Below are 72,089 nucleotides of genomic sequence, written 5' to 3' on the forward strand. Positions count from 1 at the left end.
TGAGAAATTTGAGCGTTTTCGGTAATGTTTTTTACCAATTTTGAAAAATTATTTTTCGACCACTAGGTGCGAGATAAAAAATTTCTATTATAAAGTTGTAGGCCGTCATCGAAAACCCTTAAAAATTGTTCACTCGACGAAAAACAATGTATTTATCAGTGAAAATTCGAGCTTGAAAAATTTACAAGTTGGTGAAGCCAAATTACGATTGTTTGAAACGATAATTGAAACCGAATTACCTAATCCAGTTGAAACTTTGGTTAAAAAAACAACCGGATTTAAAAAACACGAGACTATAGGTCAATCCTAAACATGCATTGGGTATTTAAAGGAAAACTTTGGGAGATTATTATCAGTGTTTGATAATATTTCGAACAATGCCTCGTTATTCAGTAGCTGAGCGTACCGAGATAGTTGCCATTTACTATGGAGAAGCAGCGCAAAACCTTAGAAGAGTGACTGAAATCTTCGCAGAAAGACATCCAAATGGAGCACCATCTGTAAATACAGTAAGACGAGCAATTCACGATTTCAATCAATTTGGTAACTTGCAACCTAGGTTTCGCGGATTGGGTCAACCGGATTTAGACTTCGAGAACAATGTACTCGCGTACTTTGTGGCATATCCTCGTCACAGTTGCGCTAACGCCGCTGCTGATTTGGGTTGTTCTGCAAATCGTGTGTGGAAAATTCTTCGTAAGAATCGCTATCACCCATACAGAGCTACGCTCCACCAAGGACTAATTGACGGAGACCATCAAAGACGTTATGAATTTAGCAACTGGTTACTAAATGCTGTCCAAGAAGATAGACAATTTTTGCGCCATGTTTTGTTCTCCGACGAAGCGTCATTTTCTAGAGATGGGCCCTTTAATCATCAAAACAGCCATCTTTGGTCTGACATCAACCCACATTGGGGTTTTGAATATCATCACCAGGTTCAATTTGAACGGGTCAATGTTTGGGTTGGACTTGTTGGAAACCGTTTGATTGGTCCCTTTTTCCTGCCGACGAACCTCAACGGCCAAAGGTATTTACATTTTCTACAGAACGAACTGAGTGACGCAATCGACGACCTTCCATTGGCTGAAAGACGTCAGTTGTGGTTTCAGCAAGATGGCGCCCGTCCGCATTTTTCCCGGCAAGTAACTGAGCACCTCAACAACAAGTTTCCTGAAAGGTGGATAGGGAGAAATGGTCCAGTGCATTGGCCAGCAAGGTCACCTGACCTAACACCGCTGGATTATTTTCTCTGGGGATTCGTTAAAGCAAAGGTATACGCCACGCCCATTGAAACTAGGGAGGAACTCATTAGACGAATAATCAGTGCTTGCCGAGACGTCACACCAGAAATGGTAGAGAAAGCGTTTGAGAACTTAATTGTCCGCGCACAAACCTGTGTTGCAGCCAATGGCGATATTATTGAAAATGTTTTGTAAAAATTTATGTGAATAAAATATCTGCATTTAAAAACCAAACGTGTACATTTTTTCAAGTGTGAAAACTCTACTACGTTTGTATTAGACTTGTTCCCTTTTCAATTATCGTTTCAAACAATCGTAATTTGGCTTCACCAACTTGTAAATTTTTCAAGCTCGAATTTTCACTAATAAATAAGTTGTTTTTCGTCGAGTGAACAATTTTTAAGGGTTTTCGATGACGGCCTACAACTTTATAATAGAAATTTTTTATCTCGCACCTAGTGGTCGAAAAATAATTTTTCAAAATTGGTGAAAAACATTACCGAAAACGCTCAAATTTCTCAAACTGATGTCCCCCGGTATAGAGAATTGACCTTCCAAATTTGAAATCGGTACTATAAATAGTTTTTGAAAAAAAACACTTTACCGAGCAAAAAAAAAGACCCTGTATATACATTTTTATTTTATTTATTTCTATTTTATATATATACATTTTTATTTTATTTATTTCTATTTTATATATATTTGTGAATTGGTATCTTTGGCTTTTTGAGTTTTATATAAGGAATACAATAAATGCTCCCCCAATTAGAGCTATAATCTTAAGCTTCGTTCACATTATACAAGTTTATTGGTCCAATTTCTGTAATCATTTTTTCCGCCCAATTAAATGCACAGTGTGAACACTGAAGTTTAGTTAATGTTGTTGCTGCAACAAAAGATTTCCTTTTTCATACTATACATTAAGTTGGAAGTAAAATGAATGTGCAATTAAGCTGATCGACCAAAGTTGTAAAGTGTGAACGACACTACTAAGAGATTAAGTTGTACATGTACGTAAACCTTTTCCGCTACCCGCAAAGCTTAATCGTAATCTTCAACAACAGGAAATTCATGTCCGGTGTTTCGCACGCAAACTTGTAACCTCAATTACTTCGCAGTTCTCGATTAATGTGGTCCAATGCGATACCTCATTCCACCATTAGAGTGCAAAGTTTACCTTGCATTTATTCGGGATTATAAACTAACAACCTAAGCATGTGCAAGCACGAGCCATTTTGCGTAAAAGATAAAACTTTGAGTTTCCTGACCGCATTGAACGTCGTCCTGGTTATTTTGCTGTCTTGGTACACGTACAGTTTAGACGAATCGAAATGGAAATATTTCAACGAAATCGGCGCCATTTTGAACGTTGCGGAGCTGATCTGTCTCGTCTACGCCATATGTAGCTCGAGTAACAACTCTTCCAACTTGTGTACCGTGTTCATCTTTTTAGTGTCCATCTTGGGTTTGAGTTTCGACGGTCTGGGGTTGTTCCTGTCGTTGGCCATGTCTGAGGATGACCCCTTCGGAGACCCCGACCCCCGGTACCTCACCATTCTGTATTTCGTCGATTTTTGGGCAGTATTGCCTTTGCTGTACCGGCAAATTTCAACTTGCTGGAACCAATCTCAACACTACAGAAAAAGTCAAATGTACATCTATCATCTTGTTTAATTAGTGAAAATAAATTGATTTTGAATAATAAGGTAATAATATTTATTAAATTACTATTTATTGGGGTTTAAAAGGAAATTAAACTGAAAATTGATTGCATTTCAGCAAGGCCTTACGGGAAATTATAGGGCTCGGCGTTCAGATAGGAAATTTTCCGTTCATATATTTTATATCCATATCCGAAAATTATCCGACTAAAAACTTATTTGTTTCATATTAAATCATATAATAGTCGTGAATAATATCCATAAATAAACAAATAATCGAATTTTTTATGATTAATTGAAATTTTGGCGGTTAATTTATCCGTTTCCCGAGCTCTACGGGAAATTGACACGCTTTCTAAACCAATAACTAGAGGTGTGCAAATACCATTTTTTGAGGATCGAATCAAATATCAAATATTTTCCTGAGGCACGTCAAATACCAAATCGAATATTTAAAACGTCAAATAATTTGGTCGAATGTTTCAGGGCAAAGATTCAGTTAACTGATGAAATACCAAATAGTATTTCGAATATCAAATAATTCAACGAATTTGGTTTTGCAATTATCAAAATAAGAAAAAATTTCATTTGGGCCTTTGTCTAAAAATATGGGCTTCTCAACCGAAACCTACAACAATATAGACAATTTTATTATCTTTTGTAAAAACTTCATTCAATAATTTAATAAATTCATAAATTCTTGACTTACCATTCAAATAAGTTGAAAATTTTACACAAAATGCATTTTTTAAACCACCAAGTTACTGAAACCTTTCTTCCGGTTTTGTTTTAGACTTGGTTTTAGTTTTACTTTGTTATTCTATAGAAAATTCCAAAACCGTGGACGCCAATAATCTATGCAATTGGCGCTAGAATAAGCAATTGAACAGCTTCTGCCTTTCGCTAAGAAGTTTTAATACACAGAGTATGGACGCGCAAGGAAGCTCTTTATATGGTCTTGGCCTCTGTGACCTAAAGAGGTGTCAGAAATAAGAACTAGTTCGGAATTTTCATTTCACTCCCCTTTGATAGCCTTGAAACTTAACAAATTAGAAAAAGACCCGCGGTTATTCGACCAGTTGCAAACTATTTGAAAATACCAAATACTTTTTCCCTCCCTTTTCGAATATTCGCCAACTTTTCCAAGCGCTATTCGATTCAAAGAATCGAATTTTCGATTTGGTATTCGATCGAATTATTTGCTCTCACCAAGTATTTTGCACACCCCTCCAAATAACGTTTATCTCGCGAACTAATGGTGGCATTATTACCAATACTTTTTTCTTCAAGTTAGAAACGTAGATGGCGTCACTGGTTCTTCCAGGTGGGATAAAACTAGAATAATAAAACGAGTTACCTGAGCTAACTGAACACTTATCTCTCCGTTTTTGATTGCTTCGCGAATATGATTTATTGGTGTTTTTTTGTATCCATTAAACCAGTGATTCTCAAATGGGGTTCCATTTAAAATTATAGGCTGTGAATTAGTTTCGGCAGAAAATTATTAAATACGGAATATATTTCTATTTAACTATCGAAAAACTCTTTTGTGAAAATCAAATTTCAATCGTCGCACTAAAATTTTAAAATAAAATAGCGTTTCTTAATTTTCTTAAAATTTTTTTCACGATACATTTGAAACTGAAATTAGCTTCCACGAGGTGACAAAGGTTATTTATTGATTTGCTGCAGTTGGGCTTTTATATGGCTACTGGTCTGAAATTTAGCTGCAGTTGGTCTGCAATTAACTGCAATGGAGTACAGTCTAATTACAGTCCAAAACGTAAACTGCAAAGTAGATGGAATTGTCTGGAATTGCAGTTGAGATTTCAAAAAAAAATTTAGACTGTAATCGAGCGGCAATTCCAGATTTTTGGCTGCAATAACACAAAGTCGGCCATATAACTGTAATTTGGCTTAAAAAAAGTTAAAAAGTGCTATAATGAATTCTGCAACTTGACTGTAAATAGCCTAGAAATGTAGTCTTAGTATGAGCTGTAATATGACTGAAAGTTGGTTGCAAAATCAGTAGTTATATTTTTAAAAGATTTTGATGGCCCACAAACGACTGTCATGAAGCTGCATTTGCAGATTATAAAACTGCCAGCATTAAATAAAATAATGTATATTTCATTTGTTTTTATTTCTTAAAAATCAGATTTTCAAACAAAATTGACAATAATAAATAAGTTTCATAAAAGCTTATTTTAAAATAAAATAATAATCAAATTGAAAATAAATATTCAATAGTAAAAATTTAATTAACTGTAATGGAACTACAAATTGATTGTATTCAAGAGCTGCAATTCTACTACAGTTTAACTGTAGTGGTGCTGAATTGCGACTGCAATTTGACTACAGAATAGCTGTAACGGGACTGCATTTGCCCTGAAATGTCACTAATACAAGTCTGTTTCTTTACTTCATTTTTCTGTAAAGGGGCTGTAATTTATCTGTAACTGAACTGCAAAAAGTCTGTAATGAAACTATTTTTTCGCTGCAAGTTTACTACAAGTAAGCTGCAAAATATCTGTAATGGGACTACAATTGTCCTGTAGTACAGGTCGGTTTTCACTGTAATTCTGCCTGAAAGCAGCTGCTATTTAGCTGTATTTAGACTTCAACAAAACTGTAATGAAGTAACTTTTTTGCTGCTGAAGTCTGTAAATCGCAGACTGCAAAGTGGCTGAAATTGATCACTTTTCAGCCAAATAACAGTTCCCTTACAAACTATTTACAGATTATAAAATAATGGTTTTGGCAGTCTGTAATATGACTGTCCTGCAGCTAAGTTGCAGCCATGAAATTTTTGTAAGGGTGGGTTCTTAAAATAACAACGTATTTAGAGATTCGCTAGTCCTTAAAGAGATAGGTAAAGGACCTGATAATGACCAGTTTGACCCTAAGTCTCGTTAAGGGTAGCTGGAGTTAGCCAAGTTTGATAACAAGTTTTTATTTGACGGCGGAGTTTGTTGGTTTGTTAGAAAATTGGCATGCTCTAGCAAATTGCAACAACCTGTTCAATTTATAATAATAAATAATCAGCTAGGCTAATACACAAAGCACCACCTTAGGTCTAAGTCATCAAGCGACTTTTGAAGCCATTAATTCAGGTGGCCGGGTTACAATGCGTAGGAGGGTGGTGGAAAGCCCTACATGCCACGTGAGCCAACAGCTCCCTCCACTAACTACCCGTTCAAAACTCGTGTATAGAATATCTATAGAAATATATAGAGGTTTATAGAAAGGCCATGGGACACCATAGGAATATCTTTTTCTATACAATTTTCGAAGAAAATACCACTAACTTTTTTTTTGGGAAATGTTAATGGTTTTAAAAACTTCAAATGTCTATAGATATTCCCAAAGTACTCTATAGGTTTTCGAGCTATCCCATCAAGCCCTTACAAAAATATGTCTATTGAAAACCCGAGTTTTATCTCTAGTTTTCCTTGGTTTTTAATACTTTTCGTAGGTTATTTTAATGGTTTATCTTTGACTTTTTAGTAGATTTTATTTCGATACTTGAGTTAATTTCTGAACCTTTTATTAAAGTTATTTATATAGATTTACCAAATGTTTTGAAAAAACTTCACTGGTAATTTTAGTCAATTTCTATAGAATTTATTGTGTTTTTTGTTGTTAAAACACCAGTTTTTCACTGGTATATACTGGAATTTCCGTAGAATTAGTCGTTTTTTTAAACAGCAATTATTCATTTGTAAATTCAGTGGAATTTCTACACGATTTACCAATTGTTTTTTTTTAGAAAACAGCATAAGTAACCGGGTAGCGGGTTCCAGATTTGGCTTGTTGAAATATACATCGCATAAACTGTATGAGCATCATCCTTTAAACACATTATTCGGCTCTTTACATGTATCACAACAAACGGAAGAAACGATAATTAATAGCAAAGACCTGGGACTTATTATGTTGCAGACAGTGTGATGCTTTTCAAGAAAATACCCTCAACTTTACGTAATTAAGCAGCTTGTCGTGTATCAGAAATAAGGTGCATTTAATTGACTATGCACAGTGTTACCGGTTATAGCGTATAAATAGTCTTTGAATACAAGTTTTCGGTCTCTACCGAAAGATATGATATCCTAGTCTCAAGGTCTCATTCGGAATATATGGTCTCAAGGTCTCCGTCGGAAGATTGGGTCACTTGGGTCTCCAAATCGCCACCGGAAGAACTACTCTCCAGGTCTTTGCCGAAAGATCTTATCTCCGGGTATTCAGATCTCCGTCGGAAGGTCTGGCCACTAGGTCTACGTCGGTAGGTCTCGTCTCCAAGTCTCCGATGGAATTTCTGTGCTGCAGGTCTCTGCCGGAAAATCTGGTCGCCAGGAAGATCATCTTCTGACGGTTTCTGATATATAATTTCCACTTTGTCTTGGTAACAAGTCTCCGGTCTTTCGTCTTAACTGAAAGACCGGTTTTTCAATAATTGTTTTTCTAAGTGAAATTTAATTTAATATTTGAAACCGTTACGATTACTAATAGACTTTGGATCTTCTTAAAAATCAAGCCGGCGAAGGAGATTGTTCAGGCCTAGCATTTCGTATGAAATGTGGATGCCACGGTTCGCCACATCTGTCGTAATTTTTGATTTCTTTTGCATTTTACCGTTTGCATAAATTGAATCATTTGTTATGAATATTTATATCTCGACCTCAACGTTAGCTTCTCGGCCTTTTGGTTAAGACTAAAGTGTAGTATCAGTGTTCCAAATACTCTTAATGAGGTTCACTTGGATGTTATTTGTTGTGGCATCTACCCCAAGTCAATCTGAGCTCCTCTGCAAGCTGTTAAGAGTTTTCGTAAAAGGATATTATAATATTCATAGAGTTCTCTACCACACTCCATTTACCCAATTTAATTCTATAAATAAAGCTATAAGAACTCTAATAAAATTCGAAAGTTATACTATAGATATTCTATACAGTTTTTCTATAAAAACAACCAATAAAAACCTTTAGTGTTCTAAGATATTGTTAAGAACATCTTTCGATGGGTTATAATGTTTTCTGAAATAACATTCGGTAAATTCTATAGATTTTCTACTATAATTAACAGTTAAAAATTGGTGTTTTCTAAAACACAAATCCGCCCATTCTATAGAAATGCCACTATTTAAAATTGAAAATTTTCTATTTTCAAACAAAAAACATTCGGTAAATTCTATAGAAATTTAACTATATTTCCCAGTACAAAAGTGTTTGTTTCCTCAAAAACCAATCAGATAATTCTATAGAGAAAACTTTAAAAGGGTTTTTTTACAGAAAATTGACCCAAATTTCTAAAGAAAGCCCATTGAAAAACCAAGGAAAAGCTTTGGAGATAAAACGTGGCTTTTCTTTAGACATATTTTTGTACGGGATATAACCATTAACCTCGACAAGTTTTGATGGAAGGGGAAACCGAAGGACTAGGGGGAAAACCCCTTAAACCGGTGGGGAGAGAACTTGCAAACTCAACGCGGAAGGAGTTGTTCCGAGTTTTCACCCAGTGCCACAAGCTGGGATCGAACCCGGCAACAGTATTCAAATCCATTCAGTCAAAACACTTATTATATTTACGTCAACCGATGCGCGTACACGACCATACTTCTGTATTATTATCTACGAACCGGGTGGAAGTTTACCTACTCCTAAATTTGCTTATCAAAGAGGAACTCTGCGATAACCCGTGAAGCATATAAATAAAAAATTATCAAATAAGAAACACCATAAGTATCTTAAAAGCATTAAGTATGGCACTTACTATTATTTTAATAATAATAATCTAACCAAACCTTTTACCCCACTGATATTCTCACCCAGCACTCGCAACCGAAGTGAGTAGTAAATTATCATCCTTGGTATAAGTAGTACATCACGTACCATAATTCTATATATATAAATAATCCATTATTATAAGGTGCAAATTAATAATAAAGAAAAATTAAAAAAGCAAATTTGCTTAATTTTGAAAGAAATTGAATAATTGAGTATTTGTGACGTAAGTTCCCGGGTGGCCGTTTTTAAAATTTTTACTCTTAGTTACAGTTAGTTAGTTAGTTAGTTAGTTAGTTAGTTAGTTAGCTAGTTAGTTAGTTAGTTAGTTAGTTAGTTAGCTAGTTAGTTAGTTAGTTAGTTAGTTAGTTAGTTAGTTAGTTAGTTAGTGAACAGACCCATTTCCGAAAAGGGATTTTCAACCACAAATGGCTACGCAATGCTTTTGAAAACGATTACAGCAACAGCAACAATCCGGCCATGGCAATAGCTACGCGTCTAAACATTTTCGATTGAAAACTAAAAATATTTGTTAGATCGAGAAATGAATATACAAATAATGCGATTCCCGGTCGACCAAAGGGCTAAACTCCGTTTTCGAGTCTGTTACAATCGCTTTTGGCCTTACGCTCGAAGCGACGGCGGAGGTACACTCGGGGTAGTGTATAAGATAAAGAAAGTAGCGCTACTCGAAAAGCGTTTGACAGGAAATCTGTAGTTCCAGAGAGGCGGGTTTTAGAAACCAAAAGTAAAAGTTACTGCCGTAACAACAGCAATCATCCGTACAGCTTATGATCTAAATTACTTATAATGGGCGACAAAAACGACATTTTAAAATTTCTAGCCGTTTTTCGTTTGGGGCTAGCCATATTTTTGTGGTTTAACACGGATGAATTGCCAGCACATTCGGATTGGAAAGATTTCAACGAAAAGAGAGACCTTTTTGACGTACTCGAGTTCATCTGCCTGCTTTGTATCGTCTCGGACGTGGATTGCAACAGATCTTTCACGGTGATATCGAATTTCATTTCATTCATCGGCTTGTGTTTGTCAGTGTACGGATTGTCAACTGCTCTTAACGAATCGTCGTCCACCATTTCGATCTATTTGACAAGAATGTACTTGTTTGACTTGTGCTGCGAACTTACGGCTATTTATATTCAACTGCCAAAGATTTGGGCGGCGCAAATACAAAACCAAAAGAACAGGTTACCTGTTTAACAATAGATACGATTTGATAGCCCTGCCTAAATGGTTCCAATATTGAGGTATTTGGTCGCTGCTGAGTTCTTTGGAACGCGTTGGAGGTTATATTCCCTTCAAAATGAAGTAATTGTTATGTAGTTTGCTATTTTAATACGATAGCTTCGTGAGCTCTAAACTGTAGCGAAGATTTTTCAAAAGAAAACAATAAATATATTTTAATTCTAAAATGCATTTCATAATTTATTTGGTATTAAATTATTTCCTTAGTTTTTCCACCTAGCTGTGTCTTTATATTTTCATCAGTTTAAAGATTTTGTTAAATAACGCATTCGTATAAATTAAATTTTATGACCATGGTCTCGATGTAAAAACTAAAATTAAAATCAACGACGGATACTTCATGGTTAAAACATTTTTATTTTTAAAAAATTTGGCTAGCTTTCGGGTATGACACCCCTTGTCAAGCGTGAGTCTTTAACTAAATTTACAATGCAACATTTTTGATTTTTAATTTTTAACATTTTTGATTTTTAAATCCCCCCAGTTTTTTATACATATTTTACCCCTATCTAAGTTTAATTGACCTTCGGTTTTTATTGCGACCGCTTCTTTAAAGTCTCTTTTAAAATAGTTTTGTTCACGTGTCACTATTTTTCATTCGTGGAATTCAATATTGTGTCCTTGTGTAGTCCATACGTGGTTTGCTATCCCGTTATGTTTTTCTCCTAATTTTATACATTTGTTATGTTCCTTTTTCCGGATTTTAAATTTTCTTTTGGTTTGCCCTATATATGATTTTTTACATTCACAACTAATTTTATTTACGATGCCTGTTTCGTTATCTTTCTCTGTTTTTGGTTTATTTTTAATTAGGGTTGATATTAATGTATTGGATTTTTTACTAATTAAATTTATATTTATATTTTTTAATTGTCTATTTGTTTTTTCTGTTATACCTTTTTTATAAGGTAAGATTAAGATATTTGAATATTTTTCTTTTGTTACAGGGTGTTTAACAACATGATAATTAAAAATATCATCAATTAAACTTTTCGGGTAGCCACATTTCAGTAATTGTCTAGTATATATTAATTTATCTAATTCAGGTTCGTCCGAAATTGTTTCAATTTTGTGTTTTAGGCCTTTTAAGAGACCAATTTTTGTTTTGGTGGGGTGTGACGAATAGTAATGTAGGTAGCTTTCCGAATGGGTTGGTTTTTGATACATTGTGATTTTAAATTTATTAATTTCGCGCTTTATTTTTAAATCTAAAAATGGTATTATTCTTTCTACCTCGGGTTCGTTAGTGAATTGTATATTTTTATCTATTGAGTTTGAGATTTCTGTTAAAGATTCTAATGACATGTTTTTATTTTTAAGAGTTAAGATATCATTCATAAAGCGATACCAGAAAGTTAATTTGTTGTCGAGATTTGGGTGATTTAAAATTTTAATTTATATTTTAATTTCTATTATAAGTTAGCTATAAAACCCGAAAGTGGATTGCCCATAGCGAGACCTTCTTTTTGTTTATAGAATTGGTCTCTAAATTGAAAAAATGTATTTTTTAGGCATATTTCACTTAATTGAATTATGGTATTGATTTTTAGGGACGTTCTATTTAGTAAAGTCTGATCAAGTTCTAGTTCGTTTTTAGTATAGTTAAAGCTTAATTTACCGGGACTTTCGTATATAAGTTTATGACATCTAGACTACACAATTCTAAGTTTTCGTTTATTTTATATTCTCTTAATTTTTCAACCAAGTCATAGGAATTTTTTACATTGTGGCCATTTTGACCAACAAGATAGATAGTAAGATAAAAAAGATCATAAATAAAGCTGTAGAAAATAACGAAATAAAAAAAAAGAAACGTTATGGTTTTTATACCGATTGTATAAAAACCCCGTTTGTTTATGGCCTTATTAAACTACACAAAACAAATCACCCTTTTAGATTAATTGTCTCCTCAATTAACAACGTAACATATGCAACAGCAAAAATGCTAGTAAAGATTATTAAACCTCTTGTTGGTCAAAAAAAATAAAGAAAAATTTATTATAAGCAATTTGGGGCCCCCTTGAGACGGGCCCCCGACGATCGCCGACCAGCCGCTATGGCCAGTCCAGGCCTGCCTACGCCACATACTTCTCTATTATCAAAATCCACATAATAAGAGCTACCATTAGTGTATAATATTTTACATAAGTGTGACACTTCCAATTCTTCACATGCAAAAGTTTTACTGAGAAATATTCACAAGACAGACTGCATAATGGGCTTCGTCATCTTTTTGCTTCCGCTTGCTCTCGCGTCACACGTAGTCCTTGACAGCGCTCGCTAGGGGGAGATTTCCGTCTTGTAATGACGTCACTCCGTTACTAGCTCTCATTCCTCAAAGTGACAATCTTATGGAACAATATTATACACTTTTGGTTCCACCCAAAAGTTATTATCGTTCATTGAATTATAATATTAATAAGTGTTTAAGAGTACAAAGAATTGATTTCCCACCCAAAGAATATCAAGAGATAATTTATTTGATTATCTACTTGGCATAAACGCTGCTGAGTAGCTCGAGAATTTTGGACAACATGATACTACATAATTTCAGTAAATATAGAATTTTACAGATAAAGGTTCGTGAATGTTTTGAATGATTTGGGGTAGTCGCATTTCTCCCAATAGTGTGGCAAATGCCTGAAACTCATACGTCCGAATTGGTTGTTTTGTCAATAAAATATTTTAATTTCAAAGATTTTTCATAGGAACAATATCGATCAAGGTTAGGTTTAGGGTTAGGTTAGCTTAGGTTAGGAGAGGTAAAGAGCCGTGCAGAGGGGGAAATGTTCCCAAATGTGCAGCTTACTTGTATAAAAGCCACAACCCACTCAGAAAATGCATAACGATAATTATCTATTTTTAAAGTAACAGATAAAGATAATTTTGGAATTATTAAATCTGTGTATAAAATAACTATTAACAGAAGTTAATCATATACCTGTAACGTTCGAAATTTTGTTTAAGCCCCATTGCCTGAGTTCTGGCTAAGCTCAAAAACTTATACAGCCTGGGGTCTGGCTGAGATTGAAATGTTATATTGCCTGAGATCAGCCTGAGCTTCGAAACTTAGGCCACCTGAGGTCTGACTGAGATTGAAAACTTATACAGCCTGACCTCAGCCTGAGCTTCGAAACATATGCCACCTGAGGTCTGACTGAGATTGAAATGTTATACTGCCTGAGATCTGCTTGAGCTTCGAAACTTAGGCCACCCGAGGTCTGACTGAGATTGAAAACTTATACAGCCAGACATCAGCCTGAGCTTTGAAACTTATGCCGCCTGATGTCTGACTGAGATTGAAAAATTATACAGCCTGACATCAGCCTGAGCTTCGAAACTTATCCCGCCTGAGGTGTGACTGAGATTGAAAAATTATACAGCCTGACATCAGCCTGAGCTTCGAAACATATGCCACCTGAGGTCTGACTGAGATTGAAAAGTTATACAGCCTGACATCAGCCTGACCTTCGAAACTTATGCCTCCTGAGGTCTGACTGAGATTGAAAACTTATACAGCCTGACATCAGCCTGAGCTTCGAAACTTATGCCGCCTCAGGTCTGACTGAGGTTGAAAAATTATACAGCCTGACATCAGCCTGAGCTTCGAAACTTATCCCGCCTGAGGTCTGGCTGAGATTGAAATGTTATACTGCCTGAGATCAGCTTGAGCTTCGAAACTTAGGCCACCTGAGGTCTGACTGAGATTGAAAACTTATACAGCCTGAGCTTCGAAACTTATGCCGCCTGAGGTCTGACTGAGATTGAAATGTTATACTCCCTGAGATCAGCTTGAGCTTCGAAACTTATGCCTCCTGAGGTCTGAATGAGATTGAAAAGTTATACAGCCTGACATCAGCCTAACCTTCAAAACTTATGCCCCCTGAGGTCTGACTAAGATTGAAAACTTATACAGCCTGACATCAGCCTGAGCTTCGAAACTTATGCCGCCTCAGGTCTGACTGAGATTGAAAACTTATACAAACTGACATCAGCCTGAGCTTCGAAACTTATGCCGCCTCAGGTCTGACTGAGATTGAAAAATTATACAGCATGACATCAGCCTGAGCTTCGAAACTTATCCCGCCTGAGGTCTAGCTGAGATTGAAATGTTATACTGCCTAAGATCTGCCTGAGTTTCGAAAATTATACCGTTTGAGTTCTGGCTGAGATTGAAATGTTATACTGCCTGAGATCAGCTTGAGCTTCGAAACTTAGGCCGCCTGAGGTCTGACTGAGATTGAAAACTTATACAGCCTGACATCAGCCTGAGCTTCGAAACTTATCCCGCCTGAGTTCTGGCTGAGATTGAAATATTATACTGCCGGTGATCAGCTTGAGCTTCGATACTTATGCCGCCTGAGGTCTGACTGAGATTGAAAACTTTTACAGCCTGACATCAGCTTGAACATAAAAAATTATGCCGCCTGAGGTCTGACTGAGATTGAAAACTTTTACAGCCTGACATCAGCTTGAACATAAAAAATTATGCCGCCTGAGGTCTGGCTGAGATTGAAATGATTTGTCATGGTCATCGGTATAGTGAAGTAAAAAGTAAATTGCAGACTATTTTTTTAACAACTAAATTTCTTTTGAAACACCTTCTTACAAGAATAGTAATTTGTAAAGAACCTACTGAACGTACTTTTAACGAGTCCGTACAAAATACGACTAATCCTACCATCAAGAAAGTTTTCTCGGCATCGCTTTTCACCACACTGAAATCCAAACATCCTAAGAACATTTCCAGTAGCTCAGCTCCTGAAAGAACCAGGACTGCTCCTAAACGCCCTGGTAGCTTTTCGGGTGGAATTCCATGCAAGTCGTAACCAGTATAATTTGTTTTCTATTGACTTTCAGTAGTACCTTGTAGCTTTTAATATAATTTTTATGAGTGTTTTAAAAATAGGGACTTTAAATGTAGAGGGTTTACGTAATTTAAAAATACAAAAAGATATTGCCGCGTTCTTCCGTGCTGAAGAAATAGACATTTTATGTATTCAAGAAAGTCATTTAGTTAGATCTGATAACTTTAATTACCTAAAGAAATTATTTAAAGCACAGGATATATTTTATAGCGTAGGGAGCAATTTCAGTCGTGGCACTACTATCTTCGTTAAAGCGCTCGCACTCAGTTTCGCAGTCTCCGGTTGGACACGTCGGGGCGTGTAGTGTGTGTGGATCTAGACTATAATGATTCTCGACTCCGTATATTATCCATTTACGCTCCTAATAGGATGGGTGAAAGGTCACTACTCTTCAATAGCTTGCACCAGTACGTCGATGGCCCGTTCTCTCATTTGCTCGTACTCGGATACTTCAACTGCGAAGGAAATTGCTGACTATTCCTTTAACAACTAAATTTGGAGTAAATAAATAAATTTCTTTTGTAACACCTTCTTACAAGAATTGTAATTTTGGCGTTTCTCATGATTAAGTAATGTTATTAAAATCTTCACTATGTTTCTTTCAATTCATATAAAGAAATAAAGCGTATCATGGTTTGATATGATAATTATTTAACTTATAGTAGCGACGAAAAGTTACGCTCTGGCTTCTCCTCAATCGCTTTAATCTTTCGCCTTTTGCTAAAGATTACCGTGGGGAAGAGCAATATCATGAGCCTTTAAGCTATTTTTGAAAACTCTACCTTGTGGTAGAGTTCGCTATGAATCTAAAGTTAAACACCTTCGTTCTTAATAAACGTAATGTTTCGACGTATAAAATTTACGAGTTCTTATAAAGGTGCTATGTACGTCGGGGTCTTAATGAAAGAGAAGAAATTGTTTTTCAAACACTGATGAACGATAAAATGATATTTTTTGTCATGGTCATCGGTAAAGCGAAGGAAATTGCAGACAATTCCTTTAACAACTTAATTTCTTTTGTAACACCTTCTTACAAGAATAGTAATTTTTGCGTTTCTCATGATAAAGTAATGTTATTAAAATCTTCACTATGTTTCTTTCAATTCATATAAAAGAAATAAAGTGTATCATGGTTTGATATGATAATTATTTAATTTATAGTAGCGACGAAAAGTTACGCTCTGGCTTCTCCTCAATCGCTTTAATCTTTCGCCTTTTACTAAAGATTACCGTGGGGAGGAGCAATATCATGAGCCTTTAAGCTATTTTTGAAAACTCTACCTTGTGGTAGAGTTCGCTATGAATCTAAAGTTAAACACCTTCGTTCTTAATAAACTTAATGTTTCGACGTATAAAATTTACGAATTCCTATAGATGCCATGAACGTCGGAGTCTTATTCAAAGAAAAGCATTTTTTTTCAAACAATGATGAACGATTAAAAGATATTTTTTGTCATGGTCATCGGTATAGCGAAGGAAATTGCAGACAATTCCTTTAACAACTTAATTTCTTTTGTAACACCTTCTTACAAGAATAGTAATTTTTGCGTTTCTCATGATAAAGTATTGTTATTAAAATCTTCACTATGTTTCTTTCAATTCATATAAAAGAAATAAAGTGTATCATGGTTTGATATGATAATTATTTAATTTATAGTAGTGACGAAAAGTTACGCTCTGGCTTCTCCTCAATCGCTTTAATCTTTCGCCTTTTACTAAAGATTACCGTGAGGAGGAGCAATATCATGAGCCTTTAAGCTATTTTTGAAAACTCTACCTTGTGGTAGAGTTCGGTATGAATCTAAAGTTAAACACCTTCCTTCTTAAAAAACGTAATGTTTCGACGTATAAAATTTACGAGTTCTTATAAAGGTGCTATGTACGTCGGGGCCTTATTGAAAGAGAAGAAATTTTTTTTCAAACACTGATGAACGATAAAATTGTTTTTTTTGTCATGGTCATCGGTAAAGCGAAGGAAATTGCAGACAATTCCTTTAACAACTTAATTTCTTTTGTAACACCTTCTTACAAGAATAGTAATTTTTGCGTTTCTCATGATAAAGTAATGTTATTAAAATCTTCACTATGTTTCTTTCAATTCATATAAAAGAAATAAAGTGTATCATGGTTTGATATGATAATTATTTAATTTATAGTAGCGACGAAAAGTTACGCTCTGGCTTCTCCTCAATCGCTTTAATCTTTCGCCTTTTACTAAAGATTACCGTGGGGAGGAGCAATATCATGAGCCTTTAAGCTATTTTTGAAAACTCTACCTTGTGGTAGAGTTCGCTATGAATCTAAAGTTAAACACCTTCGTTCCTAATAAACTTAATGTTTCGACGTATAAAATTTACGAATTCCTATAGATGCCATGAACGTCGGAGTCTTATTCAAAGAAAAGCATTTTTTTTCAAACAATGATGAACGATTAAAAGATATTTTTTGTCATGGTCATCGGTATAGCGAATGAAATTGCAGACAATTCCTTTAACAACTTAATTTCTTTTGTAACACCTTCTTACAAGAATAGTAATTTTTGCGTTTCTCATGATAAAGTAATGTTATTAAAATCTTCACTATGTTTCTTTCAATTCATATAAAAGAAATAAAGTGTATCATGGTTTGATATGATAATTATTTAATTTAAAGTAGTGACGAAAAGTTACGCTCTGGCTTCTCCTCAAACGCTTTAATCTCTCGCCTTTTACTAAAGATTACCGTGGGGAAGAGCAATATCATGAGCCTTTAAGCTATTTTTGAAAACTCTACCTTGTGGTAGAGTTCGCTATGAATCTAAAGTTAAACACCTTCCTTCTTAATAAACTTAATGTTTCGACGTATAAAATTTACGAGTTCTTATAAAGGTGCTATGTACGTCGGGGTCTTATTGAAAGAGAAGAATTTTTTTTTCAAACACTGATGAACGATAAAATGATATTTTTTGTCATGGTCATCGGTAAAGCGAAGGAAATTAAAGACAATTCCTTTAACAACTTAATTTCTGTTGTAACACCTTCTTACAAGAATAGTAATTTTTGCGTTTCTCATGATAAAGTAATGTTATTAAAATCTTCACTATGTTTCTTTCAATTCATATAAAAGAAATAAAGTGTATCATGCATGGTTTGATATGATAATTATTTAATTTACTGCAGTAGCGACGAAAAGTTACGCTCTGGCTTCTCCTCAATCGCTTTAATCTCTCGCCTTTTACTAAAGATTACCGTGGGGAGGAGCAATATCATGAGCCTTTAAGCTATTTTTGAAAACTCTACCTTGTGGTAGAGTTCGCTATGAATCTAAAGTTAAACACCTTCCTTCTTAATAAACTTAATGTTTCGACGTATAAAATTTACGAGTTCTTATAAAGGTGCTATGTACGTCGGGGTCTTATTGAAAGAGAAGAATTTTTTTTTCAAACACTGATGAACGATAAAATGATATTTTTTGTCATGGTCATCGGTAAAGCGAAGGAAATTAAAGACAATTCCTTTAACAACTTAATTTCTGTTGTAACACCTTCTTACAAGAATAGTAATTTTTGCGTTTCTCATGATAAAGTAATGTTATTAAAATCTTCACTATGTTTCTTTCAATTCATATAAAAGAAATAAAGTGTATCATGCATGGTTTGATATGATAATTATTTAATTTACTGCAGTAGCGACGAAAAGTTACGCTCTGGCTTCTCCTCAATCGCTTTAATCTCTCGCCTTTTACTAAAGATTACCGTGGGGAGGAGCAATATCATGAGCCTTTAAGCTATTTTTGAAAACTCTACCTTGTGGTAGAGTTCGCTATGAATCTAAAGTTAAACACCTTCCTTCTTAATAAACGTAATGTTTCGACGTATAAAATTTACGAGTTCTTATAAAGGTGCTATGTACGTCGGGGTCTTATTGAAAGAGAAGAAATTTTTTTTCAAACACTGATGAACGATAAAATGATATTTTTTGTCATGGTCATCGGTAAAGCGAAGGAAATTGCAGACAATTCCTTTAACAACTTAATTTCTTTTGTAACACCTTCTTACAAGAATAGTAATTTTTGCGTTTCTCATGATAAAGTAATGTTATTAAAATCTTCACTATGTTTCTTTCAATTCTATTAAAAGAAATAAAGTGTATCATGGTTTGATATGATAATTATTTAATTTATAGTAGCGACGAAAAGTTACGCTCTGGCTTCTCCTCAATCGCTTTAATCTTTCGCCTTTTACTAAAGATTACCGTGGGGAGGAGCAATATCATGAGCCTTTAAGCTATTTTTGAAAACTCTACCTTGTGGTAGAGTTCGCTATGAATCTAAAGTTAAACACCTTCGTTCTTAATAAACTTAATGTTTCGACGTATAAAATTTACGAATTCCTATAGATGCCATGAACGTCGGAGTCTTATTCAAAGAAAAGCATTTTTTTTCAAACAATGATGAACGATTAAAAGATATTTTTTGTCATGGTCATCGGTATAGCGAAGGAAATTGCAGACAATTCCTTTAACAACTTAATTTCTTTTGTAACACCTTCTTACAAGAATAGTAATTTTTGCGTTTCTCATGATAAAGTAATGTTATTAAAATCTTCACTTTGTTCATTTCAATTCGATTAAGAGAAATATAGTGTATCAGGGTTTTATATGTTTATTATTTAATTTATAGTAGCCACGAAAAGTTACGCTCTGGCTTCTCCTCAATCGCCTTAATCTTTCGCCTTTTACTAAAGATTACCGTGGGGAGGAGCAATATCATGAGCCTTAAGGCTATTTTTGAAAACTCTACCTTGTGGTAGAGTTCGCTATGAATCGAAAGTTAAACACCTTCCTTCTTTAAACATTAAATGTTTCGACGTATGAATTTTACGAATTCCTATAAAGGTGCCATGTACGTCGGGGTCTTATTCAAAGAGAAGCAAAATTTTTCAAACAATGATGAACGATTAAATGATATTTTTTGTCATGGTCATCGGTATAGCGAAGGAATTTGCACACAATTCCTTTAAAAACTAAATTTCTATTGTAACACCTTCTTACAAGAATAGTAATTTGTTCGTTTCTTAAGATAAAGTAATGTTATTAAAATCTTCACTTTGTTCCTTTCTATTCGTATAAGAGAAATACAGTGTATCAGGGTTTTATATGTTTATTATTTAATTTAAAGTAGCCACGAAAAGTTACGCTCAGATCTTTCGCCTTTTACTAAAGATTACCGTGGGGAGGAGCAATATCATGAGCCTTAAGGCTATTTTTGAAAACTCTACCTTGTGGTAGAGTTCGCTATGAATCGAAAGTTAAACACCTTCCTTCTTTAAACATTAAATGTTTCGACGTATGAATTTTACGAATTCCTATAAAGGTGCCATGTACGTCGGGGTCTTATTCAAAGAGAAGCAAAATTTTTCAAACAATGATGAACGATTAAATGATATTTTTTGTCATGGTCATCGGTATAGCGAAGGAATTTGCAGACAATTCCTTTAAAAACTAAATTTCTATTGTAACACCTTCTTACAAGAATAGTAATTTGTTCGTTTCTCAAGATAAAGTAATGTTATTAAAATCTTCACTTTGTTCCTTTCTATTCGTATAAGAGAAATACAGTGTATCAGGGTTTTATATGTTTATTATTTAATTTAAAGTAGCCACGAAAAGTTACGCTCAGATCTTTCGCCTTTTACTAAAGATTACCGTGGGGAGGAGCAATATCATGAGCCTTAAGGCTATTTTTGAAAACTCTACCTTGTGGTAGAGTTCGCTATGAATCGAAAGTTAAACACCTTCCTTCTTTAAACATTAAATGTTTCGACGTATGAATTTTACGAATTCCTATAAAGGTGCCATGTACGTCGGGGTCTTATTCAAAGAGAAGCAAAATTTTTCAAACAATGATGAACGATTAAATGATATTTTTTGTCATGGTCATCGGTATAGCGAAGGAATTTGCAGACAATTCCTTTAAAAACTAAATTTCTATTGTAACACCTTCTTACAAGAATAGTAATTTGTTCGTTTCTCAAGATAAAGTAATGTTATTAAAATCTTCACTTTGTTCCTTTCTATTCGTATAAGAGAAATACAGTGTATCAAGGTTTTATATGTTTTTTATTTAATTTATAGTAGCCACGAAAAGTTACGCTCAGATCTTTCGCCTTTTACTAAAGATTACCGTGGGGAGGAGCAATATCATGAGCCTTAAGGCTATTTTTGAAAACTCTACCTTGTGGTAGAGTTCGCTATGAATCGAAAGTTAAACACCTTCCTTCTTTAAACATTAAATGTTTCGACGTATAAATTTTACTAATTCCTATGAAGGTGCCATGTACGTCGGGGTCTTATTCAAAGAAAAGCAAGATTTCTAAAACAATGATGAACGATTAAATGATACTTTTGGTCATGGTCATCGGTGTAGCGAAGGAAATTGCAGACTATTCCTTTAACTACTAAATTTGAAGTAAATTAATAAATTTCTTTTGTAACACCTTCTTACACGAATAGTAATTTGTGCGTTTCTCAAGATGAAGTAATGTTATTAAAATCTTCACTTTGTTCATTTCAATTCGTATAAGAGAAATATAGTGTATCAGGGTTTTATATGTTTATTATTTAATTTAAAGTAGCCACGAAAAGTTACGCTCAGATCTTTCGCCTTTTACTAAAGATTACCGTAGGGAAGAGCAATATCATGAGCCCTAAGGCTATTTTTGAAAACTCTACCTTGTGGTAGAATTCGCTATGAATCTAAAGTTAAACACCTTCCTTCTTAAAACATTAAATGTTTCGACGTATAAATTTTACTAATTCCTATGAAGGTGCCATGTACGTCGGGGTCTTATTCAAAGAAAAGCAAGATTTTTCAAACAATGATCAACGATTAAATGATACTTTTGGTCATGGTCATCGGTATAGTGAAGGAAATTGCAGACTATTCCTTTAACTACTAAATTTGAAGTAAATAAATAAATTTCTTTTGTAACACTTTCTTACACGAATAGTAATTTGTGCGTTTCTCAAGATGAAGTAATGTTATTAAAATCTTCACTTTGTTCATTTCAATTCGTATAAGAGAAATATAGTGTATCAGGGCTTTATATGTTTATTATTTAATTTAAAGTAGCCACGAAAAGTTACGCTCAGATCTTTTGCCTTTTACTAAAGATTACCGTAGGGAAGAGCAATATCATGAGCCTTAAGGCTATTTTTGAAAACTCTACCTTGTGGCAGAATTCGCTATGAATCTAAAGTTAAACACCTTCCTTCTTAAAACATTAAATGTTTCGACGTATAAATTTTACGAATTCCTATAAAGGTGCCATGTACGTCGGGGTCTTATTCAAAGAAAAGCAAGATTTCTAAAACAATGATGAACGATTAAATGATACTTTTGGTCATGGTCATCGGTGTAGCGAAGGAAATTGCAGACTATTCCTTTAACTACTAAATTTGAAGTAAATAAATAAATTTCTTTTGTAACACCTTCTTACACGAATAGTAATTTGTGCGTTTCTCAAGATGAAGTAATGTTATTAAAATCTTCACTTTGTTCATTTCAATTCGTTTAAGAGAAATATAGTGTATCAGGGTTTTATATGTTTATTATTTAATTTATAGTAGCCACGAAAAGTTACGCTCTGGCTTCTCCTCCATCGCTTTAATCTTTCGCCTTTTACTAAAAAAGTGAGTGTGTTTTTTAATAGTTTTTATTAGTTTTTCGCGCAGTCGGTTGTGTTCGAATCATGGCGCCGTCCTCAGGGCGGTTGAAACATCCGCTCTCTCTGAAACTAGATGTAGGAGCAGATAATCTGAAATACCTTGATGTTGCCAAAGCCTTCTTCGATGAGTTTGGTCCGGCTTCAATTATTTGTTGTCAGCCCAAGGGTCGTGGAGTGTACCATGTCACTTGTGCGTCAAAGGAAGAATATGAAAAGATCTTTGTTTCTGGTGCCATTAAGATTGGTCAAGCTACGTTCCAAGTATCTCCCGTTGACTCCGATGAGCTGATGATCACCGTCGTTGGCGCCCCTTATGAACTGGATCCTGCTGTCATCAGTGGTGGATTACGACCATACGGCGATGTCCTGTCATGGGAGTATGAAGCCGACAAAGAGTACCCGCTTCTTAATGTACAAACGGAAACAGACTTATTAAATTGAAAGTAAGATCACCTGTACCAAATGTCATCTTAGCCGGTAGCTACCGAGTCAACATCCAGTATCGTGGCGTCAAGCGCCAGTGTTACAAGTGTGGAGATTGCGACCACCTGGCCAGAGAATGTACTTCACAAGATCGTCGATGGGTACAAAAAGCCGCTGATCGTGCGATAGAGGAGTACGAAAAAACGCAGAAACCTATGGAGCAGAAACCAGTTGATGACACTCCGATAGTTAATCCGGATGTTCTTATGTCGTTCGAACAAGAGTCCCACGAAAACATGGAATCGATGTCCAAACCTGAAGATGCAGAATCTAGCCCTTCTCACTCAGCGAGAGATGAAGTGGCCGAAGTTTCCAGAACCAGCTATCCCAGTCCTACTGTCTCCAAGCAGCCAAACCCACTATCCCCGAGCCACTCGAATTTCCCACCTTTGTGGGCTGAAGATCCAGAACTTGCATCCCCAAAAGAACCTACTGAGCGTACTTTTAGCGAGTCCATAAAAAATACGACTACTCCTACCGTCAAGAAAGTTTCCTCGGCACCGTCTTCACCACACTGAAATCCAAATATCCTAAGAACAGTTCCAGCAGCTCAGCTCCTGAAAGAACCAGGACTGCTCCTAAACGCCCTGGTACCTTTTCAGGTGGAATTCCTCGCAAGAAGTAACCAGTATAATTAGTTTTTTTTATTGACTTTTAGTAATAAATTGTAGCTTTTAATATATTTTTTATGAGTGTTTTAAAAATAGGGACTTTAAATGTAGAGGGTTTACGTAATTTTAAAAAACAAAAAGATATTGCCACGTTCTTCCGTGCTGAAGAAATAGACATTTTATGTATTCAAGAAAGTCATTTAGTTAGATCTGATAACTTTAATTACCTTAAGAAATTATTTAAAGCGCAGGATATATTTTATAGCGTAGGGAGTAACTTCAGTCGTGGCACCACTATCTTCGTTAAACAGGGCGCTCGCACTCAGTTTCGCAGTCTCCGGTTGGACACGTCGGGGCGTGTAGTGTGTGTGGATCTAGACTATAATGATTCTCGACTCCGAATATTATCCATTTACGCTCCTAATAGGATGGGTGAAAGGTCACTACTCTTCAATAGCTTGCACCAGTACGTCGATGGCCCGTTCTCTTATTTGCTTGTACTCGGAGACTTCAACTGCGTTTCGAATTTGAACCTGGACAAGGAAGGCGGCAACGTTCTCGTTGACGCTTCGGCCAAAAATTTGGAGCGGAAAATGGAATCACTCAACCTAGTTGACATCTGGCGGCTTCGCAATCCTGGAGTCCGCACTTTCACCTGGGAAGCAAAAAATGTAAAATGTCGCTTAGACCGTATCTATTTACCATCCCAGCTTGTTGCCAGCGTCCGTTCCTGCACCATTACTCCCCTAGGCAGTACAGCCTCGTACGTCACCGATCACCAGGCTGTTATCTTAGAGGTGGAAGTTCCGCAAGCCACTCCCAGAGGTAAAGGCATTTGGAGGCTTAATGATTCTGTTTTGGAGGACTCAGATTTTGTTGCGGATGTGAAACCGGAAATTCAAAATTTGGCCGAAGCCGCCCACTCTTGCGACGACTGGGAGACTTGCAAAACGAAATTCGCCGATCTTTTTCGGAAATTAGGGAAATCCCGAGCAGCGTCATCTAGAAAAAGGGTCCACTTTCTTAGATGGTCTCTGTCTTTGTTGGATCGTCTCCCGAAGGACGCAAGAGACATAGAAGTAATAACCGAAATCTCCAACATACGGAGCAAACTCCATGAAGAGTATGAATCCAAGCTAAGATTCCAGAGGGCGAAAGAACATGGTCAAGAAATTGCCATGGAAATGAAATTCGACTCCGACTTCTACTGCCGTCAAGCGATGAATCGGAAGAAAGTAGCGCTGTCGGAGATTGTTACGGGTACGAGAACCATTACTGACCAGGAGGAAATTCAAGAGGAAGTTAGGAGATTTTACCAAGATCTGTACAAGAAGAGCGCCACTGACAGTTCCAGACTAACCTCCTTATTTAAAGATCTCCCTCAGGTTCCTGACAACATGAAAGATTCACTCAATGCTAGAATCACTGTCACCGAATGCACTAAAGCACTGAGGACCTTCTCGCGCCGAAAAGCTCCAGGGCCTGATGGACTGACGGTGGGATTCTATCGTACCTTTTGGCAAGAACTAAAACAAATAATAGTCAACGTTTTCAACGAAAGCCTAGAAAATGGTCAGTTCACCGACTCCTTCCAGTTTGGCATGATCAGCCTTCTGTGCAAAGACGAAGAGAAAAAGGAAGAACTTGGAGCTTGGAGGCCGCTCACGCTTCTTAACCTTGACAGGAAGTTATTTGCCAAGATCCTCGAGATGCGGATAGCAACGGTTATGGACCAAATAATCGGTCCCCCGCAAACAGCGGGAGTCAAGGGAAGATCTCTGTACAACAACCTTCTGTACTTACGTGATACCTTGGTTCATACCACGGAAAGAAATGGTTCTGGTCTGTTGCTCGCGGTGGATTTGAATAAAGCCTTCGATCGTGTGGACCAGGACTTTCTTTTCGCCGCTATGGATGCTTTCGGCATTCCGAAGGCTTTTATTAAGGCAATCCAAAGTCTGTACAAAAACTCGTACAGTAGAGTAATGGTTAATGGTCACCTATCGAGAAAGGTTTTCATAGAGAGAGGAGTTCGTCAAGGCTGTCCTCTATCACCGGTCCTTTTCACTATCGTTATAGAAGTTCTTCTGCACAATGTCCGCCAAAATCCCATGATCCGGGGTCTAAAAGGTCCAGGGTCCACACAAGTTGAGAACCAAAAATCTCTCAGTCATGCCGATGACCTCAATTTCCTTTTGGAAGACACCGAGTCTCTAAGCCAAACCATGGCTCTGGCGCATTCTTTCTGTTCAGCATCAGGAAGCCGAATCAACCTAGAGAAGACAAAGGCTCTGGAACTCGGTCGCGCAGGAATCTACGAAATACCAAAGTCCTTAAATATTAATTTTTCGGACAAGCCTCTAAAAATTCTCGGCATCCTTTTCACCAGCAGTGGATCATCCGAAAAAAACGAAGACATCTTTCTGAATCGGTTCCATGAGGTTCTTCGGTCTTGGGGAAAAACTCAGCTGTCCTTCCTCGGTAAAACGCAAGTTTTGCGTCAGATTGGTGTGCCAGCTTTGACGTACGGCGTGCCCTTGGTTTCCTTCTCGCACTTGAACATCAACAGAATCACGAGCCTCATGTTCACCTTTATCTGGTCTGAAAAACCAGAATGGGTTTCGAGAGACACCGTTTACCAGACGCCGAAGGAAGGAGGCCTCGGTGCTCCGAATTTGAGGAATGAAATCTCGGCACTTTCATTCACAAGAAATGCGCGCGCGTTACAAGCCTCCGACCACCCAATCCACGATTCCTCGATCTATTTCCTGTCAAGTACAGTCAGCACCTTGTTCCGCCTTCCTTGGGACAGTCACCGCCTACACGCCGGAGAAGTACACCATCTGTACGAGGCCTTCGTCGAGCAGGTCAAGAAGTTAAAAACAAGAGACACTTGCTTTGATTGGACATCAGCGACAAACAAGCAAATACGCGATGCTCTCAGAAACAAAACGGAAGTGAGAGTAGTAAAGGAGTCACCGAATGTAAAATGGGAAGCGGTGTTTTGGGAGGCTGCTAATCGGTCAATAGAACCAACTCGAAGAGATCTTTTTTGGAAAACAGCCCATCATGTTTTGCCCGTTCGTTTCTTTCTGAAAAATCATGGTATGGCAACCTCCTGGACTTGCCCTTTTTGCACGTCTCCCGAAACGGTGACACACGTGCTCTTCGATTGCACCCACGTTCACCCCATTTGGCAACATCTCCGACGTTTTTTCAATCTGCGTTTCCTCTCGGCCAAAGCAGCGGTCTATCAAGAAATCATCCCAGTTCCAGCCCATTTGCGCTACGCCTTCCGTATCATAGCAGCGGAGCTCCGTTTTCAAGCGTGGGATTCGAGGAACGCAAAAGTCTACTCGCAAAAGGATGTGCCCGTAGTTCTTATGTTGGCAAAAGCTCGTTCGAGGATTCTCCTGAGGGCAAGATCTGACCACCAGCAATTAGATCGTCCTGACTTCTTTGATAAGTGGTGCCACGGCGAATTCCCCATTGTTCAGGTTTTAAATGAAGAGTTGCATCTCGCTTTTTAAATATTACGCTATTTTGAGTACGTTTATAAGAAATTTTCAAATTTTAAATAAGTTCCGAGTCATTTTAAAATCATGCTCTTGTCATTTGTAAATATTTTTTGATTTAATATTTTAAATGTTTTTTGTTGTATTCCTTTTGAAAATTTGAGAAGGCTTTGTACAATTAATTAATTATTTATTTTTAATTGTACTAATTTAACAAACAATAAAAGCCTTTTACTAAAGATTACCGTGGGGAGGAGCAATATCATGAGCCTTAAGGCTATTTTTGAAAACTCTACCTTGTGGTAGAGTTCGCTATGAATCGAAAGATAAACACCTTCCTTCTTAAAACATTTAATTTTTCGACGTATAAATTTTACGAATTCTATAAAGGTGCCATGTACGTCTGGGTCTTATTCAAAGAGAAGCAAGATTTTCAAACAATGATGAACGATTAAATGATACTTTTGGTCATGGTCATCGGTATAGCGAAGGAAATTGCAGACTATTCCTTTAACTACTAAATTTGAAGTAAATAAATAAATTTCTTTTGTAACACCTTCTTACACGAATAGTAATTTGTGCGTTTCTCAAGATAAAGTAATGTTATTAAAATCTTCACTTTGTTTCTTTCAATTCGTATAAGAGAAATATAGTGTATCAGGGTTTTATATGTTTATTATTTAATTTATAGTAGCCACGAAAAGTTACGCCCAGGCTTCTCCTCAATCGCTTTAATCTTTCGCCTTGTGAAGCCTGGAAATTGTTGGCTTATGTCTAAACCATGTACGAGAGTTAAACTATAGAATACTCTTTATTATTAATAATATATATATATTTACCAAATATTACAAGGCATGGCAAACAACTAAACTTTCTCTAGAAGAGAGAATATACAAAATGTGACTGGTTAGGTCGGAGTCCGTAACCAAGAGATAATCCATTGTCCCGACGTCCCTTATATAGCGGGCCCCTCGGATGACGCTACCGGTCTCCAACCTAATTGGCTGGAGAAGTAAGCCCGCCAAGAAATCTTGCGGACTCACTGTGGTGCAATAGTAAGCGTCACCGGTAACTTTACCCCGCTCTTAACCCTTCGGGTCAGAGGTCGCCACTTTCGGAGAATTCCGAAGGTGGACGGCGCGAGCGAGGATGAGTCATCCCTACCTTCCCGAGCAGCGTTGGCCCAAAACAACGAGATAACTCTCTGAAGTAAAGGGAAAGACTGTTAGGGACAAAGCCTACATTTGCGGATGCAAATGCGGGCTTTACAGCCTTTTACTAAAGATTACCGTGGGGAGGTGCAATATCATGAGCCTTAAGGCTATTTATGAAAACTCTACCTTGTGGTAGAGTTCGCTATGAATCGAAAGTTAAACACCTATCTTCTTAAAACATTAAATGTTTCGACGTATAAATTTTACGAATTCCTATAAAGGTGCCATGTACGTCTGGGTCTTATTCAAAGAGAAGCAAGATTTTTCAAACAATGATGAACGATTAAATGATACTTTTGGTCATGGTCATCGGTATAGCGAAGGAAATTGCAGACTATTCCTTTAACTACTAAATTTGAAGTTAATAAATAAATTTCTTTTGTAACACCTTCTTACAAGAATAGTTATTTGTGCGTTTCTCAAGATAAAGTAATGTTATTAAAATCTTCACTTTGTTCCTTTCAATTCATATAAGAGAAATATAGTGTATCAGGGTTTTATATGTTTATTATTTAATTTATAGTAGCCACGAAAAGTTACGCTCTGGCTTCTCCTCAATCGCTTTATTCTTTCGCCTTTTACTAAAGATTACCGTGGGGAGGAGCAATATCATGAGCCTTAAGGCTATTTTTGAAAACTCTACCTTGTGGTAGAGTTCGCTATGAATCGAAAGTTAAACACCTATCTTCTTAAAACATTAAATGTTTCGACGTATAAATTTTACGAATTCTATAAAGGTGCCATGTACGTCGGGGTCATATTCAAAGAGAAGCAAAATTTTTCAAACAATAATGAACGATTAAAAGATACTTTTTGTCATGGTCATAGGTATAGCGAAGGAATTTGCGGACAATTCCTTAAAAAACTAAATTTCTTTTGTAACACCTTCTTACAAGAATAGTAATTTGTTCGTTTCTCAAGATAAAGTAATGTTATTAAAATCTTCACTTTGTTCCTTTCTATTCGTATAAGAGAAATATAGTGTATCAGGGTTTTATATGTTTATTATTTAATTTATAGGAGCCACGAAAAGTGGTTCTCCTCAATCGCTTTAATCTTTCGCCTTTTACTAAAGATTACCGTGGGGAGGGGCAATATCATGAGCCTTAAGGCTATTTTTGAAAACTCTACCTTGTGGTAGAGTTCGCTATGAATCGAAAGTTAAACACCTTCCTTCTTTAAACATTAAATGTTTCGACGTATGAATTTTACGAATTCCTATAAAGGTGCCATGTACGTCGGGGTCTTATTCAAAGAGAAGCAAAATTTTTCAAACAATGATGAACGATTCAATGATTATTTTTGTCATGGTCATCGGTATAGCGAAGGAATTTGCAGACAATTCCTTTTAAAACTAAATTTCTATTGTAACACCTTCTTACAAGAATAGTAATTTGTTCGTTTCTCAAGATAAAGTAATGTTTTCAAAATCTTCACTTTGTTCATTTCAATTCGTATAAGAGAAATATAGTGTATCAGGGTTTTATATGTTTATTATTTAATTTATAGTAGCCACGAAAAGTTACGCTCTGGCTTCTCCTCAATCGCTTTAATCTTTCGCCTTTTACTAAAGATTACCGTGGGGAGGAGCAATATCATGAGCCTTAAGGCTATTTTTGAAAACTCTACCTTGTGGTAGAGTTCGCTATGAATCGAAAGTTAAACACCTTCCTTCTTAAAACATTAAATGTTTCGACGTATAAATTTTACGAATTCTATAAAGGTGCCATGTACGTCTGGGTCTTATTCAAAGAGAAGCAAGATTTTTCAAACAATGATGAACGATTAAAGATACTTTTTGTCATGGTCATCGGTATAGCGAAGGAATTTGCGGACAATTCCTTTAAAAACTAAATTTCTTTTGTAACACCTTCTTACAAGAATAGTAATTTGTGCGTTTCTCAAGATAAAGTAATGTTATTAAAATCTTCACTTTGTTCCTTTCAATTCGTATAAGAGAAATATAGTGTATCAGGGTTTTATATGTTTATTATTTAATTTATAGTAGCCACGAAAATTTACGCTCTGGCTTCTCCTCAATCGCTTTAATCTTTCGCCTTTTACTAAATTTTTTACTGGTAGTTTTTTATTTTTAACGTAGTCCGGTTTGTTTACGTGGTCATGGCGCCTTCGGGCCGTCTTAAGCGCCCTCTGTCGCTGAACATTGATATCGGAGGAGATAATCTGAAGTTTCTGGATGTCGCAAGGGCTTTTTTCGACCAATTTGGACCTGCGTCAATCAGGTGTTGTCAGCCGAAATATAGAGGCGTGTTCCACGTAACCTGCTCATCGAAAGAAGAATATGAAAAAATTTTTAGTTCCGGTTCCATCACGATCGGACAAGGTTCCTTCCAAGTCTCCCCAGTTGATTCAGATGAGATGGTGATCACCGTTATCGGTGCCCCTTATGAACTTGACCAAGCCGTTGTCAGCGGAGGACTGCGACCTTATGGCGATGTCCTCTCGTGGAACTACGAAGTGGACAAGGACTTCCCTCAACTCACGAATGGAAATAGAATTGTTAAAATGAAGATGAGAGCGCCTGTCCCGAACGTCATACTTGCCGGGAGTTTTAGGGTAAATATTCAATACCGAGGTGTCAAGCGCCAGTGTTACAAATGCGGAGATGGTGATCATCTTGCTCGAGCGTGTACCACGGAAGACCGTCATTGGGTCCAGAAAGCGGCCGAAGTGGCTTTGAAAGCTTACGAGAATTCCCAGATTTCGAAATCAACCGCTGATGGCACTCCAGTAGAGGAATCTCCCGATGTGGCAACGTTGGGAGAGGAGAACCACGATACGCAAGACCAACAAAACCACGATCTTCAGCCACAGCGTAAAAAGATGCTTCCTCAAACAGAATCTGCCGTCTCTTCGGAAGAAGTGCCCAGTGAAATTGTACCACAAAAAGAAGGTGCTTACTGTACAAGTAATGATCAGTCACCAGAAGTTAAAGATAATAGTTCGCCAATTGTCTCTCAGTCCACCCCGACGTCCCAATCATTTCCAAGTCTCAACGTAACCCCACCACCCCTGACTCCCATTCATTGGGCAGATAAGCAAGTTTCACCAGTTCATACATTTAGCGACACCGTTAAAAATCCTACAGTTCCCAATCCTCCAGAAAAGAAAGTTCCCATCACGGCGGTTTCGGTGTGGAAAGCCCAACAAAGAAAAAACAGTTCTACAATCACGCCAACCTTTGCTCCAGGGAGAGTCAGGACAGCGCCAAAGCGTCCTAGTACTTCCTCGTCAGGGGGAAATCCTCGAAAAAAGTAATCCTCATTTCTTGAAGTCCTGATGTGCCAATAGTATTGTTTTTAAGTTTACTTGGATGGTCTGGGTGTGTGAAATTTTATTGATTTTTAACGATATCAGTGTATAAGTATTATTTTTTACGATTTGGATTATGTTTTTATATTTCTTCTTTATTTTTAATGTAACTAGCTTAAATATTATAAAAAAAAAACGTAAAATTTAATGAAAATATAATGTAAAGAATTTGAATAGGCTTTTTTTACAATCAAAATTTCTTTTGTATTGTAAAATAATTTAATAATAAACAATAAAAGCCTTTTACTAAAGATTACCGTGGGGAGGAGCAATATCATGAGCCTAAAGGCTATTTTTGAAAACTCTACCTTGTGGTAGAGTTCGCTATGAATCGAAAGTTAAACACCTTCCTTCTTAAAACATTAAATGTTTCGACGTATAAATTTTACGAATTCTATAAAGGTGCCATGTACGTCGGGGTCTTATTCAAAGAGAAGCAAGATTTTTCAAACAATGATGAACGATTAAATGATACTTTTGGTCATGGTCATCGGTATAGCGAAGGAAATTGCAGACTATTCCTTTAACTACTAAATTTGAAGTTAATAAATAAATTTCTTTTGTAACACCTTCTTACAAGAATAGTTATTTGTGCGTTGCTCAAGATAAAGTAATGTTATTAAAATCTTCACTTTGTTTCTTTCAATTCGTATAAGAGAAATATAGTGTATCAGTGTTTTATATGTTTATTATTTAATTTATAGTAGCCACGAAAAGTTACGCCCAGGCTTCTCCACAATCGCTTTAATCTTTCGCCTTTTACTATAAAGGTGCCATGTACGTCGGGGTCTTATTCAAAGAGAAGCAAAATTTTTCAAACAATGATGAACGATTAAATGATAATTTGTGTCATGGTCATCGGTATAGCGAAGGAAATTGCAGACTTTTCCTTAAACCACTAAATTTGGAGTAAAAAACTAAATTTCTTTTGTTACACCTTCTTACAAGAATAGTAATTTGTGCGTTTCGCATGATAAAGTCATGTTTTTAAAATCTTCACTATGTTCCTTTCAATTCATATAAAAGAAATAAAGTGTATCATGGTTTGATATGATAATTATTTAATTTATAGTAGTGACGAAAAGTTATGCTCTGGCTTCTCCTCAATCGCTTTAATCTTTCACCTTTCACCTTTTATTAAAATAGTGAGTTTGTTTTTTAATAGTTTTTAATTGCTTTTCGCGCAGTCGGTTGTTTTTGAATCATGGCGCCGTCCTCGGGGCGGTTGAAACGTCCGCTCTCTTTGAAACTAGACGTAGGAGGAGATAATCTGAAGTACCTTGATGTTGCCAAAGCCTTCTTCAACGAGTTTGGTCCGGCTTCAGTCATTTGTTGTCAGGCCAAGGGTCGAGGAGTGTTCCATGTCACTTGCTCGTCAAAGTAAGAATATGATAATATCTTCGGTTCCGGTGCCATAAAGATTGGTCATGGTTCGTTCCAAGTATCTCCCGTTGACTCCGATGAGCTGATGATCACTGTCGTTGGCACCCCTTAGGAATTGGATCCTGCTGTCATCAGTGGTGGATTACGACCATATGGCGATGTCCTGTCCTGGGAGTATGAAGCAATAGAGCAGACGATTATTTTGGTGGTTCCTCTAATTTTACCAATTGGCTTGGGTGTACACTTGCACCGTCACTACGCTTCACGGCAACTAATAGATCTCTTATCAAATCTTGGCTCGTGCTCTTCTTACAAGGAAGTTCTGAGATTTGAAAGGGCGGTAGTGCGACATCGTGACACTATAGCTTTTGACACTGAAGGCTACATTCAGTTCGTCTTTGAAAATGCAGATTTCAACATTCGCACTATTGACGGAGAAGGCACCTTTCACAGTATGGGTGGAGTTAAATGCGTGACTTCTTCTAGAGCAGTTAAAGTTAAAATCGTGGTTCCAAGAGTTTTAACCTCAACTGTGGAACAAATGATGAACGAGGCGGAAAAGATAACGCCCCGTCCCTACAAACACCCTAATGTGTCCGGTCTCAAAAACATTGTTGCAAGATCTCAATTTGGCCAAGGAGAGCCCACTGCAAGGGTGGTTACCTCAAAAAACCTGATAGATTTGGTATAGGCTGTCGGTTCTACGGATACCGGTAAAAATAATCCCGGTTGGAATGGGTTTATACAAAAAGCGTTTTCAACGTCAACGAGCTGTTACGAAACCACATAGGTCATTGCCGTTCCATTTATAACCATTGACCCAAGTAACCTGACAACGATCAACACTGCTTTGACGTTTGCAGCTAATGAAGCTCTGCGTAATAAACAAACACATTGTATCGTTACTTTCGAACAACCGTTGTACATTAAAGCAGTAAAAATGGTTTTGTCCAATGGTAAAGACAATATTATCTATAAATACATTCCTCGATTAGGAGGGCTTCATTTGCTCATGTCATTCATGGGAGCTGTAGGAAGTACAATGGCGGGAAGTGGTCTCCTGGAATTGTGGGGCGTTATTTACGCCAAGTGCTCAGCAGAGCAAATGCTAACGGGTCACGCTTATGCACGCGCCGTTCGAGCACATTCTTTAACGCAACTACTTTATGCTTATTGAGCACCTTGAAAATAGCGAAGGTGATCTTGAGAAAATACAAGAACTGCACATAAATCTTCTGGATAACAAAGAATCAGTGACACCGCCAAACTTTGGCTACAATATCATGACCAAGTTTCACTAATGCGAATGTTTATACGAGCCGAACGAACTGGTTATTGGGAACTTCATTTGCATACTATACGCCAAATGTTACCTTTCTTCCATGCAGCAGCCCATTTACCGTACGCAAAAGCCGCAAGAATTTACCTGCAGCAAATGGAAAATATTGAAAATTTGCTTCCAGAATCGACATTTGAAAATGTAGTAAAAGAGGGTTTTTTCACAATTCTTCGATCTGATTGAATTTGGGAAGGCATCTGGACTGACATGACCATAGAGCAGGTCCTTATGCGCGCTATTAAGGCCTTTGGTGGTCTAACTGACGGCAGAGGGCTAACAGAGAATGTCTTAGCAAAATGGATACACGCCATGCGAGGTTGCGTGCAAATTAGCGACGTCATTGAGCGGTTAAGTGGGGGTTCTTGTGGTACGTCCGAACAACATGTGGAACTTCGTGATAGTCGTCAATCTCGAGATAAAGTGGACACAAATAAACTCGGGTCTTGGCTCAGGGACCGAAATCCCTTCAAAAGGCAATCTAGTCATCTCGTTTCCTTATCCAGTGGAATGGTATAGCCGATGAATCAGTAAACTCTCATCAAGAGAAGCTCGTCGGAATGAATTCAATGACCGCGATGGTCGGTAGTAACTTTGCAGATATTAAACTGAAGCGCAAGAACAAAGTTAAAACTTTGGCCTCAATGGTAAATGGAAGTAAAAATCCAAGATGAAATTATAGACGTAAATTCTCAACAGCTTTTCAACAGAATTACGTGCGTGATGGAGTCTAGCGAGAATCTACTAGATTTCATGTCTTACGAGCTCGCTCCACGCTCACCGTCGCTATTCGATGATATATCCACGAGAAAAGGGAATAAAGCGTCACTTGCGAAAGTGCTAATAGACATAGCTACTAAAAACGCCGATGTAACTAACCCGGATACCTGCTACGTTATCAATGGTGGACAAAACCAGCTACCTAAGCGGAAGTAATCGATTTATACGAATCCTACGTGATGTCTCACTATGGTTCGCGAGTAATTGTAGGTTTTGATAATACCCTTAACTCTACAAAAGTAACGGAACAAAACCGGTGAAGTTCTAAAAACCTTTCGGCAAACTTAGAAGTTAAAGAAAACATGTTTGTGTCAACTACAAAGGCCAATTGAGTAATACCCTCAACAAAAGCCAATTTATAAACCTCTGACGCGATAAACCAGCAAAATCTGGAATTACCAGCTATAAGCAGAAGCGGACGCTGATAGATTTATCGTCACAACTGCAATTACGGCAGCGAAATCTAAAAATATAACAGTTGTAGCCGAAGATACCGACATTTTGGTACTTTTGGTGCACATATTCTGATATTTATTTTATGAAGCCAGGAGCGAAAAACACTCAAAGTACTCTTATTAGTATCAAATTCCTCAGAAAAGAAATGGCAGAAGTAGCTGAGCATATTTTATTTATAAACGCTATTACCGGTTGTGATCACAGCGCTAAAAATTCTCCAATCCAGCACAGATTTAAGAGCTTTAGTGTCCAAATTTAATGAACCCAATGCGTCCCACGATGACATAGCTGCAATCGGTGAAACTTTTCTACACACTTAAAACTTACTGATGAAAAAACAGCAAATACGGTTTATAATTTACAGCAAGGTGCAGTTGAAGTGGGTTAATAGCAGTTTGTCGTTAAATTTACAGCTCTCTGCTGTATTTTGAAGAAAACAGTAGCGACTGTAAAAATTCATATTCGTACGGTTTTTAAAATGACCGTTATATTAAAATTAACAATATGAAACCGTGGTTGACGTTTTACTTCAAAAATGCGTAAAATCTACCACCCATTGCTGTTTTTTCTGTTATAAACGGCAAGCGCTAGTATATAAAACCACTAATTATTATTTAGTTGTCAAAACATTTTTTTAAATCGCACAAGTTTCATTTTAGTTTTAAATATAATAGGCCTAATATCCGATAAAAATATTTTATATACCCTTTTGTATAAGTAGCATCCCACGTAAAATTACAAACCTTGTTCATCGTGTGCTTAATAATTTGAAACCAAGTTAATAGTTTACTTTCCTTTGGTTTTCCCTACAACTTGAAACTATAAAGGCTCGAGTTAAACGTGATCAACTGCAGTTGTAGACATTTTTAATAATTTCGATTAAATTATTCTATTGGATTATGAAAATATTTTGTCAAAGTTTTTGTTATAATAATTTTAATAATTGATAAGAAATTTTATATATTTCTATCATGAATTGATTAATAAAATATTTGAAATTTTCAATTAAACCAACGTAATAATGGTTTGATCCGTAAAATTGTTGATGAAATTTCAAGGTTGTGAATGGGTTCTGTACTAAATACGTTTGATAACTAAAACTATGGCAAACACTGGAATTTTACAAACATTGGATTTTACTGTAAAAACTGCATGCATTTACCGTATTAAATACGTCTGGAATGAAGGTTAAATAAACAGCAATACTCTGTTAATATAATTTTATCTTGCTGTGTTTTTAAACAGCAGAGTGTCCAGTAAATTTAACAGTAAGCATGACAATAAAAAACAGTCAGAGTTGGTTGTGAAATTAACAGCATTCTGCTGGCATCTATGCTGACCGCAGCTTACTGTAAAATTTACAATAATATTTTTTATGTGTGTAGTCATTAGTACACACAGAGAAAACATGCTGTTAAAAAAACCGTAACATACTGGCAGCAGCAGACGCCAGTACGATACTGTTGAAAAAACAGTAATAGCGCGCTGTTAATTGCACAAGAGTACTGCCGTTTGTTTTTACAGTTTAGCCACTGTTTTAACTACTACTTCTTACAGCTTTTTCGGCTGTTCATTAACCAATTATTACTTTTTTCTGACTACTATTTTCCCCACTATTAATTACTGTATTTCGGACTACTCCTTCTTGCCTTTCCGACTACTCTTTATTGTTTTGCCAACTATTAAGTATTATTTTCCCCACTATCAATTACTGTATTTCCGACTGCTCCTTACTGCCTTTCCGACTACTCTTTACTGTTTTGCCAACTATTAAGTACTATTTTCCCCACTATTAATTACTGCCTTTCCGACTACTCGTTACTGTTTTCCCCACTATTAATTACTGTATTTCCGACTGCTCTTTACTGTATTTCCGACTACTCTTTACTGCCTTTCCAACTATTCTTTACTGTTTTGCCGACTACTCTTTACTGCCTTTCCAACTATTCTTTACTGTTTTGCCAACTATTAAATACTGTATTTCCGACTACTCTTTACTGTATTTCCGACTACTCCTTACTGAATGCGACCAGAAATACAGTGGCCCCCATATGTATCCGCCACTGAAAGAAAATACCTTTGAAAGAATTCCACTTCCGGTTCCACGAGTCCGGTATGCACCGAATGGACCAAAATAAAAAGCAGGTTCACTCGGTTCGGTACGCGGAAAAAAAATGGTGTCGTGCAGTTCACATTATCAAATTGGTAATTAAGACTTCAACTATTTCGTTTTTATTTATTTCTGGACAAGCCATTGTACCTAAACCCGCATATTTAGTAAAATCCGAGTTACGATGCATAATGGCTAAATCATTATAATACAAAAGTTCATCTATTTCTGAGAATAAAACAGCAAACAAACGCTTGCCTTTCATTGTTACGGCTGCCATTTTAATCGTAACCGTAAAATTAGAAGTCGTTCAATGAATAAAAATGACGGTGTACACGGATCCGGTACGTTCCCAGTTCGGTTTCCTAACGATGCGAGCGGTACGGAGCGGTTTCTCGCTGAACGCAGCCGTTACAACGCTACAGACTACCATTAACCGACATCGTTTAGTGTCATACTTATGTTTCGTTTTTGTTATGTATGACGAAACTTAAACCATTTTAGAAAGAAAGAAACAACCAAAGGTCAGAAAATTAACAAATAACGACCAAAGATTAAAAAAGACCTTGTAAAATTTCGTTTTTAATTTAGGGGGGGTTTTGATAAAAATACTGTTACAGTATTTTCAGTTTTAAAAAAAAAACAAACAAATTAAACGTGTACTTGGGTGTACCTTGTTAACATCTTCATGAAAAACTTGGGCCTAGACTTAAATCAATCTTTTAACTGATTTAAGTCCAGGCCAAATACATTTACAATTACCAAAAGTAAATATGGGGAGAAAGTCTATCAATGCCTTCAGATTTTACCTTCCACCATGCTTGACACCCTTTTTGAAGAGCTAGTGATCACGTGATATTTCTAACCAATAAGGATAGCACATTACGCGCGAAGTAGTGCATTTGTGGTATTCCGGTCCGCGCTGAAGATGAAAATTTTGAATTTTATTCCCTGGCAACCATGTCACCGCCTCGCGATTTCAAATAGTCTCTCTGTCAAATGCTGACCATTATTTCCTTCGATAACGGTTGATTTTAATTAATAATTACCATATCAATTGTAAAATAAACAAAAAAGCTCGTAGTTATAGCTATTATTTCAGTTAAACTTGCAAATTGTTAGGCCTTAACATCGTAGATTTAACAATTAGTCCCGATCTCTGCTCTTAGATGGCGTAACGCTCTCCACGATTTAAGCGAGTGTTATTCTAGTTACGGTTTATTTCTTTTCAAAAGTCATGTTATTATTTTTAAAATGTCGCATTTTAGTTTCTATGATATATTTACTTTATTTAGGAACTAAATTAACCAAATTATCGAAAGCAAAAGTTTAATATTCACGTATTTTATAGATAACTATTTTTCATCGTGGCGGAGTACAACCGATACCTTTGTGTCCCTGTAAAGAGGCGAGGGGGAAGTCATTTCCGAAGCCCAAAAATTTTACCCCTCAAATAAGACGTCGTGCGGTTGGACCCAAGTGCCAGACTTTCTCCCCCTATTAATTTTTGCATATACATTTATCTGAGACATTAAAATACAAAGTATCTAATTTAAAATTTCGGGCCTCTTACTCTTAGGTAGATTTGGAACAAGGGTGTAACTTGGATTTCATTTCAGGGGGGGGGGGGGGTGTTTGATAGAGAAACCTCCACCCAGTCGGTCATTAACATTTCGTGGGTGTGGTGTTTGAATCCCCAAACCCCGGAAGCAACTTTTTTGGGGGGTACAAACAAGCTAACCCGTTTTACTTGGCTACTGGGGGAGGGGGACAAAGAGAGTAAAACTTTATCATTTAAAGTTTTCTTCAAGCATTTTCGCACAAGAAAATTATTTCTGGAAAACGTTAAAATTTTAATTTAAAACCTTGCCTTATTACAAATACCCTAAAAATTTTGAAAACTCCAACTTGTAGTTTGTCATAGAAATGGTCAGTCAGAACAAATCGGGACAACCTGTACATTAACGAATTGATATTAGCCACTATTTTGACGGCGGGCTCTATTCTGTTCTTATAACCCATATCCCGAAATACACATCATCGAGTACTTGAAAAACGATTCGCCAACGTCTTTTCTAAAATCGAGTTATTTAGGAAAACGTCCAGAAAAAATTACTGTGAAGTGACGACATTTTCTTAAAATAAAGGGCCCATTATACAGCAACAACTTTGTTCATTTATAAAGACAAATTAAGTCTTTTCTATCCCATTGATAGTCTTTGGTTACATACCCCTTTAAAACAGAGCTACCGTTCTCTTTTTAAGCTTGAAATTAATATTAAAAAATATTTGGGTAAAATCAGGGGTGTTCAAATGGTTGAACTCGACCTTCAAAATACTGATCTCTACCTTCAAAATCTTTATCTAGGAAATATATTTTATTCAAAATAACCACGATATTTAGGGCCATCTTAACCTTGAGAAAGATGACCTCAACGTCCAAAATTTTGATTTTTACAATTGGAAACTTATTTATATGTTTATTGACGTTTTTACGCAATATTAGTGGCTGGTAACGGTGATTTCAGTCACAAAATATATTTCGGAGCAAGAAATCCATCAGGGAAAGCTAAGGTCGAATCTGCAGTCGCAGTTCTTCCAATTTTAAGACATGTATTCACAAAATATTTACTATGTGTCCCTCAAAGATTGGTTCATCTGTAGGAGAACTTAATTAACTCTTTCACAACTGAGATAGTGTCATCTGTGGTGACAATTAACGTACTCCAATAAGACTATAAAAACCATTTATGGGTGTATATATTTTCTAACTAGAATTTATATATAAAATAAAATTTGTTGAAGAATTTGGAAGAATCGACAAAAAGTCAAGTTCAAGGGCATCCAAGAATTCTGAAACGCGCGTCATCGTGACGCTCGTTTCTTTCTCAGAAACACCTGGACACCAAAGTTCCACATTTATCATTAATTTTATAACATGCCAAACAAACCCTTTGTATACAAACGCCATTAATTTACGTTTAAATTCCTTGCCAAAACCCAATGTGACAACGAAAACTTATCCCTTAGACTCGATGAAATTCGACTTAAAATTTATGAGTATTTGTTCAGAGAGTCATGGATATGGTATTAAAACCCCATGAATGTCCGACCAAACCAGACATTTGCAATCTGACTTTGCAAGAATACTGACAACTATGAACACTCTCTCTGCGTTAACCATTTTGGTGTTCTTGGTTTTGTTCTGTGGTAAGTTTATGTTAATAATATCTTCGTTCTTTACTCAGTGGTATTCGTAGCAAATATTTTTCCCATCCAATGGTAGAAATTCGTAGACAATGATTATCATTATCAGTGGTAAGAATTTGCAGAAAAAAATATTATATTCAATGGTCAGATCTCGGAGAAAATATCTATCATATTCAATGGTAACTATTCGTATAAAATATTTATCATATTCAATGGTAACTATTCGTATAAAATATTTATCATATTCAATGGTAACTATTCGTATAAAATATTTATCATATTAAGTGGTAAATATTCGTAGAAAATATTTATCATATTAAGTGGTAAATATTCGTAGAAAATATTTATCATATTAAGTGGTAAATATTCGTAGAAAATATTTATCATATTAAGTGGTAAATATTCGTAGAAAATATTTATCATATTAAGTGGTAAATATTCGTAGAAAATATTTATCATATTAAGTGGCAAATATTCGTAGAAAATATTTATCATATTAAGTGGTAAATATTCGTAGAAAATATTTATCATATTAAGTGGTAAATATTCGTAGAAAATATTTATCATATTAAGTGGTAAATATTCGTAGAAAATATTTATCATATTAAGTGGTAAATATTCGTAGAAAATATTTATCATATTCAGTGGTAAATATTCTTAGAAAACATTTATAATAATAATAATAATAACAATGTTCAGTGGTAAATATTTATAATAATAATAATAGTAATAATGTTCAGTGGTAAATATTCGTAGAAAATATTTCTCATATTCAGTGGTAAATATTTCTAATATTCAGTGGTAAATATTTATAATACTCAGTGGTAAATATTTCTAATACTCAGTGGTAAATACTTCTAATTTAAAGTGGTAAATATTTATAATATTCAGTGGTAAATATTTATAATATTCAGTGGAAAATATTTATAATATTCAGTGGTAAATATTTATAATATTCAGTGGAAAATATTTATAATATTCAGTGGAAAATATTCGTAGAACATATTTATCATATTAAGTGGTAAGTATTCGTAGAAAGTGTTTATCATATCCAGTGTTAAATATAAGTAGAAAATTTTACTCATTGCCAGTGGTATTTGTTCAGTGGTAAAAGTGTTTAAGCAATCTAAGTACGTATACAAATCCCATGTCAGAAATATAAAGATAGTCCAAATCAACGTACTGTTGTATTTAATAGTCAATGGTAAGTGTAAATAGACGATCCTCAATACATATTCTGTAAACAAATTGTTCACTATTAAACATGTTAAAAATAGAATTGTGGTGATTAAATTTAATTGAAGTTTTGATATATGGGATATATATTTTTGGATATTTATGAAACTTTCTAATAAGTGTATAACATGTATTTTGTTAGTTACTGTATCGTTCTTAAGTTTCCTATGGGATGACAGTTATATTGTATTATTTACCTTCGAAAAAAATAAGAAATTATTTTTTGGTTTTAAGCCCAATAGTGCGCCTCCAAACGATTAGGCTGAAGTGGGGTAAGTGTGATTTTGGGGTAAGTGTGACCTTGGCTCAAAATCACCCCTAGATGTCATAATTTTTTTTAAATAAGAGTTTTTATTTTGAACTTACGTCTTTCTACAAGCAACATTTGTTGTGAAGAAAAATTTTTTGCTACTTGTTTAGAATTGATAAAAAAAAGCACATTTCGAGGTCGGTTTTCAAACTTGGTCACACTTGCCATAACAGCTCTCTCATAGCCAATGCATTAAACTACGGAGCCCGAGCCCCACTTGGCCCCAGTCATTGAGGAAAAGTGACCCAAAAGCCCCCTAAACCTTTTAGCTTTCTATTTTTTTTCTAATTGAACAATTATGTTTTTTAATTTATAATTGTAGGCTACTTGCGCGGTAGAAGTTTCTTACCGACATGTATTTTAACTTTCTACTTTAAGTCTACTTAAAGATATAAAATAGTAAAATTCAACTTATCAAACTATTTGTCACACTTACCCCACTTCACCCTATGTTTGTATTTACTAATAATAAATAATTTTTGTTAGGTTTTTTAATTGTTGAGTCCGATCTTGTCTACTACGCGAGTAAATACGCGCTAGGTCCCGGGTACAATTAAAGTGCCGCTATAGTCCGATGTTTCAATTCGTCAGACTTAAGTTAACAACAGCTACCACAATAAAGCTACCATAGGTTACAAAATACAAGAGATTTTTACAATCTTAAATGTACGTTCCTGATATACAGTAGAATTCGGTCATTTGTGTCAAGATTTAATAGTAAGTTTAGTATATTTATTTTTTCTATATTTACAGATGGAGGACACGGAGGTCATGGATATCATGGCGATCATAAAGGTCATGGAGGTCATGAAGGCCATGGAGGTCACGATAAAGATTGTAAAACCACAGCCCAGCCAAAGTCGGACTCAGTTACGCACCAAAGTCATCATGACCATTTAATCGATTATTTCAAAGTGGGATACTTTTTCAATTACTTGACTTTACTATTTACGCGTTCTTCTTTGAGGGATATAACTCTAGCTAGGTGGGGTGGCGGAGTGGTTAGCGCTTTCGTCTCGCAGCAAGAGGAGCCGGGTTCGATGGCACTGGGTGAAAACTCGGAACTACTCCTTCCGCGTTGAGTTGCAAGTTGTCTCCCCACTGGTTAAAGGGGTTTTCCCCCGATTTCTTCGGTTTCCCCTTCCCATAACAACTTGTAGAGGTTAACGATAATAGCTAGTGCAGGGAGCTGTTGGCTCGCGTGGAATGAGGGGCTTGCCACCACCCTCCTACGCGTTGTAACCCGGACACCTGTTTAAAAGCATTATAAGTCGCTAGATGACTTGGGCCTAAGGCGGTGCCTTGGGTATTAGCCTAGTTGATTATTATTAAATGTCAAACTTTCGTTATTACCCACTCATGGCGCTACAGTCTAGAAATTATTCCCATGAAACATGTACCCTTGCCGATGGGTCGGGAATTTTTCAAAATCCTCTACAATCGTAAGAACAATGATTTTTAAAATATCCCAATAACTTCAAAAATCAAGAAATTAGCGTGAAAGTCATCCTTAAAATATCCAAATAATTTCATAAATCAAGAAATCAGGGCGAAAGCTATGCTTAAAATCTCACTAATAAAACCCAGAAATAAGCGCGAAAATCATTCTTAAAATTGATCTCCAAATTAATAATAAAACCCAGAAATCAACGTGTAAATAATCCTTAAAATATCCAAATCACTTCATAAATCAAGAAATCAGGCCGAAAGCTATGCTTAAAATCTCCAAATCACTAATAAAACCCAGAAATAAACGCGAAAATCATACGTCTTATAGTGATTTACTTAAACCATTTCATAGAGCGAATATGGCTTTCATACATGTAAAAATCCCTACGCGGTGGAATTTCAACATTTGACATTGTTCTACCGTGACGCTGTGTATGTTTCCGCGATTTGGCGAGAGACTAGCCCATTATATACTGACTAGGGCCTCCAAAATCACATGTTCCATTTTGATTGTCTAGCTGGGTCCTTACCTCATAAGAGATTTTATATATTTTTGGTAACGAGTATACAATAATACTCAGCTAAGCTAATACCCAAGACACTATGGGGAGTAACCGAGGTGTTTATTGCGATTTTTGTTCAAAGTCGGGCGTAATGTAATTTCCCAAAAGGAGACGTTGCACTAACCAATTTTAGTAACATTTTCCAAGAATTACCACTATTACCAAAATAAGATTATTTCCTTAGTTTACCGAAAAATGTTCTAATTTACCCAAATTTGATGAAATTTACCTGAATGTGGTCCAAATTACCCATTTCTTGATTTTCAAAAAAATTAATATTTGAAATTTTTTATAAATGCTACTTACTCCCTGTGAAACCGATAAAATCGCATGCTTTTTTTTCTCTCTCTACGCACCTCTCTCTTACCAAAGCAGCTGGCATCATGCATTGCGAGACGCGTTAAGTTTCTCTTTTCCGCCACCGGGTGGATTTAGCGCTGTACTTTCGACAGTTGTTAGCTTGAACCAACACTGCCTTTCGATTCAAACTTAGGGTTGATAGGCTTATGGTTAAATACATTTTGATCAAATGGACCCTCTGTCGATCGTTTGCAATTCAATCAAAAGAACCCAAATTAGTGTAGGAAGCCATCCTCCTACGCATTCTAGACCCGCCACTGCCATGGTACCTAATTGGCTTTACTAGTTGATTTACGAGGGGAGTACCCGAAGTGTTTATTGCCAATTTTGTTCAAAGTCAGACGTAATGTAGACCTTTATGAGATATGAAATTTCCCAAAAGGAGACGTTGCACTACCAAATTGATTTGCCATGGCTACCGAAAATGTTTTTGACCACTTGAAACAAAAAAATTTCCATTTAAAAAAGCATGCGATTTTATCGGTTTCACAGGGAGTAAGTAGCATTTTTAAAAAATTTCAAATATTAATTTTTTTGAAAATCAAGAAATGGGTAATTTGGACCACATTCAGGTAAATTTCATCAAATTTGGGTAAATTAGAACATTTTTCGGTAAAATAAGGAAATAATCTTAATTTTGGTAATAGTGGTAATTCTTGGAAAATGTTACTAAAATTGGTTAGTGCAACGTCTCCTTTTGGGAAATTACATTACGCCCGACTTTGAACAAAAATGGCAATAAACACGTCGGTTACTCCCCATGGTGTCTTGGGTATTAGCTTAGCTGAGTATTATTGTATACACGTTACCAAAAGTATATAAAATCTCTTATGCGGGAAGGAGCCAGCTAGACAATGAAAATGGAACATGTGATTTTGGAGGCCCTAGTCAGTATATAATGGGCTAGTCTCTCGCCAAATCGCGGAAACATACACTGCGTCACGGTAGAACAATGTCAAATGTTGAAATTCCACCGCGTAGGGATTTTTACATGTATGAAAGCCATATTCGCTCTATGAAATGGTTTAAGTAAATCACTATAAGACGTATGATTTTCGCGTTTATTTCTGGGTTTTATTAGTGATTTGGAGATTTTAAGCATAGCTTTCGGCCTGATTTCTTGATTTATGAAGTGATTTGGATATTTTAAGGATTATTTACACGTTGATTTCTGGGTTTTATTATTAATTTGGAGATCAATTTTAAGAATGATTTTCGCGCTTATTTCTGGGTTTTATTAGTGAGATTTTAAGCATAGCTTTCGCCCTGATTTCTTGATTTATGAAGTTATTTGGATATTTTAAGCATGACTTTCACGCTAATTTCTTGATTTTTGAAGTGTTTGGGATAAAACCTTGTCTAGGTTAACGTTAATAGTTAGTGTAGGGAGCTGTTGGCTCGATCTCGTGGCATGCAGGGCTTGCCACCACCCTCCTACGCATTGTAACCCGGCCACCTGAATTAAGGGCTTCAAAAGTCGCATGATGACTTAGGCCTAAGGTGGTGCCTTGGGTATTAGCCTAGCTGATTATTATTATATTATTATTATTTTAAAAATCATTGTTCTTACGATTGTAGAGGATTTTGAAAAATTCCCGACCCATTGGCAAGGGTACATGTTTCATGGGAATAATTTCTAGACTGTAGCGCCATGAATGGGTAATAACGAAAGTTTGACATTTAATAATAATCAGCTAGGCTAATACCCAAGGCACCGCCTTAGGCCCAAGTCATCTAGCGACTTATATCAAATGATTGAAACATCAATCCTTTGATATTTGATGAAATGTGTTTAATCACTACACTTACTATTACCATTAACCCCAGCTAGATTTTATTCCAAAATTTTTAACCAGGATTAATTTGATATAGAAAATAAGTTTTGTTTTACCTTGTATTACATTTTTCCTATATCTCTTTAATTTCTGTATAATTTAACAATTTCAGAACCTTCATCATTAAAACCAAGTCCAGCGAATTCAAATAACACAAGGGAACATGGTCAAGGCTAATTTGATGTGGAACTTAATTATTGTTACTTTGATTTATTATTTTAAAAGGAAAAATTAAAATTATTAAATGGTAGATTGCTTTCTCAATGCCAACCTATTATGAATCGAAAAACATGGAAAACGGGAACTCAGACATAGCAGGGTTAAAAAAATTTAGTTTTTAGCTCAGAATATTTCATTTCACCACAAAAGAATTCTACTTCAAAAAACCCTCCAAAATTAGAGGTCAAAGATGAATTTATCAAAAAGATACATGGCAAATTGATTCCTTCCACGTAGAACTATTTGAAACATCAATAGCTGAATATTAATATTGACCGATTTTAAAATGATGTTTTTTGGGCGAGGCACTACCTCTACATTATGAAATGGTGAGGTATTTTCACGCGCAAAATTAATTTTGAGATCGACCGATATTTGTTTGGCTGGATTTTGATTGGACAAATACCAAAGGTTTTAAATATTTGGAGGAAAATTAACAATTTGCAAATTAAATATTGATTCCATGATTAGCCTTATATCGTTCGCAAAATCTAATTTCGCGCAATTTCCGACACGTTTTTCGAATACAAAAATAAAACATAACCTCTAGAAGAAAACCCATAAAAAGCAATGTATGTTTAAAAAATTATTTTTTTCGATTTCCGGAAATCTTTTCACATTTAATTTTTCCGGTAAAGCCATTTTCCGTGTTTTCTCAATGTAAGCGGATTTTTATAACATTCTTAAAGGGCAACTACACTTAGTTGGGGAAAATGACTAGGGAGCATGCCCCTCCCCCCAACGGGTTCATTGAGGCATTTACTTAAAAATCCTTCATATAGAATGTTAGAAAAAAGTTAGAACTCGAGAATTAAACCTTTATATTTATGTTCACTGACATATGCGATAGACAAACGACGCAATGAAAATAATCACAATTAGTCAATTAATGACAATTATTTTAAATTACGAATAACCTTCGCACGCTATAACTTACATGTACTACACTACAAAACCAAACACTACCCAAACACTTCGAGATCCAAAAAGTCTACTTCAATAAAATCACATAATTATCTGTAAATTCCCTAATGAAAGCTAAGAGCAACAAACACAGCACCCCACACAAGGAGAACGCAACCCGTCAAAAGTCGTGCATTTTCTTGTGTAAAGTTTTGATTGGTTAGACGCTTTAGCGCCTGCTGCGGTCGGAAGGGTAAAATTCGGAAATTGTCTCCCCCCCCCCCCGCCCGTAAAACGTTCAGCGTAAAGGTTCGTCCCATCAAATTTGTACACAACGCTACGTTAGCGTGTTTAAAGGCTAGCTGCATTCTCGTTGTGTTTGTTGCTCTTGGATGAAAGTCATAGCATTCAAACATCGAGATAGTTTGGAGACTTTAACGCTTGGTAAAAGCCGCAGCTTCCTGTTTAATTTTTCTTCGAGAAACGCTAGAATAACTCGACGTTTCAAAGTCCAAGCTCCGTTTTCATTCAACTACTACACGAAAATTTGGAGAACTTCCAAAAAAAGTTATATCATTCTCGAATTAGTCGGACGTGGACGTTCAATAGAGTTTCTATTAAGGTTTGTTGTCGTGAAAAATTTAGAGACGACTGTTCCCTAATTAAACGGAATATTGATTTGTAAATAGATGAAATATCAGCGTATTGAACATCGAACACCTTAGTCAGCGCCCGCAAATTTAACATCAGTGCAAATGTGGAAATACATTTATCGAATTTAGAAATATGAAATGTTGGTTGTGTTATTTGAGTCTCTCTTTTTTCGGTCATTTAACGATTTCGTCAACAATATTCACTTTAGCCGGAGAGTACAGCGACTCTCGGAACGATTGGCAGCAAGCACTGCACGTGTCCGCGGCTGTCTTGACGTTCCTGTACATCTTCAGCATGTGTTGTTTCTGTTGCTACGCGCAGTGTGTCGAGATGAAAAAAGTGATTTCCAAATGTCAAATTGTCATTTCGTTGCCGTTACCGACGGCCGCTTTCGTGTTGTCGCTTTGCGGTCTCGTCGCCTGCTATTACGACCAGGGAGCCATGCCACATCGAAGCCAATTGCTGTGGACTTACGTCGTCAATGTCCTACTCATGCAGCCCACTTTGTGCATGGCCTGGGGAAGGTTGTGCGAAAGCCTCGGCGATCTAGAGTGGAATCCATAAAAACTAATTACATAAGGGATCGGTCATTCGAAAAACTTCAGTAAAATTACCAATAAATTAAAAGAGTTGTGTGATGTTTTTGGTAAATTACGAATTTTTTTCAACAAAATTGAAAAAATGTGGATGAAAACAATTAGATGGTAATGATAATGAAACCAGATTTCGGTAAAAATCTTCAAATCATAAATCTGAAAAATATCATAGTCATTTATTACTTTCCAAAATAAGCTGTACCATAATCCTACTTTCTGTAAATTATATTATTAGTTTGAAATTGACGTCAAAGAATATGTTGGTGTGCTTTTTCGGATGGGTTACCCGAACTTGAACTCCAATAATAAAATTATAATTACTCGTCAATTATCAAGTAGCCAAAAATTTGCTTATTCGAGAAATCGACTACTGGATTAAACTATCAGCTAAGCTCGACTAGTTTTTACCTCTCCGAGGGACAAAACCACCGTGTGACGGTGAGCGTTAACGGCTTATTTTGCGGTTGGGTTTGGTTTGGATGGTTTTTTTCGTTAACGCGCACCGTCACCACAGTTTTAACTCTGTTTGATAAGATATTGCGTTATTGTAATGATTATGTGTAGGGTGTGAATGTTGGGTTTGTGTTATGACGGTTGAGGGTGTTGAGTTTGTTGTGTTTGTGTTATGTGGGTGTTGAGTCTGTGTTTGTTGAGTCTGTTGTGTTTGTGCTTGTTGAGTCTGTACGGGCGTTTTCTCTTCAACTTCTTCTTATTGACTTTTGGGACGGACCGAGTGCTGAGTGTTACGGCAGCCTCTCAACGTCCAATGGCAGGGTCTCCACCAATTGTTCACGGTATTCATCTTAGTGTCAATTTGCGATTTATTTGCGCCGGCCGGGAATCGAACCCGGGTCTGCTGCGTACAAGAGATTTACTCTAACCACTGAGCGAATGTCCTTTACGAAGTTATAACGTTAGGTACTATAATTTATTCTACATAATTTTAAATATTTATAAATTATATTAATCTAATATTTAATTAAATATTAATAAATTATATTAATCTTATATTTAATTAAATATTTATAAATTATATTAATCTTATATTTAATTAAATATTTATAAATTATATTAATCTTATATTTAATTAAATATTTATAAATTATATTAATCTTATATTTAATTAAATATTTATAAATTATATTAATCTTATATTTAATTAAATATTTATAAATTATATTAATCTTATGTTTAATTAAATATTTATAAATTATATTAATCTTATATTTAATTAAATATTTATAAATTATATTAATCTTATATTTAATTAAATATTTATAAATTATATTAATCTTATATTTAATTAAATATTTATAAATTATATTAATCTTATATTTAATTAAATATTTATAAATTATATTAATCTTATATTTAATTAAATATTTATAAATTATATTAATCTTATTTTTAATTAAATATTTAAGTATTTTAAGGTAAAATTTGATCGTGATCAGGAATTGAACTTGGGTCGCATTGTTACCATGTGGATAGTTAAAGATGCGGCAAGTATTTCGTAAGCGAGAAAAATACAAATACCCTCTGTAGATATTTCTTTCATTAAAATTGGCTTCGTATTATATTTAACTGATAAACTTGTTCTGTAAATAGGGTTCAATTCAATTGTGCATTGTTTTAGTACATCTAACACGCTGTTGTAACTACTTAATTTATATTATTCTGAATAAATTAAACTCTGTTGTTTCGTCTCAATTATTTTAATTAAAATTAAAATTTTATACCGGGTGGTTTTGGACCGGGATTACATTTTTAGTAAATAACTCTTAATTGCGGAGATATCTTTAATTGTCATCTCGAGAAATTAATACCACTAGGGACAATTCTTCCGAGGAGAGGTATATTTTGGCTTGCCAACTTGTTATTTTTGTCCCATGGTGCTCGACTATTATACTCGTGGGATATTTTGTTTTACCAGCGTACTAGCCCGACGTTATTTGTCAGACAGCGTTGCCAGTTCCTGAAAATCAAATTATCGTACCAGAGCCCAAAAATTATCGATTTCAGAAAAATTATCGTACGCCAGAAAACTGGTGGTAAATTTGGAGTTTGTGTGAAATACTAACGTTAAACTTGCGAAGTCCAAATTTTTAATAACACTTAAAGTTCGTCCGATCGAAATCTTATGTTTAAAAGTCACAATTTAAACTGGTTTCCAGTCAATTAAAAAAATCGTACATTATCCTACGCGCTAGCTAATTTATCAAAAAATGTGTATTTTTCGTGGACCGAAGACTATCATTACGCCCCCTATTGAAACCTGGATAGGTAGTGACTAAAGCAGACGCTATTAGGTTTTCCTCAACTTTATTCGTAAAATTTTCTTATTAAATAATGATACATGATTTTAAATATAATTGTTGCATCGTTTGCTTATATTTTAATAAGTTTATTTAAGAAAAAAAAACGTTCTTACGACTTTTTAATAGGTCCGTAGCAGACGCTAGATCATAGGCGCTACCTCGGAGAAGCTAGCGCCGTTACGCCACTTAGACGTATTTCGGTTGGGATTATAGTACGCCTTTGAATATATCGTACGTCCCAAAAATTAGCTCGAAATTATCGACCTGTACGATAATAATTGTACGTCTGGCAACGTTGTTGTCAGAGATCAGAAGACTTTGCTCTTTCCTTCCCCTTTCAATGACCTTGATAGATTGAAACGACTCTGCTTTGGACGGCTACTAGATTTAAACGTTGTTTGTCTGTTAAGCTTTGGTTTTGGTTTTGAGCGTGACTTTTGTGTTCTCTAGCTGTTTGGGAGTTCGGGGGACTTAGGCTCTTTATTTAACAATTATTAATTAAATTTTTAAAACACTTAAATACACTTAGTAATTTCTTAGTTAATTTAAAAAAAAATTATTTTCTCTTATAGTATGGAGTATTTCAGTCAAAAGTCGAGTCAAGTAGTCAACACGTTACCCCGGTCGGCGATATCCCGGGAAAACGTTTTTTTTTTAAATATTGGTTTGGTCTAGACCCCGACGCCGCCGATTTTAAAATTTAGTTTGGATCGTTATTTATTCTACCTCATTGGGTGTAACACACCGATTTTGTTCAAACTCGAGGGTTAAGTATGCCTTAATGAATCATGAAAATTTCTAAAAGGAAAAGTTTCAACGGGCAATAGTTGCAATGGCAACCGAAAATGTTTTTGACAACACAAAATATAAAATTCCTTACCGGAAAAAACATGGGATTTTGATAAATTCCCTTGGAAAATTTTCCAAAAAATTTAAATCAATAAAATCAATTTTTATTAATTTTCTATCAAATCATTTGCATTTTTACCATTTTCATTAAATTAAAAAAATTGATAAAAATTTGATACATTTTATTTTTTTCGTCAATTTTGATAATTTTTTTTTCGACAATTTTGATAAATTTTATTTTTTTTCGACAATTTTGATAAATTTTTTCCAAGTGGCCACCCTTAGAATTTTTAAAATGTTTTTTTTTTTCGGAAAGGAATTTTCAGCGTTTCGTCATAGGTTAGGGTAAAGACTTCATTTGTGTATTATTTTATTAGATGTTGTATTTTTTAACTTTATTAAACGAGTAATGAGTAATAAAGCGAGGGCTGACTTGGCCCTCTTACTACAAAAATATGTAACAAATTTAAAATAAAATTATTCGATTTGATTTGATTTGAAAGTTAGAGATGATGATTTTGAGAGTGGGAAGTTCAAAGTAATTTGCAGAAAATAAGTTCTGCAATCAGCAGTAGCGAAGCTTGGAATTACTTTGGACAATCGCAACGTTATGAAGACGGAAATTGGATATGGCTTAGGATATATTTTCCAAATGTAGTATTCACATAATGTAGCTGATACTTTAAAAAAAAATAGATTTGTTTGAATTATTATATGCTGTTAATTATTATTCTAAACTAGCGTAAGTAAAATAAGCTTATACTCGGAATAAATAAATTAAACCAGTAGTAGGACCACAGGTAGATTGATTTACTCTCTAGTATAAAATTATTTTTATTTATAAAGAAACGCCGGCTCACGCCGTCGCCGCCGTGGTATTTTAAGTCAACACCGCTGCCGACAAAAAAATCGGGGCACGCCGTTCGCGCCGCTGCCGCCGCCTAAAATTGACCAGCTCGCCGCCACCGATCAAAATTTCACGGCGTCGCGTCGGGGTCTAGTTTGGTCTCCGTGATAATCCATAAATGATATTTTCCATAAAACCATACCTCGTTATTATATAAAACGACATTGGTTCATCTCCCGATTAAAGGAACCGTTTGAAGTGTTTTCCTTATATATTCTAAGTAAATATATTTTCCATTTTAAAAAATATGGATTAGTAAAACCTAAGTGTTAAATATCTTAATTAACGCTGCTTTTAAGTGGGTTTATACGTTGAAAGTGCTTATTTGTTTTATTCCTAGGTTTAACCACTGTATTTTATCGTGTTACGTATTATTCACATTTAGAGGTTGTCTTCACTGTAACTGGAAAAGCTAAAGATGGCGCAAAAATATAATATATTTTGGTTTAACATCTATTACAGCTAAATAATAACTGAATGCCTTACATTTAACCGACATTCGATCTCCCTAAACTCCTAAGTAAAAGATACATAGTAAACCTTAAAGCAAGTGTCGGCTCGACGTGCACTAGCTCTTTTTACAACAGATTTCACTAGCTTAAGCCACATTTTGACCCAAAAGGCGGGACATAAACGTACCCCTCGCGTTGATTGGCTAGTTTTTAAATTTGACAATAACGTAAACTATATAGTACTTTTTTAACAATATATTTTATATGGGATATATAATTAAGGTTAGTAGAGTATAATTGGTCTATACTCCACAACGGTTTTCTGACGACGTTATCGTTTCACTAATTTGAATTTTAGCTTCCTCTGCTATATATAGCTAGCATCACTCTCTCCAGTAAAGTCATTTTTATCAAGAAGCGGAAAGATTCATTGCCGTTTCTACTAAAAATGGCTTATCATAATACAGGTGGCAATGATCGAACAATAGCTTGTGGAAACGAATAAATTAACCGCCAAAATTTCAATTTATCATAAAAAATTCGATGAACTTTTTATTTATTGATATTACTCACGACTATTATACTATTTAATATGCAACAAATTAGTTTTTATTCGGATAATTTTCGTATATGGATAAAAAAGAAATTACATTTCCTATCCGAACGCCGAGTCCTAAGCAACGTTCACACGTATACCTCGGAAACGTTTTCGTCTGCTCACGTATTTGAGTGACGTTCCAAAACATTCTAATTAAAAATGAATGCACCCAAAAGAAATTTGTTGAATTTTTTAAACAAATAGACAAAAGTTGCGAGACATTTTCTTCTAAAAAAGGTATACAAATTTTATTAGGCGCAAACAAATGCACGATTGACGATTTTTGTAAAAAAATGGCTCATGGTTCACAAAAACCGACTCGATGACGTCACGAATCGCTGCCAAAATGGTCAACGAAGAGGTTCAGCCGAAGCGATCTGAAACGCAGAGACGCGCAACGGTAACCATTCACACGACGGGATATAAACGTTGTGGGTGCACTCACAACGTTACAGAGGGTAGGTGTGAGCGCAGCTCTAGATATAACCTACACTTGCTTCAAGCAATTTCGACCTTCCTTTATGTAAATATTTTTTTCCACTATTAAAAACAATGCATAATACTATTTTTTAAATTTAAATAATTTTTCATAATTTTTATTACTTGCTTTTGGATCTAAGGTAGCTATTTATTTTGTATTATTATTATTCTATCGCCAACTGCTTTTGACGTTATTGTACTTTTTCAATATGTCTTACTGGTGTGGCTACACCCTGATGATAGATTTGGAACAGTGTCATTAAAAAGAATGACACATTTTTTTTGTTTAGAATGAGTTATTTAACATGTATTTCATTTTTGACAAATACACGGTAGTAACTTTTACATAAGGCATCACAGAATTTCCTTACATTGGAGCAGATGGATCCATTCGGATATCAGCTAGGCTAATACCCAAGGCACCACCTTAGCCTAATTAATCAAGCGACTTTTAGAGCCATTAATTCCAGTGGCCGGGTTACAATGCGTAGGAGGGTGGTGGCAACCCCTGCATACCACGCGAGCCATCAGCTCCCTACACTAACTATTACCGTTAACTTCAACAAGATTTTATGGAACAGGAAACCGAAGAGCTCGTGACCTGTTACTTAAGTGACAAGACATGATGAAAATAGGAAAAACGAACACAATATCGATGCCGTACATGAGCGGGAAGGGACGAAAATCACATTTAAGGAGATCTCAGGATAGGCCGAGCGTTGACAGGATAAATTCTTTCACCTTTACGACCATACGCAAGTAAGACCAACACTTATTCGGTGTCTTCTTTAAACCACTGTCGTCATTGTACATGCATATTAAATACACAACGCGAACAATAGGTGTTTTCATAAAATCCCCATCAAAGAAATGCCTAGAAGGTGATATACTCTTGGAAGAGACTGTCTGCAGTCTTTGGTTTATATTGATTTTTCGGGAAACATGTTTTCCAGCTTGTTGACGTACATTCATGCGAGTTGGGCTGATGGTTTTAGAACTGAACTCCTATCAAAGGGGGGCGATTTCTTTCGGGGAGAAAACACAGCTGGAATTTATGAAAACACCTATTCTACGAAATTGAACAACTCCAAAGCGCGATTCACTATCACCCTCGTTGACATCGTGTCCAATTGTGACGTGTAGATCCAAAGATTGACCATTATTGCGAATATGTTTTTGGACGACATACTGGATTTAAATGCTTATTTCGGTGAGAGGATTAACACTTTTCCAAGAGATTAACTTCAGTAAGAATCCTTCTGCAGTAAACTCTCAGGCCGTTTCGTCGCTCTCACAAGGAAAGTTTTAGTTTTATTTCATTTAGAGTTGTTTGGATTAGCAGATTTATCATAAGTGTATAATATTATTACATAAGTGTGGCATATCCTATTCTTCACAAATAAAGTTTTACTAAGAGCTTTTCACAAGACAGACTGCATTTTGGTCTCTTCGTCGCCGTTTGGCGTCCGCTTGCTAACGAGTCACACCGTAGCCTTTGACAGCGCCTCGCTAGGGGGTTTTTTTCTTCTTGTGAGGATGTCACTCCGTTACTAGCTCTCTGTAAAATAATCCCCAAAGTAACAAACTTATAGAATAATATTATAGATTTATGGCTTTATGTATAAGCAACGCGTGTTATCGCTAAATTTTGCTTTGATTTGAAAATTTGCGAGTGGGTAGTACTTCCTTCTGGTACTCGAGAGTAATGCACACGTAAAGGTTCAAAGAAATATTATATAATTTTTATTGTATGAAATTCAATTCTTTTGTGAAAATACGGGAATTCAACAGTGTTTCAAAAAAGTTAATATATCAAACACTAGTTTTAGGTTACAGGGTATTCGAGATTGTGTCAATCAGCGAGCTCGCTCGTAATCGATTGACCAATCAAATTCTGTGCGTGATTCATAGGAAAGTCATCGGTACTGTAGTCAGTGGAAAATATCTTCAACACTTTTGTCGTCGAACTGATGACTGCAGACGTTATGATTTTATGGAAGATCAGGGTGTGATTTCATTTCAACAACGTATGGCAATTCAACCTGCAATTGAGCTATAGTTTTTAACAATAATGTAATTGTCTACAAGCTACAAATCTAGAGGAATACAATTAAGAAAGAACTAACTCCAATTTGACAGTAATTAATTTCGTTTTTTATACCTCAAATAACAGTAAATTTTCTATCCAATATAATAAATATAATATCCAATAAGTATATTTTTCTAAGATATGAATAATAATTAGCTAGCCTAAAACCCAACTAAACACAAAATGTTTTTTTTAAATATGCATTGATTAACAAATTCCCCAAAAACGGCGTTCGTCTGGATTAGAGAACATCAAAGCGGGCATCAACAATGAGGGTACACCGATGCGCCCTAGGAAAGGGTTCCCGGAAAACAAACTTTGTAGCGATAATAAAAACCCCGTAGAAATTATTTTATACAGTTTTTATCCAAAAATTAGAACGATAAGGGTACTCGAAATGTATAACAATTAAAATAAAATTGTACTTAATTAAATTCTTCGACAAAGGTGGGTCTTGGTAGTAGAATTGAATTTATTTGATCAAAATTAGATTTTAAGAAATTATTGGTATTTTAGGCTTAATATGATTTTCATTATCCTATCAATGCTATCAGAAGTAAAAAGGAGGACGACACGAATATGATATATGTGAAATTGCAATATACTTCAAGTTGTCAGTGCACCAATGGGTTCTTTTCGACAAAAGCTAGATCTTTTGTTTGTGTACGAATTTATGATTATTTTCACTACAATTTGAAATTTATTTGTGGGTATTTTGGAAACTAACAAGTTCAAATGATATTATATCTCAATTTCATTTCTATCTTCAAGCTACTTATCTCATTTCTATGGGAAAGTTTAGTTTTTGGATTGCATGCCATTTGCCAGATTTATCTCATTTCTATGGGAAATTTTAGCTTTAGTATTTCATTCCATTTGCCAGATTTATCTCATTTCTATGGGAAATTTTAGTTTTAGGATTTTATGCCATTTGCCAGATTTATCTCATTTCTATGGGAAATTTTAGTTTTAGGATTGCATTCCATTTGCCAGATTTTTCTCATTTCCATGGGAAATTTTAGTTTTAGGATTGCATTCCATTTGCCAGATTTATCTCATTTCCATGGGAAATTTTAGTTTTAGGATTGCATGCCATTTGCCAGATTTATCTCATTTCTATGGGAAATTTTAGTTTTAGGATTTCATGCCATTTGCCAGATTTATCTCATTTCTATGGGAAATTTTAGTTTTAGGATTTCATGCCATTTGCCAGATTTATCTCATTTCTATGGGAAATTTTAATTTTAGGATTGCATTCCATTTGCCAGATTTTTCTCATTTCCATGGGAAATTTTAGTTTTAGGATTGCATTCCATTTGCCAGATTTATCTCATTTCCATGGGAAATTTTAGTTTTAGGATTGCATTCCATTTGCCAGATTTATCTCATTTCTATGGGAAATTTTAGTTTTAGGATTTCATGCCATTTGCCAGATTTATCTCATTTCTAAGGGAAATTTTAGTTTTAGGATTGCATTCCATTTGCCAGATTTTACTCATTTCCATGGGAAATTTTAGTTTTAGGATTGCATGCCATTTGCCAGATTTTACACACTAACAAAAATTCGTAAATTGTAAATATTTTGAAACCTCTTTGATGTATTAAGAAAATCAAGGTGGGAGGATACCGAAATACATTTTAGGACAGCTGTATGTAAATTGGGAGTTTAATAAATACTTAAAAAGGATCCACAAGGCAGTTAACGGCGTGACGGAGTCCATTGTCGCGAAGAGCCCAAGGTGTGGTAGTGCTCAACCCAAGTTTTTTAATAAAATTTTAACCCAAAGTCGAGTTGCATTTTTAACTTTTCATGGGTTAATTCTAAACAAACCAAATTTTGGACTGGGTAAATACGGACCAAGGTTTGGCTGGAATTTAAACTCATTTTGTGTTGAAAACAACCCAATCTTTTTAAGAGCGTATTCAGTTGTTGACACGGTTTTCGTCAGAAAGCTGGAAGTGGCGTAATTTACGTCATATCAAATTGAACCTGTATGACATTCTTAGGACTGTTTATATTACAAATGTTCGTACAGATCTGAAAGATACATATTTCCAAGACGATTTTTGCCACCGTCTTCTAGATAAGTGAGTCGAGGATGGTCTATTGGTTCTTTTCCTTTCGTTGCTAGTTTAAATTTTTAAAACACTTACTGACAACTGTCATTTGCGAAACCGTGAAAACTAACTTCAATCTGGACGTAATTGGGGATGTTTTAGATAGTGAGCTTAGGCACTGCCGATGTGAAGCAGATCATACTACAAAATCATGTACTGCGCCATTTGCAACCACGACGCTACCAAGTTACGACTTTTATCACTGTAACGCCAATGACATTGGGAAAGCGAAATTTGACAACTAGATGTTTCTAAAGTGGTGTCTTCCCAAAATTTGAGCAATGGTTGACATTCGATCTGTTTACTTTTTGAATGAAACTAATATTTATGGTTCTGGCTGTTTTTTTTTCTTCAAAAAGTAAGAACAGCGAGAAGACCATACCAATAGTAGCTCTAAATTTTTATACTTGTCAGCGGATCGCTGAATGGCATTTATTGAAGCGCCTATTTTGATCATGGTGTAGTTTGAATCAGGATCGTCACTTGGGGAGAATGGTGGGTGCGCACAACACAAATTTGTGGTAAAATATATTTTTCGTGCAAACAAGTCAATAGTGTCACAACAAGTATACTACTGCCTAAAATTAGTACTAAAACAACTAATATTATACGTTTAATACTGCTATAGGTTCCACTGCTTTATCACCTATAGTAGAAATTGTTCAAACGATTTTCGCGAATGAAACGAGTCTAGGTGGCGCTTTGGCTTTTACGAAGTGGCGTCTTTGATTAGCGTCTGCTATTGCCAAGTAAGTAAAAGTTTCCATGAAGAAACACCAAATTTGTCAAATTATAATATAATACAAATATTAAGCTTTTATATCTTCTATTACATCCATCATTACCTTATAATACCAGTAAATTCTTACGCTGGTTTTCGACTGCAATCAAAAGAGGGAGTAGCGACAATTTTCGTTCGCGAATTATTTACGAATTACAAGTAACTTTGGTACCAAACGATTAATGGTCCTTTTAAGATCTGGTAAGAATGATCCGGAGGGGGAGAGGATGAGTTAGCACACTGGGTGGCATTGGTCCTACTGATGCAACTGGCTCTAATTATTCCCAAAACCTTTTTCGTTTCGTTATAAACCCATGCAAAATTTTAATCCATTGTGGACTAAAAATTATCGACGATTTGATTATCATTTTGGATTATGAGGTAGCGGCAATTGAAGCAAGCTTTTCTGACAAAATTGACAACGTTAAGTGATACGCCAGGGTGTATTCGTTAAGACATGTGACGTTTCGTACCAGCCGTTTGATTATAAGCGGAACCTAGAAAGTATCGTAGTGTGCTAATACCAAATGTCTCCCACATAAATTGGCAAGTGGCGCAAGTTGATTTTATCGATTTTTCGATATTTATCTAACGAGTTAAGTTAGTTAAGCGTGAAATTGTCAACGTTTAATATATTTTAAGCAAGCGTTACAATGGTGTAGGGGACATTATGTGTCAAAACGAGAAACCTGCTAATAGTTTTAAAATCGGAGGTGTTGCCTTTGTTATACCTGTTAAACAAAAATGTAATTGAGTGTTATCGATAATTTGGAGATAATTACGACTTTTCTGTTCCAATGTGATTATATATTTAATTATATTTTAGTTATAAAATAATTTTTAATTTAATGTCTTTAATTGGACCTGTTCTGGAATGGTTTAGATATTTAGATATCTGATAACATTAACAAGTTTATCCGTACATTCATAACCAAGTCGATTAATCAATGGTCGTTGTACAACAACGTAGAGATTCTCTTATTTCTCGATCGCTGGCTTCCGCTACTACTCTTTGGAAAACTGCCTTTCCCGTGAGCCCGACATGTTTACAGACTGGCTTTGAATTTACTCGGCCTCTTTAAATTCCATGATTTTGTAATTGAACTTATCCTAAATAACTTGAAATATTGAAAAATCGAATGTTGTAAATATCAAGAAACCGATGAGTAGTCTTTACACTAGATCACTCGTAAAACCTCGTGTAAAATGTTAATCGAAAGATTCAATGTACTGCTCTAACAAGGAGATGGCCCGAGGTGATAATCACCGATTTTGTTCAAAGTCGGGTATAATGTACACCTCCATATAACTTGAAAAACCTGCAAGGGAAAAGTTTCGTTTTGCCATGGCAACTGAAAACGTTTTTGACAACATGATTTGGAATTATTTCCATTGAAAATAACATGGGAATCTGAAGTATTTTAAGGGTACAGGGAGGTGTACACTATACCCGAGTTTGAACAATATCGGTGATTATCACCACGGGTCGTCTCCTTGTAAGTAATCAGAGTGGTCTTACATTGTTAGTTTCCACATCAAATGATACCTAGGGAATACGAAAAAGCGATTACACAAGCTACACTATTCAACCAATAGCAGACGACATATAACTAGAAAAATCCAGAACAATTTAGTGGAACACAATTAAACAAATTCGCGTAAATCCCCAAATATCCTGATATAAGCATATACAACATAATCACCCATAAGTATGGCATAAAAGTATTTTCTTTAATTAAAATTTAGTAAAACGGAATTGGAAGTGACGTTAACAATGGAAAACTGAAGTTAGTTAAAGGGGAACGGCCAAGCCTTTCCAAATATGGCCTTATTTCCGTATCAAAAGATTAACAAGACGTTCAATATACTAACACGTACCTTTTTTTGTCTTGAAAAAATAGCTTTGGCCCAAAAAGTTGAAACGAAAAATAACGCCAGGTGTTTGCGTTTGAATTTTCACCGCCATCTTAGGGGCTGCCGCCAGCGCCCCTAACCCCGTATGAGTGATTTTCGAATTATCCTAACTTTTAAAATCGCGCAATTTAGGCTTAGGTTGCTTATAACTGGAACGCGCCGCGCGTGCGAAACAATTTTCTCGCGTCCTCAGCAGCGCGCGCTTTTACGTTGTTTTTCTCTCTCACCGACCTCTCACGAGGTGTCGCGGCGGATGCGCGCTTTTCGATTTCCCGAAATTTCTTTATTTTATTAAAAATTAACAACTCAATATTTTTTGATGCGGTTTTCGCCATAAATTTTAGTTTTTAATGGGCTATAGGGCTATCTAACTGGTTAAAGCGGGTTTTGAAAACGCGCCGAATTCCTCGAACATTTCTAACTAAACAAATTCTGTAGAATAGCCCTTGCCTCGTGATGCAGAGGTGGGCAGAAATTGTGAGCGAATTCTGAAATGAACGCTCAGACCTTTTTAATTTGAGTGATCAAGTAAGCTAGTGCTCAATAGTGGCGATGCTATTTTCTCTCTCTTAGACTGAACCAGCTCAGGCCGAGCGCCGTGAAGTTCTCTCAGTCACTGATCGTTCACGGTGCGTTGAGCGAAATCGGCTGATCGACACGCTAGCCTGCTCAAATTGAAGCGCCACGTCCTCCAGCGGCGGGATAATTTGTTCACTAGAAAGCGCTGACGGCGGGCTGAGTGAGATCGCACCGAGAGAAGCGGTAGTTTTTTAACATTGGAATTTCTCAACGCACTGAGCGACGGGATAGTCTTTTTTCCGGAATTCGCTCACAGCGCGGTGAGAAAAAACTATACAAATAATATTTTATTGTCGATTTTTTTATTCAATGCACTTTTTTATGAAATAATTTAAAAGAAACGAAACTTTTTTCTCACAGCGCTTTGAGCGAATTCCAGGAAACAGTCTACCCCGTCGTTCAGTGTAATGAGAAATTCCAATGTTAAAAAACTAGCGCTTCTCTCGGCGCGATCTCACTCAGCCCGCCATCAGCGTTTTCTAGTTAACGAATTATCCAGCCGCTAGGGGAAGCGGCGCTTAAAACTGAGCAGGCTAGCGCGTCGATCGGCCGGTCTCGCTCACCGCACCGTGAAAAATCACTGACTGAGCGAACTAATTGGCGATCACCCTGAACTGGCTCAATTTCTCTTTCTCGCTTAACAAGACCAACCGACCTTCGTACTTGAAGTGCTCACTCGCTTCAAGAGGATTTTCAAAAATGAACGCTCACAATGTTTGCCCACCTCTGTCGTGATTTTAACAGGATCGCAATTTAGCGATTCAGATTTAGCGAGCTGTTTATTTTGCGATCATCGCAATCGAAATCGCGGTGCACAGACGTTTTAGCGATTCCTGTTAATTTTAACAGGATCGCGATCCAAATCGCGGTGCGGAGACTGAGAGACGTTTTAGCGATTCCTGTTAATCGGCGACGCTGTTATTTTTACGAATTTTTTTACCCAAGTCACGGACCATTAGGAGAGCTCGATTTTTGACGCAAAAAGCTATCACGTGGTTATGGTTGGCTTGCATTTTGACGATGAAATGATGGCTCTTCTAATTAATAATTTTCTTACTCTAATTATATTATTAGGTTTTATAATTTTTATAGTTAAATCCGTTATTTTAATAAAATATATTTATATAAAATAGCCACGAAGGGAAAGCAAATCAGTTTCTGAAGAATGAGAGGTTATCCAAAATTTTTTTATGCTATAAAATAGTGCATGAAAATTGGTTCCTTCTGATTATATAATTTTCTTACTCTTATTATTTATTAGATTGGTTGCATTTACCAATAAAATAACGAATGAAAATAAGATTCATTACTAATATAAGCCAACATTTTCCGAAAATGATTCTCTGTTAGAAAATGAGCCGTATCATTTGGTTTTTAGGAAAATATTTATTTCAAAACTTAGCTGATAGCAATTAAAATAAATCTAGTTATAACATACATCAATAAATAAAAAACAGCAATTTCACGAGTGTACAAAAATTGGTAATTGTCTAAAGCAATTTCTAGCGAAATATCCTATATTGGTCACACGTAAAACAATGGTCCTGCTTTTAGATATAAGTTGTTATTCTACTTAATTACTTGGCATTTACATAGCCTAGTCCAGGTATAAATTGTAACAAATGATATAAGCGTGTAGGATTAACTGACAAACGCTTTTAAGGTAATACCGAGGGGTCGGACATTTACCAAAATCCCGTACTTTGTCTAAAATCGCAAAATCTTTTAACACTCTCTATGGTAAATTAACATTGACATCCCAAAATCACTTCAAAATGTAATGATAAAATCGCCAAAATCTCTACAAAATCCTGTACAAAATAATGGCAAGTGTCCGACCCCTCGGGTAATACATCAAATTGGCTCGGTAAGCTCTAGATGCATGCCAAATAAACTTGAAATTCCAATACATCTTTTATCGCAACTCCTAGTCTACCTGAGGAAAGGTTTCTTATCGGTAGATGAATTGGTATAAACGCTGGTTGATAGTTAAAGATCTTTGATACACTGAACAAATTCACCATGTCATTACTGACTCATTAGTTAAAACCCACTGCATACACTACCAGCAAATAAGGATCTATAAATAAACCAAGGCTTAGAATACACCCAAAGTAGTAATGTATAAAATTCACTATTATAATTTATTCTTACCTGTAAGAGTGGCTGGCTTATGTTTCCTAAATCATGATTGTGGTTAGGCCTTGGCTCTGACAATAATTTGACAAAAACATTTTTCGGAAAGCGATAATGAGCTAGAAACTCAAATTTTAATAATTTAAAAGATTCTGACCTACCGTGTTGTATTATTTATCTTATTAAAGTAGGTAAAAAGCGTTTACTTCTCAATTTATTTCCCGAGCTCTTTGCGTACCACAATCCGCCATTGTTTTAGCGAGCTTTGGGGCGGCTAGCGATTGCCGTAGACCACTCGCCAAATAAACAGAACGTATTCCTGTTTAGTTTGCGATCGCGATGTCTCTGCACACCGATTTGGCGCGAAGCTCGCGATTTTCCCTTTCTGTTAATTTGGCGATGAATCGCAATTTGGCGATTCTTAAAAACGTCTCTGCACCGGGCCCTTAGAACGTTCACAATTAACCTTTTACAGTGGCTAAACCCAAACTAACGGACAAAACGATAAAAGAAAACCTGAAGTCGAAGCAGTCGTTGCTAGCTAGAGCGAGTTGAGCGCGTTGAGACTTATTGTTATACAGTGATGTAATACTGCATTTGGTACCTAAAACGTTAGTTAGAAATTATTAAAATTAATTTGCGGGAGCTATGTCTACAAAAGATACGGAATTAGGGCTATTTTGAAGAATAGGTCCCTCTACTATATATTTGTTTTGATTGTGCAAGGAATCTATTGCCGTTAAAATTAATTGTCGGAAATGAATAGTTAAGGAGATATAAATAATTTAAAATTATATATAATTGGTCGCATGCGCCGAACGTTGTGGAATTTCATTTGAAAACTTTTTGGAAATCCTTTCGCATTTAAAGACATCCTTGGGAAAACGTTGGAATACTTGGAGAGTTATTTGGGAAATGTCTTGGTAATCTTTGGGAAATTTCTTGGGAATACTTTGGGAAAATGTGGATATGTCTTAGGTATTTCTTTGGGATAACGTGTAAATATCTTGGGAATTTCATGGGAATGACTTGGTTATAGTTTGGGACTTTCTTTGGAATACCGTAGGATTGTATTTGGAAAACCCTGGGGATTTCTTGGGAATACTTTGGGAATTTCATGGGAAAAACGCATGATTTTATTTGGAAAACCATGGGAACACCTAGAGGATTTCTTGGGAATACTCTGGGAATTTCTTGGAAAAACCATGGGAACACTTAGGGCATTTCTTGAGAGTACTTTGGGAATGTCTTTGCGAAACCTTGCAAATACCTTTGGAAAACCTTGGTAATTTCTTGAGAATTTCTGTGCGAAACCGTGGGAATATCTTTGGGATTTTCTTGGGTATTTGTCTTAAGAATATCTTAAGAAGTGCTTGGGAAAAAAGTGCCAAACTTCCCAATATTTCCCAAAAAAATCTCTTACGAAATTCCATAGAATTTCCCTTTACAAATTATTAAGAATTCTTAAGAAAGTTTTTGTTAGGATTATTGAGATAGGGCTACTTTCAAACACCCTAGTTAAACGTTGGTTCCCAATTAACTGTTTTTCGATGCGAACTCGGCTTTTAAAGTCACTGAAACGATAGGAACGCCACTTTTAATTGATATAATAAAAAGTCACCTACCAGTATTTGTTTACAATAAATTTGTTTGTTATTTTAGAATAATTTTTAAAAATAAAAGTAAAATTCATAAATATTCTCTTCATGCCGTATATTAATTGTTATTAACTTTCGCATAAAGTAATTCTTTAGGAAATACTAACAATCACCAAAGAAAGTATTTCACACATTTATCTGAAAATCTCAAGGAATGTCTCCCAAGTCATTCCGTAAACGTTCTGTAGTATCCTGAACGGAAACTTTAACCATAGTCCTTAGAAAACCTTAAGGTATGCCTCCAAACCAATTCTTAAGACACTCTTAATAAAATTGTTGGTTCATTTTTACCTTAAAAACGTTAAAGAATTGCTGTTTAAGGAAGCTGAAGAATTGCTTAAGAAACTCTAACGAGCATATTCCCTTCAAAAACTTAGGAGATGCGTCTTACAAATATCTTAAGATTATCTTAGGAAACCATACTGGGTATTTTTCCTTAAATATTTTAGAGGATTTATCTGTATAGTTTCTCAAGGATTCTTTCAGAAAATGTATGTGAATATTCTCTTTAAAAATTCAAATAATTGAATTTATTATTATTTAAACTTTCTTAAGAATATTTTAAAGATTTCTTTTGAATATTTCCTTTGATTAAGGTTCCTTAGACCCTCCTCAATCTCCATACGGTTTTCTTAAGAGATCTTAAGAAAGTTTTTGTAAGGGTGACCTTTTTATGAAAAAATCCAATCCCGAAAATAACGCTTCTTTTTACAAGCCCTTTGCGTGTGTCTGTCAGTTTTGGAAAATATTCCATCGCACGCGATTGGATCTAAGTTTCAGATTCTGAATTTTGCCCATCATCTCAAAAAAATGATATCAACTGATATAATTATAATTGATGCTTATAATGACGTTTTTCTTTGCTCGCATATGGAAAAACACACCACCTTATTGAATAAACCTATTTATATTGTCAAGACCATTCACGATAAATAATAGACCTATTAATCGGAATCGAATATTTTTGCAAAACCCCTCTGACAAGTAGAAAATATTCCAAACGAATATTGATGGTCATTTGTTTGAAGATCCTATTTAAGCTAACCCCAAAGGGACCGCAAAATTAGATATTCTCAATAGAAAGTTATCAACAATGAAGTTTATCTTTGCTTTTTCGGTTTGGTTGCTCGTAGCCTCGATTCACCGTATGTATATCTTTATTTAAATTTTCGTTATTTAGCTTTTAAATGAATAAAATATTGAAATAAATAAGGATATTATGAATTTACGGAAAATCATAAGAGAAAATCGAGATATTAATTTTGTAGTTGCTCTTGGATTATTTCGTATAATTTTAAGCCGTCATGTACTTATTTCCACTTCGGGATAATGACTATTTGGAGACGATTTTTAGTATTGTTCCCAATCTCTCTTATGGTCTAAAAGTAGTCATCCAGGCCTCTCATTAGGTGTCTAAAATGTACGTCTTTCGACGTGATTGAAAGCTGATGGTCTCTTTTTATTCCGGCTAAATTAGACCCTAAAAGGAAATAAATACATTTTTGGTTAAACATTTCAGTAAAATTCACCGTTGAAAGGAATTTAATAACATTTGTTTTCATTAAGATGGCAACGCCGAAGAAGAAAAAGGCAGCGACGAAATTTCCAATGAATCGCCCGAAATAATACATTGTGAACCCGACTGCGAAGATAATTCCGTAAGTTGTATATGTTTATATAAGGTTGAGAGCTCAATTTTCTTAATCAGGATTTCATTGTATAAAATTCATTCAAGGTTTAGTTTCGAAAATTTGCAGACTGTAAAATTATAAGTAATTATGTAACTAATTTTGAAAACATAAATTTAAGTAGCTGAAGTGGGGTGGCACTTTCGCCTCGCAGCAGAGGAGCCGGGTTCGATCCCAGCTTGTGGCACTGGGTGAAAAGTCGGAACCACTCCTTCTGCGTTCGTTAGAGGGGTTTTACCCTTCCCATAAAAAACTTGTAGACGTGAGCGGTAATAGTGAGTGTAGGGAGCTGTTGGCTCGCGTGGCATGAAGGGCTTGCCGCCACACTCCTACGCCTTGTAACCCGACCATCTGTTTAAAGCCATTAAAAGTCGCTCGATGGCTTGGGCCTAAGGTTGTGCCTTAGGTTTTAGCCTAGCTGATTATTATTACTTATTATTAAAAAGTGTGTAACTTCAAGACAACATGGAAAACTTAAATCAGTTATTCCCAAGGTCATTTGAGTTACCATGTATTTAATAACGTTCAGACCAGGCCCACTACGTTTCTTTAAATCCCGCAAGCTAGGAGGAACAAACACAGCACCCCACACAAGGAGAACGCATTTTATTGTGTACATTTTTCATTGGCTAGACGCTTTAGCGTATGCTGCCGTCGGAAGGGAAAGATTCGGAAATTGTCTTCCCCTCTTCGTAAAACGTTCAGCGTAATGGCTCGTCGAATGAAATTTGTACACAACACTGCGTTAGCGTGTTTAAAGGCTAGTTGTGTTATCCTTGTGTTTCCTTTGCACCAAGAATGTATTTATTATGGGGAATGACTAATTGACTATCTGTAGTTTTTCCTTGCACCAGAGGGGGAAATAAAAATTATGAGTCGCGTGGTGTTCCCATTGCAATCCATGATATACCGAGACAGGAATCCATAACTCTACTTGGAATGCTTATCCTGGCGTATCGCGTATGGTAAGATAAAAGAGAAAAAATCGCCTTGCATGCGCTCCCCTCTCACGTAGTTGTTTTCTAAGTTAACATAGTGACGGCAAAAAAACCGTCAGCCACTTCGAGACGAAAAGCTGCCGCTATAAGCATTCCAAGTAGAGGTATGGATTCCTGACCGAGACGATATAATTGAATTGTAAGGATCGGAGTTTATTGCTAGATTTGTGTGGTGGATTGGAATAAATGGTAAGAACCATTTTTGTACAATCATTGCAGAATAATTTCTGCAAATTAGAAAAATAAAAAATTGAAACATAAATTACTTTTTAAGGTTTTTTAATGTTTTCAACTTTTTATCGATATAAAATGTCTCATATCAGTAAACATACTACAAAACATTAATAATGTTACATTGCTAATCAGTTTAATCTAGTTTAGAGGTTTAGTTTTACTATAAGATTTAAAAAAATGAAGCGAAAATGGCGCTTTATTTAAATTTGCACACAATATTCGACTGATCATGGAATGAAAACTTTTCTTATTTTTATTCGGAAAAATACGGAATATTTTCCGGCTTACAACAAATAATCGTTTTATTTTAAAAATAAGAATCATTCTAAACGAATCCCAATTTACAGGTCTGCATAAATGGCCAATGTGAAAGCGAAGAACACGTAAAGATGTGTGAAGACAGTCTGAATGCGAAAGTCGTGTTTATACTTAGATTGAAGGTAAAGTATATCGTATTCAAATCTGTTCAATCGACTATTCCGGAAAGGCCTATTCTCACGAACCAACATTTTGCGGTCCGTAACAATGAACAAACCAAAAAATGTTACCAGGTTCATTAAACCGTTTATTGATGAATGTTGTAAGGACCACAGGTTTTATGATTAATATTAAAAAAATATAATAATAGTATTCGGCGTTAAACTAACTATTTAGTGAAAAGTTATCATAACGGCTGAAGCGTTTACACTTTTGGTGGAGCGTGTGAACAATTAACGTGTGTGTGCATACGCAAAGCTGCTCATATATGTATAGGATTTTGCAGTTTATGCCAATAGTGCATAATAGTTGATGTTAATAAGAACAACCTATGGACTGTAATGCAAAAGGTAGAAAAGTTCATAATTAACAGGGGACAAAAGCTGAACCCTAAACAAATTTAAGTAATTATAAAACTTATACATTACTCGTACTAATAGGTCTTACCATATGTAACATAAGTGTGCCAGAAAGAAGTTTTTCTCAATGAGACCTTGTTGCAAGGATATGACGTAATTGACGTCACTTTCCAGTCGATGACGGTTTCATCGTCATCAAAAAGAGTTCTGGCGGGGAGGGGAGGAAGTTAAAACCAGCTTTACGCGACGTTAGTCCGTATTTTCTTTGGTGGCTGTGAAACAAGGTCTCATTTAAATTTTTAATACAGAGATGTTAAACAGAAGCACACTTATGAGTAATTATGTTACAGATGGTCTTACTGATGAGCTTGGAACGAAAGCTTAGTACCGTTGCCAATTCTGGCTATTTAATTTCAATAATATAATTCGTTTGACTCGAAGATCAATTTGGTCCTAATTAAATTCTCGAAGAACTAAATAATTCGAAATTTTTGTAATTACCTTAAATTTGTTAAATTTATAGTAGTGCAGCAACCAATTTCTAGATTGAGGGTGTGACCTGTTTTCGTTGCCATGGTATCAAGTTTAACTTTGAGACGCCCATGGTGGTCACGTGATTGTTCATATCGCGGGATCTGTGGTGTTTTGACGTTTCAAAGCAAGGTATGTCTTTAACGCTACGAGCAGGCCGGAGCAGTAGCCGATACATCCGCCTAGGCAAACAAAGCTTAGGCTTAGGGCTTCACATTTCTATGGAACCGTGTAGTGGCTAGGATAAATACTTATCCCGTTAATCCGTCCCTGAGATATATATCATTTTCACTAAATGTGTTAAAAAAAGACTAGTTAATCACCTAAAGGTTTGGTTTTTCTTTTTCAGAATCCATGCTATCTGCTCTGCTTCGATGAAGGAGATGAGCTTGCCATAATCGAAGAAAACGATTGCCATCCTGAAGATCACCTAACTCATCCCAGAGATAAAAGACATAGCAAGGTAAATTCCCATCTTTCAATTATTATTATAATTGTTTTTATTATTAATTTAATGTATACAAATTTAAAATATTTGGTTTCGCAACACCCCCAATCCCCTTAAGCAAATTGCTAACGCTTGGAGATATTGACTTCAATTAAAACCGAAGAATCACATTTTAAGTTAGTACACAAAAAATATGTTAGGTACAATTTGAATTTTTTAGTTAAATGATAGTGACGAATCAATTATGTAAGTGGGGTGGTGGAGTGTCCGAGTGGTTAGCACTTTCACCTCGCAGCAAGAGCAGCGGGGTTCGATACCAGCTTGTGGCACTGGGTGGAAACTCAGAACATCTCCTGGGTTGAGCTTGCAAGTTATCTCCCCACTGGTCGAAGGAGTTTTCCCCCGAGATCTTCGGTTTCCCCTTCCATAAAAACTTGTCGAGGTTAACGGTAATAGTTAGTGTAGGGAGCTGTTGGCTCGCGTGCACCACCCTCCTACGTATTGAAACCCGGCCACCTGTTTAAAGGCATAAAAGTCGCTCGATGACTTGGGCCTAAGGTGGTGCCTGATTAATTATTAAATTCATTTTCTTGAAAGTAACTGCTTGCTTAATGTTATGAGTATTCAATAAAATAGATTTTGGGTACAATAGTCTGACTGTAAAAACACCGAAATTTAAACTAATTCGAATGATCTTTCTTCGCGCAACTTCTAAAGGCTCTTTTATGGATTTATCCCATCCCAGTATATGAGATAATGTTGACTGTAAAGGGGTTTTATATACGGTTTGAATCCATGACAACGGGAGAAAGTGGCGAATAGCAAAAAAAAGTAGATAAAGATAAACACCATTTGTTTTATTAATTCATCAGTATAAAATTTCCATTTTAAGTTACTGTCTATCATTATTCCTAGGCGGTTACCATTACATAACCCATGCTTATTATGGTCGTTAAATTTAGTATTAAAAGTGTATTTATATTTGTAAGGCTCCTAGTTTTCTTAATGTAAATAACGATGGGATTGATTAAGTGAGTTTTGAGCCTTATTAGAGGCATCTGCAAATATGTTTCCATGGCATCAGATTAGTGTGACTTAAGCAAATTATTAAAAGCGCCAATCCAGTACAAATACACTAAAGGATCTGTACTTACGAAAAACGGTGCAGGCGTTTCGATAAGCACTGTGACCAGTGTTACCAAACAGTGGAACATATGGCAAAAAAGGGGCGAATAGTAGTTTAAAAAGTTTAAAACCATTAGCTTGGTTGAAAATTGTAAACATAACATAATTTGTAACATAATACCAAACAGTGCAACTTGTTATGATAATACAGGAATAAAAATTACAATTATAAAAAGTTTTTATCTGCGTCACGAGCGCAAGTATAAAAGT

General features: G+C 35.6%; 1 protein-coding gene, 1 long non-coding RNA gene, 14 other non-coding genes and 2 pseudogenes across 16 annotated transcripts in view; all 18 read left to right on the forward strand.

Moving 5' to 3' along the window:
- The first annotated feature begins 15,496 nt into the window (after positions 1–15,496).
- On the forward strand, positions 15,497–15,615 carry LOC149962864 (U5 spliceosomal RNA). Its single transcript, XR_016473553.1, has one exon. It is a non-coding gene; the product is annotated as a U5 spliceosomal RNA (small nuclear RNA).
- Positions 15,616–15,995: 380 nt separating this feature from the next.
- On the forward strand, positions 15,996–16,114 carry LOC149962865 (U5 spliceosomal RNA). The gene has a single exon (XR_016473746.1). It is a non-coding gene; the product is annotated as a U5 spliceosomal RNA (small nuclear RNA).
- A 377-nt stretch (positions 16,115–16,491) lies between these two features.
- LOC149962866 (U5 spliceosomal RNA) lies at positions 16,492–16,610 on the forward strand. The gene has a single exon (XR_016473617.1). It is a non-coding gene; the product is annotated as a U5 spliceosomal RNA (small nuclear RNA).
- A 380-nt stretch (positions 16,611–16,990) lies between these two features.
- LOC149962867 (U5 spliceosomal RNA) lies at positions 16,991–17,109 on the forward strand. The gene has a single exon (XR_016473961.1). It is a non-coding gene; the product is annotated as a U5 spliceosomal RNA (small nuclear RNA).
- A 377-nt stretch (positions 17,110–17,486) lies between these two features.
- LOC149962868 (U5 spliceosomal RNA) lies at positions 17,487–17,605 on the forward strand. The gene has a single exon (XR_016473564.1). It is a non-coding gene; the product is annotated as a U5 spliceosomal RNA (small nuclear RNA).
- Positions 17,606–17,992: 387 nt separating this feature from the next.
- LOC149962869 (U5 spliceosomal RNA) lies at positions 17,993–18,111 on the forward strand. The gene has a single exon (XR_016473466.1). It is a non-coding gene; the product is annotated as a U5 spliceosomal RNA (small nuclear RNA).
- A 387-nt stretch (positions 18,112–18,498) lies between these two features.
- Positions 18,499–18,617, forward strand: LOC149962870 (U5 spliceosomal RNA). Its single transcript, XR_016473517.1, has one exon. It is a non-coding gene; the product is annotated as a U5 spliceosomal RNA (small nuclear RNA).
- Positions 18,618–18,997: 380 nt separating this feature from the next.
- Positions 18,998–19,116, forward strand: LOC149962871 (U5 spliceosomal RNA). The gene has a single exon (XR_016474357.1). It is a non-coding gene; the product is annotated as a U5 spliceosomal RNA (small nuclear RNA).
- Positions 19,117–19,493: 377 nt separating this feature from the next.
- Positions 19,494–19,612, forward strand: LOC149962872 (U5 spliceosomal RNA). The gene has a single exon (XR_016473174.1). It is a non-coding gene; the product is annotated as a U5 spliceosomal RNA (small nuclear RNA).
- A 355-nt stretch (positions 19,613–19,967) lies between these two features.
- LOC149962873 (U5 spliceosomal RNA) lies at positions 19,968–20,090 on the forward strand. Its single transcript, XR_016473611.1, has one exon. It is a non-coding gene; the product is annotated as a U5 spliceosomal RNA (small nuclear RNA).
- Positions 20,091–20,445: 355 nt separating this feature from the next.
- LOC149962874 (U5 spliceosomal RNA) lies at positions 20,446–20,568 on the forward strand. The gene has a single exon (XR_016473624.1). It is a non-coding gene; the product is annotated as a U5 spliceosomal RNA (small nuclear RNA).
- Positions 20,569–20,910: 342 nt separating this feature from the next.
- Positions 20,911–21,046, forward strand: LOC149962875 (U5 spliceosomal RNA; annotated as a pseudogene).
- Positions 21,047–21,408: 362 nt separating this feature from the next.
- On the forward strand, positions 21,409–21,543 carry LOC149962876 (U5 spliceosomal RNA; annotated as a pseudogene).
- Positions 21,544–28,885: 7,342 nt separating this feature from the next.
- Positions 28,886–29,004, forward strand: LOC149962877 (U5 spliceosomal RNA). Its single transcript, XR_016473345.1, has one exon. It is a non-coding gene; the product is annotated as a U5 spliceosomal RNA (small nuclear RNA).
- A 373-nt stretch (positions 29,005–29,377) lies between these two features.
- On the forward strand, positions 29,378–29,492 carry LOC149962878 (U5 spliceosomal RNA). Its single transcript, XR_016473582.1, has one exon. It is a non-coding gene; the product is annotated as a U5 spliceosomal RNA (small nuclear RNA).
- A 379-nt stretch (positions 29,493–29,871) lies between these two features.
- On the forward strand, positions 29,872–29,990 carry LOC149962879 (U5 spliceosomal RNA). Its single transcript, XR_016472986.1, has one exon. It is a non-coding gene; the product is annotated as a U5 spliceosomal RNA (small nuclear RNA).
- Positions 29,991–40,812: 10,822 nt separating this feature from the next.
- Positions 40,813–46,958, forward strand: LOC149962880 (uncharacterized). Its single transcript, XR_016480167.1, has 3 exons — positions 40,813–40,955; positions 43,255–43,415; positions 46,821–46,958. It is a non-coding gene; the product is annotated as an uncharacterized LOC149962880 (long non-coding RNA).
- A 20,021-nt stretch (positions 46,959–66,979) lies between these two features.
- Positions 66,980–72,089, forward strand: part of LOC149962881 (uncharacterized) — a 5,731-nt gene continuing 621 nt past the window's right edge. The window contains exons 1-4 of the mRNA XM_090170382.1: positions 66,980–67,104; positions 67,526–67,617; positions 69,227–69,319; positions 70,596–70,709. Of these exons, the coding sequence (XP_090026508.1) occupies positions 67,053–67,104; positions 67,526–67,617; positions 69,227–69,319; positions 70,596–70,709 (351 nt within the window). The 5' untranslated portion in view covers positions 66,980–67,052. The remainder of the gene's footprint in view (positions 67,105–67,525; positions 67,618–69,226; positions 69,320–70,595; positions 70,710–72,089) is intronic.

Source organism: Leiobunum rupestre, chromosome 1 (genome assembly GCF_980474605.1).
Source record: "Leiobunum rupestre chromosome 1, qqLeiRupe1.1.hap1, whole genome shotgun sequence".
NCBI lineage: Eukaryota > Metazoa > Arthropoda > Arachnida > Opiliones > Sclerosomatidae > Leiobunum > Leiobunum rupestre.